This window comes from Mobula hypostoma, chromosome 10 (assembly GCF_963921235.1).
Source record: "Mobula hypostoma chromosome 10, sMobHyp1.1, whole genome shotgun sequence".
Classification (NCBI taxonomy): domain Eukaryota; kingdom Metazoa; phylum Chordata; class Chondrichthyes; order Myliobatiformes; family Myliobatidae; genus Mobula; species Mobula hypostoma.
Window position 1 is genome coordinate 44,364,359 of NC_086106.1, and position 72,089 is coordinate 44,436,447.

At 43.4% G+C, this 72,089-nt stretch overlaps 1 protein-coding gene across 1 annotated transcript; it reads right to left on the reverse strand.

Annotated features, from left to right (window-relative positions):
• Positions 1-19,606: 19,606 nt before the first annotated feature.
• LOC134353294 (terminal nucleotidyltransferase 5C-like) lies at positions 19,607-45,468 on the reverse strand. The gene is made up of 2 exons (XM_063061329.1): positions 45,433-45,468; positions 19,607-21,137 (listed from the first exon to the last, which is right to left on the reverse strand). Exons 1-2 carry the CDS (start codon positions 45,446-45,448, stop codon positions 19,939-19,941), a joined length of 1,215 nt encoding a protein of 404 aa, XP_062917399.1. The 5' UTR covers positions 45,449-45,468; the 3' UTR covers positions 19,607-19,938.
• Positions 45,469-72,089: the final 26,621 nt, after the last annotated feature.

The window sequence follows — 72,089 nt, forward strand, 5'->3', positions numbered from 1 at the left end:
TACATGCACTCTAGTATTAGACACGTCAACCCTGGGAAAATAATACTTTCTGTCTATGCCTGTCATAATCTGATAAACCTCTATCAGATCTCCCCTCAGCCTCCGCTGCTCCAGAGAAAACAACCCACGTTTGTCCGGTCCCTCGTGATAGCACATGCCCTCTAAACCAGGCAGCATCCTGGTGAACCTCTCCTGCACCCTCTTCAAAGCCTCAACATCCCTCCTACAGTGGGGCAACCGGAACTGCATGCAATACTCCAGAAGTGGCCAATTTTATAACACTTTTGACCTCAATGTCTCAACTAGACCCTTAAGGTTGATATACATTGGGGTGGCAATAGGGATAAGCTCTCACTGCCTATTAATTGGTCCCAATAGTGAGCAGCTCAAATATTCTCTGAGAACAAAGTCCAGCTCCTGGCCTTCATGGGTGGCTGATCTACTAAGCTCGGTGGAACCCTTTCTACTGACAGGAGAAAGGACAAAGTTGGGTTACTCGCACCTTAAAACCAGTCACTTTGGGCAGTTGGGGCTCATCAGCCATGGTTAGCAGCTCATCTAGCTGAATGTAAGCTCTGATCTTAAACGTCCACTGCCTTGTGGCTATACCCACTCATGGGGAAGGCTTCGGGAGTAAACATCAAGGGAAAATTCCAGAGCTGGAGTCCCTAAGGCAATCCTACATTGAGTTCAAACTTGACTGGCACCTCCTGTGATGCTGCTGGTACCAAACTGTATTGGTCTCTGCCGTTCCTTTGGATTCATCAGATGCGTGGAGAGGGGGTGCAGCTTGCTCTCAATATTGTACTGTCCAGGCTTGTGTATCTAGACAGCTGGCACAGATTACCAATGGCCAACAGAGGCTTTTGTCTCAACTAATGAACACAAGCATTCTATGTGCCTTGTTAACTACTTCTTTCAGGGAGCTATGAACTAGGACCCCAAAATCCTTCTGCACATCAGCACTATTAAGGGTCTGCCCCTAACAGTACACTGTCTCTATATATTTGAACTAACAAGGCACAAAATTTCACATTTGTCTAGGTTAAACTTCATCTGCCATCTTTCCACCCATCTCTCTAACTGATCAATATCCCACTGTATCCTTTGCCAGTCTTCTACGCCATACACACCATCACCAATCTTTGTATCATCTGCAAACGTACTAACCCACCCATCTACCTTTTCATCCAGGATATTTATACTCATCACAAACGGCAGAGGTCCCAGTTCAGATTCCTGCAAACACCTCTCATCACAGACCTCCAGCTGCAATTGTCAAAACCAGCAGCATTGTCAAAAAACTCAATCAAGTGAGTAAGGCACAACTTGTCCCTCAAAAAGCCATGCTGACCCTCCCTAATTAGGCAATTGTTTTCAAATGGTCATAAATCCATAAGACCATAAGACAAAGGAGCAGAAGTCAGCCATTCGGCCCATCGAGTCTGCTCCACCATTTTATCATGAGCTGATCCATTCTCCCATTTAGTCCCACTCCCCAGCCTTCTCACCATAACCTTTGATGCCCTGGCTACTCAGATACCTATCAATCTCTGCCTTAAATACACCCAATGACTTGACCTCCACTGCCGCCCGTGGCAACAAATTCCACAGATTCACCACCTTCTGGCTAAAAATATTTCTTTGCATCTCTGTTCTGAATGGGCACCCTTCAATCCTTAAGTCATGCCCTCTCGTACTAGACCCCCCCATCATGGGAAACAACTTTGCCACATCCACTCTGTCCATGCCTTTCAACATTCGAAATGTTTCTATGAGGTCTCCCCTCATTCTTCTAAACTCTAAGGAATACAGTCCAAGAGCGGACAAACGTTCCTCATATGTTAACCCTCTCATTCCCGGAATTATTCTAGTGAATCTTCTCTGTACCCTCTCCAACGTCAGCACATCCTTTCTTAAATAAGGAGACCAAAACTGCCCACAGTACTCCAAGTGAGGTCTCACCAGTGCCTTATAGAGCCTCAACATCACATCCCTGCTCCTGTACTCTATTCCTCTAGAAATGAATGCTAACATTGCATTTGCCTTCTTCACCACCAACTCAACCTGGAGGTTAACCTTAAGGGTATCCTGTACAAGGACTGCCAAGTCCTGTTGCATCTCAGAACTTTGAATTATTTCCCCATTTAAATAATAGTCTGCCCATTTATTTCTTCTGCCAAAGTGCATAACCATACACTTTTCAACATTGTATTTCATTTGCCACTTATTTGCCCATTCTTCTAATCTACCCCAGTCTCTCTGCAGACTCTCTGTTTCCTCAGCACTACCAGCCCCTCCACCTATCTTCATATCATCAGCAAACTTAGCCACAAAGCCATCTATTCCATAATCCAAATCGTTGATGTACAATGTAAAAAGAAGCGGCCCCAACACTGATCCCTGTGGAACACCACTGGTAACAGGCAGCCAACCAGAATAGGATCCCTTTATTCCCACTCTGTTTCTTGCCAATCAGCCAACGCTCTATCCACGTATGTAACTTTCCCATAACTCCAGGGCTCTCATCTTGTTAAGTAACCTCATGTGTGGCACCTTGTCAAAGACCTTCTGAAAATCCAAATATACAACACCCACTGCATCTCCCTTGTCTAGCCTACTTTAATTTCCCCAAAAAATTGTAATAGGTTTGTTAGGCAGGATTTTCCTTTAAGGAATCCATGCTGAGTTCTGCCTATCTTGTCATATGCCTCCAGGTACTCTGTAACCTCATCCTTGACAATTGACTCCAACAACTTCCCAACCACCAATGTCAACCTAACAGGTCCATAATTTCCTTTTTGCTTCCTTGCCCCTTTCTTAAATAGCAGAGTAACATTTGTAACCTTCCAGTCCTCCGGAACCATGCCAGAATCTATCAACTTTTGAAAGATCATCGTTAATGCCTCCGCAATCTCCACAGCTACTTCCTTCAGAACACGCGGGTGCATTCCATCTGGTCCGGGAGATTTATCTACCTTTAGACTATTCAGCTTCCTGAGTACTTTCTCGGTCGTAATTGTGACTGCGCACCCTTGAGTGTCCAGTATACTGCTGATGTCTTCCTCAGTGAAGACTGATGCAAAATACTCGTTCAGTTCCTCTGCCATCTCCTTATCTCCCATTACAATTTCTCCAACATCATTTTCTATCGGTCCTATATCTACTCTCACCTGTCTTTTACTTTTTATATACTTGAAAAAGGTTTTAGTATCCTCTTTGATATTATTTGCTAGCTTCCTTTCATAGTTCATCTTTTTCCTCTTAATGACCTTCTTAATTTCCTTTTGTAAGCTTTTAAAAACTTTCCAATCCTCTGTCTTCCCACTAATTTTTGCTTCCTTATATGCCCCCTCCTTTGCTTTAACTTTGGCTTTGACTTCTCTTGTCAGCCACGGTTGCATTCTTTTTCCATTCGAAAATTTCTTCTTTTTGGAATATACCTGTCTTGCACCTTCCTCACTTCTCGCATAAACTCCAGCCACTGCTGCTCTGCCATCCTTCCTGCAAGTGTCCCTTTCCAGTCAACTTTGGCCAGTTCCTCTCTCATGCCACTATAATTTCCTTTACTCCATTGAAATACCGACACATCACTAACAACACTATTAAGGGTCTGCCCTTAACAGTACACTGTCTCTATATATTTGAACTAACAAGATACAAAATTTCACATTCGTCTAAGTTAAACTTCATCTGCCATCTCTCCACCCATCTCTGTAACTCATCAATATCCCACTGTATCTGTTGCCAGTCTTCCAATGTAGTCAAGAAGAAAAGAAAAGCTTATGAAAAGTTCAAAAAACTAGGTAATGATAGAGATCTAGAAGATTATAAGGCTAGCAGAAAGGAGTTTAAGAATGAAATTAGGAGAGCCAGAAGGGGCCATGAGAAGGCCTTGGCGGACAGGATTAAGAAAAACTCCAGGGCATTCTACAAGTATGTGAAGAACAAGAGGATAAGACTTGAGAGAATAGGACCAATTAAGTGTAACAGTGGAAAAGTGTGTATGGAATCGGAGGAAATAGCGGAGGTACTTAATGAATACTTTGCTTCAGTATTCACTACCGAAAATGATCTTGGCGATTGTAGGGATGACTTGCAGCGGACTGAAAAGCTTGAGCATGTAGATATTAAGGAAGAGGATGTGCTGGATGTTTTGGAAAGCATCAAGTTGGATAAGTCACTGGGACCGGACAGGATGTACCCCAGGCTACTGTGGGAAGCAAGGGAGGATATTGCTGAGCCTCTGGCAATGATCTTTGCATCACCAATGAGGACGGGAGAGGTTCCGGAGGATTGGAGGGTTGCGGATGTTGTTCCTTTATTCAAGAAAGGGAGTAGAGATAGCCCAGGAAATTATAGACCAGTGCTTGGTAAGTTGATGGAGAAGATCCTGAGAGGGAGGATTTATGAGCATTTGGAGAGCCATAATATGATGAGGAATAGTCAGCATGGCTTTGTGAAAGGCAGGTCATGTCTTAAGAGCCTGATTGAATTTTTTGATGATGTGACTACACACATTGATGAAGGTAGAGCCATAGATGTAGTGTGCATGGATTTTAGCAAGGCATTTGATAAGGTACCCCATGCAAAACTTATTAAGAAAGCAAGGAGGCATAGGATCCAAGGGGACATTGCTTTGTGTATCCAGAACTGGCTTGCCCACAGAACTTAAAGAGTGGTTGTAGATGGGTCATATTCTACATGGAGGCTGGTGACCAGTGGTGTGCCTCAGAGATCTGTTCTGGGACCCCTACTCTTTGTGATTTTTATAATTAACCTGGACGGGGAAGTGGAGGGATGGGTTAGTAGATTTTCTGATGACACAAAGGTTGGGAGTGTTGTGGATAGTGTGGAGGGCTGTCAGAGGTTACAGCAGGACATTGATAGGATGCAAAACTGGGCTGAGAAGTGGCAGAAGGAGTTCAACCCAGATAAGTGTGAGGTAGTTCATTTTGGTAGGTCAAATATGATGGAAGATTATAGCATTAATGCTAAGACTCTTGGCAGTGTGGAGGATCAGAAGGATTTTGGGGTCCGAGTCCATAGGGCACTCAAAGCTAATACGCAGGGTGACTACATGGTTAAGAAGGCATACAGTGCATTGGCCTTCATCAACCGTGGGATTGAGTTTAAGAGCCGAGAGATAATGTTGCAGCGATATGGGACCCTGGTCAGACCCTACTTGGAGTATTGTGCTCATTTCTGGTTGCGTCACTATAGGAAGGATGTGGAAACCACGGAAAGGGTGCAGAGGAGATTTACAATGATGTTGCCTGGATTGGGGAGCATGCCTTATGAGAATAGGTTGAGTGAACTCAGCCTTTTCTCCTTGGAGCAATGGAGGGTGAGAGGTGACCTGATAGAGGTGTATAAGATGATGAGATGCATTAATCATGTGGATAGTCAGAGGCTTTTTCCCAGGGCTGAAATGGCTAGCATGAGAGGGCATAGTTTTAAGGTGCTTGGAAGTAAGTACAAAGGAGATGTCAAGGGTAAGTTTTTTTTTACGCAGAGAGTGGTGAGTGCGTGGAATGGGCTGCCGGTGGCGGTGGTGGAGGTGGAAACAATAGGATCTCTTAAGAGACAATAGGAATTCTGCAGATGCTGGAAATTCAAGCAACACACATCAAAGTTGCTGGTGAACGCAGCAGGCCAGGCAGCATCTGTAGGAAGAGGTGCAGTCGACGTTTCAGGCCGAGACCCTTCGTCAGGACTAACTGAAGGAAGAGTGAGTAAGGGATTTGAAAGTTGGAGGGGGAGAGGGAGATCCAAAATGATAGGAGAAGACAGGAAGGGGAGGGATAGAACCAAGGGCTGGACAGGTGATTGGCAAAAGGGGATACGGGAGAATCATGGGACAGGAGGTCCGGGAAGAAAGACAAGGGCGGGGGGGGGGAACCCAGAGGATGGGCAAGAGGTATATTCAGAAGGACAGAGGGAGAAAAAGGAGAGTGAGAGAAAGAATGTGTGCATAAAAATAAGTAACAGATGGGGTACGAGGTGGAGGTGGGGCCTTAGCGGAAGTTAGAGAAGTCGATGTTCATGCCATCAGGTTGGAGGCTACCCAGATGGAATATAAGGTGTTGTTCCTCCAACCTGAGTGTGGCTTCATCTTTACAGTATAGGAGGCCGTGGATAGACATGTCAGAATGGGAATGGGATGTGGAATTAAAATGTGTGGCCACTGGAAGATCCTGCTTTCTCTGGCGGACAGAGCGTAGATGTTCAGCAAAGCGGTCTCCCAGTCTGCGTTGGGCCTCGCCAATATATAAGAGGCCACATCGGGAGCACCGGACGCAGTATATCACCCCAGTCGACTCACAGGTGAAGTGTTGCCTCACCTGGAAGGACTGTTTGGGGCCCTGAATGGTGGTAAGGGAGGAAGTGTAAGGGCATGTGTAGCACTTGTTCCACTTACACGGATAAGTGCCTCTTAAGAAACTCCTGGATGGCTACATGGAGCTTAGAAAAATAGAGGGCTATGGTAAGCCGAGGAGGATCTAAGGTAAGAACATGTTCAGCACAACTTTGTGGGCCGAGGGGCCTGTATTGTTCTGTACATTTTCTATGTTCCTATGTTAATCGTTCTGTTCAGTAACTTCCCTACCGTTGATGTGAGACCCACTGGTTTCTAGTTTCCAGGAATCTCCTCTTTCCCTTCTTGAACAATAGAACCACAATACCTACTCATCTAGATTTCCAGGACCCCACCTCTGGCTAGAGAGGACGCAAAGATATTTTTACTTGCCTTTCTCTGATACCCGGGGTAAATCTCATCATGCCCATCTTAATGCTCTTTAAAAGACACAGTCCTACCTCCTCCTTAATCTTGTAATGCCCCATCAAATCAATACACCTGGTACTGATTTCCATATCTCCTTGGTAAATACTGATGTAGCATACTCAATAAGGACCTCACCCACATCCTCTGCATGCAAGTGAATGTTCTCACTTTGAACCTGAGTGTTCCTACCTTCTCCCTATTTATCTTCTTGCTCTTAATGTATGTATGGAATACCTTGGGATTTCCTTTAACCCTATTTGCCAGGGACTTTTCATAGTTCCTCCTGGCTCTCCTAATTGCCTTCTTGAGATCTTTTCTGGATTCTTTATAATCCTCGATGACTCTGTTTGATTCTAGCTCCTAAGCTTTGCATACTTTTTCTTTCTCTTCTTGACTAAATTCATCGACTTTCTTGACATCCAAGGTTCTCCAACCTCACCATCCTTGTTTTTCCTTCTGACTGGAACATTCCTGCCCTGTACTCTGTGCAACTGGTCTTTAAAAATCCTCCTGTGTTGGATGTGGACTTGCCTAAAACCGCTGCTTCCAATTAACTCTATTTGTAGAAGAAATGAAAGTGTTGGCTATTTTCTAAATGGAGAGAAAATACAAAAAACTGAGACACAAAGGAACTAGGGAGTCCTTGTGCAGGATTCCTAAAGGTTAATTTGCTGGTTGAGTCTGTGGTGAGGAAGGCAAATGCAATGTTAGCATTCATTTCAAGAGGACTAGAATATAAAAGCAAGGATGTAATGTTGAGATTCTATAAAACACTGGTACGGTCTCACATGGAGTATTGTGAGCAGTATTGGGCCCCTTATCTCAAAGGATGTGCTGAAACTAGAGAGGTTTCACAGAATAGAATGGCTTGTCAAATGAAGAGCGTTTGATGGCTTGTATTCAGTGGAATTCAGAAGAATGAGGGGTGACCTCATTGAAACCTATCAAATGGTGAAAGGCCTTGATAGAGTGGATATGGAGAGGATGCTTCTTGTCATGGGAGAGCCTAAGACCAGAGGATAGATCCTCAGAGTAGAGGGGCATCCTTTAAGAATGGAGATGGAGGAATTTCTTTATTCAGAGGGTGCTGTATCTGTGGAAATCTTTGTCACAGGCAGCTGTGGACGCCAAGTCTTTATGCATATTGAAGGCAAAAGTTGATGGATTCTTGACTGGTCAGGGCATGAAGGGATATGGGAAGAAGGCGGGAGATTGGCGCTGAGAGGAAAATGGATCAGCCATGACGAAACAGCGGAGCAGACTCGATGGGCCAAATAGCCTAATTCTGCTTCTTTATCTTAAGCTCTTATGGTCTTGTTTCCTGCCTCATGTGCTCGTAATTTGCCCTGCTCCAACTTAAGACTCTCCCCAAGGTCCATAACTATCCTTCCCTATAGCTTACTTAAAACTTAAGGAATTGTAGTCACTGTTCTCTAACTGCCGAACGCATCACCAGCACTAGCCTCCCTGTCTCCATAATGTACATACAGAAAGATGTTGAAAATTGGCCAGTAACATTAGGAAGGACCTCACCCACTCAGCCCATGGATTGTTTGTCCCGCTCAGCATCCATGCTGAGACTACCAGACTCAAAAACAGTTACTGTTCCCAAGCAGTAAAGCAGAACAACATCTCCACCCACCAAGCCACCCTCCACACCCCCACCACTATTACTTTATCATTTCCTGTCAGTCATCTTCTGTACAGACATTCCTGTGCCTAGTGTCACTTTATGGACATGCAATCAATCTATGTATATAAGCTATCTTGTGTATTTATTACGTTTTACTATTGTCATTGTGTTCTTTATCTTACTGTGTTTTTTGTGCTGCATCAGATCTGGAGTAACAATATTTCATTTTCATTTACATCTGTGTACTGGAAATGACATTAAACAATCTTGAATCTTGATTATGCTGGGGGAAAAGTGTCACCATGCTTCTGGCACTAACATAGTGTGCCTATAACTTACTAAGCCTGACCGTACTTCTTTGGAATGTGGACGGAAGCTGGAGCACCCAAAGGAAGCACGCTCAGTCACAGGGGGAATAAACAGACAGTAGCAGGAATGGAATCTGGATGAGAGGTAGCTAGTATTGGAAAGTGATTGTGCTAACCACTATGCTACCGTGCCACTGTACAACTGAAGACGGTTAGGATTTTACTCAATCTTAGATTGCAGCTTCTCTGTAAGAAAGTATATTATCAGTAAAATGACTTGAAATTAAAAATCTAGGATAGTAAAAGGAGATGTATCGTTTGATAATTTAATCACATTCTCAAAAGAAATTAGAGCGTTGCAAACATTTATTTGAGACCTTGATTGAAATGTCCATTATTTATTCAGTGAATGCCAACATAAAACAATTAAACACAGAATGCAGTCACAACATTGGCACAGAACAACATTTCTTTCAATTTTACATCAGATGCTTCATGGAATTCTCTTTTCATAGTTTGAACTTCATTAATTCTAAGGAATACAGCAACTTTGGGTAAATGTTGTGGTTCATTTCTTTTGTTTCAACATCCATCTTTAGTATCCTCCTTTTTACATTGATCCATCACATTACAGTTATATTTAATCAAAGTTGTTAAAAAAGGCACACAGAATACTTCAATTAATGTTCAAGATTATGCAAGATTCATACAATTCAGATGTGTTCCTACAAGGGAATGAGAAGAACATTGTACATGCTTGGGTTTATTCATCCCTGATCCACAATGATCCCCCAACAAATCTTTGACTTCACTCTCTATCTCAATGTCGTGGCGAGTACATGATAGGAATCTATAAAATTAGCAGTCGTAGTGCACTGGACAAGTTTAAAATACTCTGTAAGTAGAAAAATATTGGCATAGTATCTCAGCTGGTGATAACATTTATTCAATTCACAGGTTGCAAAACTATACTTTTAAAGAATTCAGGCTTGGGTGGTGCAGTCAGTTTTTATTCTGTATTCGAATACAAACTGAACTACACATACAGGTTTTAAAATTCTGATCCGATTACAACAAAATGGTGAAATGGGAGAAGAATGCAAGTACCAGTAGGAGAGAACTGTTAAGGCAGAAGTTCCAACCAGTTAGAAATTATATCTCTCTGTTTTCTTTGTCAGCATCTAGAGTATAGGCAAAATATATATTTGTACTTATCTATTTACAAATGCATTTTGTGATTTATACAACATAGGACCACCAAGCCTCTGAAACTACGTCTTGTAAATATTATTATGTGGGTTTAATAAATGAAATTCCTGCCAATCACTGTCAGTATGCATACTGATATTTACATATGTAATTTCCTAGTGCACACTTTTAGAAAGAGCAAAACCAAACTGTAGAAAATGTTACTTTCTCTACCATAACTTTCAGAACAGTGTATTCAGGTACAGAAATTCATCTATGGCCATGTGCTGATACCAATGGAGTCGCACTTTATATATAGATTAGAAAACACCCATTCTAGCATTTTGAATGTATTGTATATAGTATGTCACAAAAGATGAATGTCAGCCCCTTAGTAGCATTTAAAGAAAAAGAATTTACGCTTATAAAGAACTTAAAACTTCCTGGTAATCCGAAATGAATTACAGTCAATGAAAGACTGATTTTGCACAGTATGGTTACAGAAGCATCACCCAGGTAACAACCAGAGAATCAGTACTAGTGATGTTGGACACTGTGCAGAGTATTGAGGAAAGCTTGCCTGGCCAGTAGCAAATAGTGATGTGGAATCTTCTATATACTTTTTTGTCCAGTTGAAAGGATATCAATCACATTTTACCCTTTTGCAATGCAGTACATTCTCAGGACGGAACAAAATGAACCTCCTAGATAAAAACTGGTACCACAGCACTGGAATACTCTTTCCTTTTTTTTTCATGATGAGAAGCATTTCAGAAATTGGATTGGTTTTCAGCCAACTTCTCCATACATGTCTAATTGTAGAAACAATATGGAAGTAAGATATGAACTGACATAAATATCAGCTTTGTTTCAGTTTTCCCAATGAGATCCCATTAATTGTAAAATAATTCTTTCCTACCAGAAAATTAGTTGAAAGGAATTTTATTTGTTCTCATTTTGTTTTAATCTGCTTTAGTAATTCCTTAATTGTATCATAAACATGTACTTTAATGTTTCTGAAAATGATGCAAGATTTCCTACATCTAGCACGTGTTTCTGATTATTCATTGAAAGCTGCTTATCGTAGTGAATGAATAACAACTATTAAACTGAACAATTTCTTCAGAGTCTTCTATATTCTGTACGCCCTCTTTTTTTAAAAAGTTAGGCTTCTATTCACTGTGAACATAAACACTTTTCAACACTTTGGGACGGTACGGTAGTGTGGTGGTTAGCACAACACTTTACAGTACGAGTGACCCGGAATCAATTCCCATCGCACAGTAGTGTGGTGGTCAGCACAACGCTTTACAGTACCAGTGACCCGGGTTCGATTCCCATCGCACGGTAGTGTAGTGGTTAGCACAACGCTTTACAGTACCAGTGACCCGGGTTCGATTCCCATTGCACGGTAGTGTAGTGGTTAGTACAATGCTTTGCAGTACCAGCGACCCGGGTTCAATTCCAGCCGCCTCCTGTAAGGAGTTTGTACGTTCTCCCCATGCCTGCTTGAGTTCCTTCCAGCTTCTCCGATTTCCTCCCACAGACCAAAGACACACTGGCTGGTAGATTAATTGGTCATTGTAAATTGTCCTGTGATTAGGAACAGGAAGGGAGCAGTTACTCTATTGGGGGTACTCTATAGGCCCCCTGGTAGCAGCAGAGATACAGAGGAGCAGATTGAGAGGCAGATTTTGGAAAGGTGCAAAAATACCAGGGTTGTTATCATGGGTGACTTTAACTTCCCTAATATTGATTGGCACCTGATTAGTTCCAAGGGTTTAGATGGGGCAGAGTTTGTTAAGTGTGTCCAGGACGGATTCCTGTCACAGTATGTGGACATGCCGACCGGGGGAATGCCATACTAGATCTAGTGCTAAGTAATAAACCGGGTCAGGTCACAGATCTCTCAGTGGGTGAACATCTGGGGGACAGTGACCACCGCTGCCTGGCCTTTAGCGTTATCATGGAAAAGGATAGAATCAGGGAGGACAGGAAAATTTTTAATTGAGGAAAGGCAAATTATAAGGCTAGAACTTGCGGGTATGAATTGGGATGATGTTTTTGCAGGGAAATGTATTACGGACATGTGGTCAATGTTTAGAGATCTCTTGCGGGATGTTAGGGATAAATTTGTCCCGGTGAGGAAGATAAAGAATGGTAGGGTGAAGGAACCATAGGTGACAAGTGAGGTGGAAAATCTAGTCAGGTGGAAGAAGGCAGCATACATGAGGTTTAGGAAGCAAGGATCAGATAGGTCTATTGAGGAATATAGGGAAGCAAGAAAGGAGCTTAAGAAGGGACTGAGAAGAACAAGAAGGGGGCATGAGAAGGCCTTGGCGAGTAGGGTAAAGGAAAACCCCAAGGCATTCTTCAATTATGTGAAGAAAAAAAGGATGACAGGAGTGAAGGTAGGACCGATTAGAGATAAAGGTGGGAAGATGTGCCTGGAGGCTGTGGAAGTAAGTGAGGTCCTCAATGAATACTTCTCTTCGATATTCACCAATGAGAGGGAACTTGATGATGGTGAGGACAATATGAGTGAGGTTGATGTTCTGGAGCATGTTGATATTAAGGGAGAGGAGGTGTTGGAGTTGTTAAAATACATTAGGACAGATAAGTCCCCAGGAACTGACGGAATATTCCCTAGGCTGCTCCACGAGGTGAGAGAAGAGATTGCTGAGCCTCTGGCTAGGATCTTTATGTCCTCGTTGTTCACGGGAATGGTACCGGAGGATTGGAGAGAGGCAAATGTTGTCCCCTTGTCCAAAAAAGGTAGTAGGGATAGTCTGGGTAATTATAGACAGTGAGCCTTACGTCTGTGGTGGGAAAGCTGTTGGAAAAGATTCTTAGAGATAGGATCTATAGGCATTTAGAGAATCATGATCTGATCAGGGACAGTCAGCATGGCTTTGTGAAGGGCAGATCGTGTCTAACAAGCCTGATAGAGTTCTTTGAGGAGGTGACCAGGCATTTAGATGAGGGCAGTGCAGTGGATGTAATCTATATGAATTTTAGTAAGGCATTTGGCAAGGTTCCACATGGTAGGCTTATTCAGAAAGTTAGAAGGCATGGGATCCAGGGAAGTTTGGCCAGGTGGATTCAGAACTGGCTTGCCTGCAGAAGGCAGAGGGTGGTGGTGGAGTGAGTACATTCAGATTGGAGGATTGTGACGAGTGGTGTCCCACAAGGATCTGTTCTGGGACCTCTACTTTCGTGATTTTTATTAACGACCTGGATGTGGGGATAGAAAGGTGGGTTGGCAAGTTTGCAGACGACACAAAGGTTGGTGGTGTTGTAGATAGTGTAGAGGATTGTCAAAGATTGCAGAGAGACATTAATAGGATGCAGGAGTGGGCTGAGAAGTGGCAGATGGAGTTCAACCCGGAGAAGTGTGAGGTGGTACACTTTGGAAGGACAAACTCCAAGGCAGAGTACAAAGTAAATGGCAGGATACTTGGTAGTGTGGAGGATCAGAGGGATCTCAGGGTACATGTCCACAGAACTCTGGAAGTTGCCTCACAGGTGGATAGGGTAGTTAAGAAAGCTTATGGGGTGTTAGCTTTCATAAGTCGAGGGATAGAGTTTAAGAGTCGCGATGTAATGATGCAGCTCTATAAAACTCTGGTTAGGCCACACTTGGAGTACTGTGTCCAGTTCTGGTCACCTCACTATAAGAAGGATGTGGAAGCATTGGCAAGGGTACAGAGGAGATTTACCAGGATGCTGCCTGGTTGAGAAAGTATGCATTATGATCAGAGATTAAGGGAGCTAGGGCTTTACTCTTTGGAGAGAAGGAGGATGAGAGGAGACATGATAGAGGTGTACAAGATAATAAGAGGAATAGATAGAGTGGATAGCCAGCACCTCTTCCCCAGGGCACCACTGCTTAATACAAGAGGACATGGCTTTAAGGTAAAGGGTGGGAAGTTCAAGGGGGATATTAGAGGAAGGTTTTTTACTCAGAGAGTGGTTGGTGCGTGGAATGCACTGCCTGAGTCAGTGGTGGAGGCAGATACACTCATGAAGTTTAAGAGACTACTAGACAGGTATATGGAGAAATTTAAGGTGGGGGCTTATATGGGAGGCAGGTTTTGAGGGTCGGCACAACATTGTAGGCCGAAGGGCCTGTACTGTGCTGTACTATTCTATGTTCTATGTTCTATATTAGGCTACGGTTAAATAGGGAATTGCTGGGTGACACAGCTCGAAGATAGAGCGTTCCATGCTCCATCTCAATAAATAAAATAAAACTAATCACAACTCATCATCTGACAGTGACAGCTGCAGTGTTCCGAAAATCAATGGCAAGGAAATTCCCTACAGGTTCGATTTGCACATGAAAAGAGGTTGCATTAAAACCTCAGATCCAAGCATTCTAGGATTCCCAAAGTGCAGCCAGAGGATGCTGGAAATACTTGAAGCACCCAGCAGCATTTGTGGAGATGGAAGGATGGCTCACAGCTGGCCCCAATCCTTTAACGGAAGTGTTCAGATTCCTCTCTGCTGAGTTTAGATTTGTAAATTCAAGTTGCAGGCAGGTCTACAGTATTTCCTACATCAAGGAAATAACTGATAATGCTGGTGTTAAAATGCCAAGATATCGTCCTCTTTAAGTCCCAAAAAGATTTTGCAAAGCCCTTGGCTATCATGATGTAACACCATTGAAAATGTCAGTACTCAATCTGTCTAAAATGATTGCACATACCAGGGAATCTCTCCCCTTTGTTAGTTATAACAGGAGTAAAGGAATGGATAAAAGTGATTTTTTTTGGTTTTACAGCAGCATTAGCTACCCCACTGATATGGCTTCTAATTTTGGATGAGGGAGGGCAGACATTGCATTTCCCTGGTATAGAAAAAGTAACACTTCTTTATCATTGTTTAACCACCTCCAATTTCTGATAGTATTTACACTAGATTTTTCTGCCACAAACATATTGATGTAATCTCAATACACATTCCATAAAATCTGTTCAATTTCAAAATTGTTGGCATTCTTTAAATTATTTCAGATGCACCAACGGGATTCTGACAATGCATGCTTAATTTTACATTGGCTCTGCTGGAAAAAGAGACCCGTAGTCCCTACCTATCTGGGCAATTAGACTCTGCAGACCCAGCGACATAGCTGATGTGAAACTACTCTCCACAGTAACACTTTGGGAAGGACACTAAATGCACCCAGATCAACAAGCAGCCATATCCAGTGAAGAAAAAAACATTTTCTTTTCTCTGTATCAGGTTCCATTCTTTAGATAATGTGCCTTATTGTTACAAATCATATTGTACAGAAATTTCCTTCTGTTTTTTTTTCTGCTCCTAAAGATTGTCCTATTGATGTACAAATGGAAAAGTAGGATGAACTATTCAGTCCCAAAGAAAACTTTATTATTCTAGGAATATTCCTCATCTTGGAAAATGGCACAGTTCAATATGAATGCTTTCTAACTCAATAACAAAAAGAAATAACTGAAACTGTTACTCACAGGCCAAGAACATCATAGGGGTATAACTGGTGGCTGAAGCATTTACTTCAACTAACAAGAATTATTAGGAAGTGAAATAATTTGTTTGCCACACTAAGTTTCAACCAAACATGCACTGAGAAAAGAGATACTGGATTATTGGGAACAAGAAGGAGAAATAAGTTATTTTCCAAGAGCCATATTCAATATAATGACTTCCAGGCATTATTCGAGTATTTGATAATACAATTTTCTAATTAAAATCAATGCAATGCTTGCACTTGTTTTGTAAATTTCTTTTCAGGTGCCCTCAAAATGCAATTGCAGGTTACACAAAGTGTGTTTAAACGCAAAAATGCAGGTTACAGTAATGAAACACAACACGAAAATGGTTACTTGCAAAATTATGTAGCCAAAACAAAAAGAAACGAATTGCAAACACATAGGTGAAGAGTGAAGCAAAGGGGAAAAGACACAGTGAGCTGAGTTACCTCATTCTCCATATAAATCAAGTAAAAGAAAACTACTTTTCTCAGTTTGGTTGTCTTTTCAACTGCCTTGTCTTTTCTGTCTGGTAACTCTCCATTTACTTATTTACAATGCAGGTTGCCATGGCAATAAACAGAATTATATTTGGCAGTTTTACAAGCAACAAAAGTAATTGTTTTCAACCTTTTGTTGAAAGTGTCATGTAAACCTGAAAGGAAATACTGTTCAATAAACCTAATAGATATTTCTCAAATATTAATCAATATAAGCTAACAATCCTATTGAAATATTCCTCACAAGAGAACAAAGACTAGTTCATAAATATTGCTTGAAAGAACATGAGTCAAGTAAGGTCATTGCAATGTCAGGATTTTAAATTTAAGTTAACTCAAAACTGAAGTTTTCCTGTGTATGTGCAAGAATCAAGGGCAAGTAAATCAAGGGGCAGCACAGTCATGGTTAGCATAACACTTTACAGAACCAGTGACACCGGTTCAATTCCTGCCACCGCTTGTGGGGAGAGGTTAGCAAAACAAGTGACTCTAATTAAATTCCCACCACTGCTTGTAGGAGTGTATACATTTTCCCTGTGACTGTGTGGATTTTCCTCCGGGTGCTCCTGTTTCATTCCACATTCCAAGATGAACCAGCTGGTAGGTCAATTGACCATTGTAAATTGTCCTGTGATTTGGATCGGATTAAATCAGGAGTTGCTGGGCAGTGTGACTCAAAGGGCCTAGTCTGCACTGTATCTCAATTTTAAAAAATAATTGGCTGATCAATTATTAATTGTTACAGATTAAGTATTGGATGGAATCATTTTAAGCAGCCAATAAGATAATATTAACCCCTCTGGAATGTGCAAGATGGGATTCACAGTTGAATTCAGCATAGCTTTAGTACAGGACTCCATTGAAGTCAATGCAAGGGGTTCCTTCTCAGTTGGGTATTAAACAGCCAATTGCCACTTAAAATGCTCCATTAAAGCTCATTAAAAAGTCTGTAGGCATTTCAGTGGCTGTTGCTTCAAATAATGTTGTCTGTTATCACTGACCAGCTGCTGGAAATGAACAGAGTGTTGAAGTCAATTTCAAATTTAAAAGAATATTCAGCATTTCAAGATTATTGTTGTTGGAACTGTGAAGAGCACCCTTGAAACACAATGAGTTGCTCTGTCAAAACTTCATTAATGCATGACCCACATTTATACCAGAAACTCTGATCACTTCAACAGAAAATACTATGTGTTGTGCTGGGTCATCTAATTCGCACCTTTTCAGAGCGGGGGTGGGAAGCACTGGGAATATGCCAGTTTGCCTCTTGATCTATATAATGACAAGTGGCCAAACAGAGTAATGCCTGCTGCTGGAAAAGAGAAAGGCAAGGGGTAAGGGGAGAGTGATCAATTCCCCTACTGTATGTTATGACCTTCTACACCAGGCAGGCTGTGCCACTTTTCCATTGAACCCAAGTAATCCTGCAAACATGCCATACTGAGTTAGCCACAATACCCCAAACCCTGCAGTCAAAGCACACATACCATCTTCTACATAACCTTCCTTATCATCCAAACCTTTATAAAATGGTAAGATTATTATTTATAAATGTATTACAATTACTGCAGGTTCCTAGCCTATTACTTGCAGACATATTGAAACTATCTTAATCATTGATTAAGATCAAACTAAATTCAATTATTTGAATAAGCATTTCTCATCAGCACTGAAACCACAGAGCACCTTTTGGATTAAAGAATACCCGTTAACTCTAATAGGGTCAATCAGTTTAATTCATAAATCAAAGTATTGGACTACTTGTTGTAGGGACCTGTACTTTTGATAAGCAGATATAAATGAATGACACTCATGTCTGAGTACCAAACACAAACATTCTACCTGGTGTCATTTTGGGAGCACTTGGTACCTGGGTAAAACATGAAGATGCTGTATATACCATTCTTTGGAATGTTGAAATCGGCTCTTTGACTGAACAGATTCATTTTCCCTGAAGTGACAACTAGGTTTGAAAGGGATACAGCTGAAATGAAGAAAATATTGCAAGGTAACGGAATGTTAAAATTATAACATAGCTTGTGGAAATTACACTGCATCCATATACCGTCCCATTCATGGTGTACTGCAGCGGTCCCCAACCACAGGGCCGCGGACTGGTACCGGGCGCAAAGCAGGGGCTACCGGGCCGCGAGGAAACAATATGATTTGGCGATATGAGTCAGCTGCACCTTTCCTCATTCCCTGTAACGCTCTGTTGAGCTATTACGCATGCGAGGTCATTACCTGCGCATCATCCATGTCAGCGCGGGAAGGAGATCAACTCCTTAAGCTTGCAAATAACAACAGGCTGAAAAGTATTTTTGACAACATCTCTGCCGGCATTCTGGATCAAACTGAAGGCTAAATATCCTGAGATAGCCACGAAAGAACTGAAAACGTTACTTCCATTTCCAACATCACATCTCTGCGAAGCGGAGTTTTCTGCAATGAATGCAACGAAAACTAAATTGCGGAATAGACTGGACAGAAGGAACCCCGTTCGAGTATCGCTGTTTCCTATCACCCCTCGATAGGACCGTCCTGTTGCAGGAAAACAAGCCCAGGGTTCCCAATGATTCAGCGATATTGGTGTGTTGCAATGATTTTATATGTTCATACGGGAAAAATATGTGCTGTGTGTTTAATACCCAAACGTTACTTAAAATGTTATGATGCTATTCACTTATATAACCATATAACAATTACAGCATGGAAATAGGCAATCTCTGCCCTTCTAGTCCGTGCCAAACGCTACTCTCACCTAGTCCCACCGACCTGCACTCAGCCCACAACCCTCCATTCCTTTCCTGTCCATATACCTATCCAATTTTTCTTTAAATTACAATATCGAACCTGCTTCTGCCACTTCAACTGGAAATTTGTTCAACACTTCAAGCTCCCCTGATAATTGACTTATCACTATATTCATGCGAGGAAAATATGCGCTGTGTGTTTAATATTAAATTCGTTAGATAAACCCTTTTAGAAACGAAATTGAGCGTATTAGCCACTTATCACCGATATTCCGGTCGTGATTTAACATCCCGCCGCCGCCGCACAGAATCGGCAGGTACACGCATCCGAAGGTCATGCATGCGTAATGGTGCCCGCGCAAGACTTCATGGTCATTGTAGTCTTATTATGGGTAAACACAACGTATTTGACTGCTACTCTTGGCCGTTGGCAACCCTACCCCCTCCCCGGCCAGTCCGCAAGAATATTGTCACTATTAAACCAGTGCGCAGTGCGAAAAAGGTTGGGGACCCCTGGTGTACTGAATTCTGAACTGTAAGCTTTTATCACAAGGGCAGTGACTTTGTAAGCTACTGTCGCAGTCCAAATGGCATGTCCTGAAATGATTATTCAATTAGCTTTAAAGACCTATCAACATAGCTTAGGCACTTGGATGATGCATTATTTTCAAAGACTCTTTGGTTAATAAATGATTTCTTGGTCACATCATTTCACATTTGGAAAATTATTCCTACATGCACTTGGTGTTGCAAGTTACTATTATATAACCACAACAGTTCAAGTATAAAGTGGTTATTCCCAATGCACTCAGTATTTCTGATCACTGATACACTTTGGTAACTACACTTTCACTGGAAAAGTGTTTGTGATCTTAACCACAATCACCAAAACACAAGTACAAAGGGCTGTAATTCAGATGATCTAATTTAAGTTAATAACATATCTTTCTATGTCTGTATTGGTTTAACAGTTTATAGAAAAAAAAACATTCCCTGCTATTACAATCCTGTCTGTGCTTAATCAGTTCTGAGATTATTTCTTACCAAATGAGCATTTAAATTTATAATGTGGCACACACACACATATACAGGTAGTTTGGTCATCCATTTACAGCCCAGCTTAAATGTGGGTTACCCAGAAATTGGCGTGTATCCTCAGTCATCAACAGAATCGGTTACAGCCTTCCTCTTCCTTCAGCTCTTTGAGACTTAAAAGCCTGGGTGTAGTTCAAAGTCTGATATTTGAATTTGTTTTAAAACTAAACCATACCAGTCTGCATATTGATGTGGAGTGGATAGGGCTGAGACGCAAGCTGGAGCTGTCCATGTGCTATGTAATAATTACTAAAGCTCCGGTCACTGACATAAGGGGCAGGCTGATAGTAGCAAGTGACATTAGCAGCATTCGGTATGATATTCTGTTCACCTAGCACCCTAAGAGCCAAAAGGGTGATCATGTTCAATGTCTGTCTTCTCTCATGTCCCATCAGACAGACAGTGCTTTCATTCACAACTTGGTGCAAAGTCATCAGGTAATCATACTTGTTTTTCTCTTCCCCAATGAAATGGTTCCTTAGGTAGGATTCAATTTTTCTTTGCTGTTCAGATACATCTGGGAAATCAATGAAAAACCTCGAGCACATGTAACGCTCCAAACTTTTGATCTCTGCATCAGATGCTGGTTTAAATTCTCGAACAAGGAGATCACTGTATTTAAGCAAACCCCCACCTCGAATTTCTTCAGGGTTTCTAGTAGCAATTAGTTTGTACTTCAGATGATCCATTGCTTCCTGGAAATCCCCGTACATACTCTCTGCTACAACATTTGGATAAGACTCCATTGTCATAGTGTCTTGCGGACAGTTGAAAAGATATAGCAGTGAATCTAGAATTATTTGGAAAGAGTCTACACTAAATTCAAATTGGCGACGCAAGGAATCAACAAATTTTAGCTCAACATTTTTCCCACTGTTGTTAGACAAGGAGATGAGACTCCACCGATCATGATCATTGGAAACTTTAACCATTTTCTGAACATAGGCCTCTTTCAGAGTAAGTCCTGTGATCTTTTTTTTATTAACACCTTGAGGTAGAAAGTCCAGGAGAGAATCTAATACCACTGTCTTTACCAACTGGAACTCTTCCTCCCCAACCAATTCAACTCTGAAGATAACATCAAGATCCTTATAACTTGTTCCATTTTGATTCACAAGGATGTGACTTGCTGTGGAGCCATTAAGTCGAATGTCATGAACCATAATCCCATTCTCTTCGAGCCGATCCTTCACAACATAAATTATGTCTTTCGGCTTTATTTCCAGGGTGGGAAAATTGCCTCTTCCATGAATTGGTATTACTTCTGTTAAGACTTGGTCCAAGCTCTGAATTTGTTGCCAGCTAAGTGTGTTGAATCTCCGGTCAAAACTTGCATCCATGATGTGGTTTAGTAATTCTTTGTCTACAAAGTAAAGACAATAAATGTGTGGTGTAAGTAACATTCCAGGTAAGTGTTTGTTTATTCCAATCCTACTTTGTGATTATTGTTTTTACAAAACCTAGTAAAACTAAAATCAGTCAGCAGACCAAGCAGCATATGTAGTGACAGGAGCAGAGAATCCTGTCAGTGCCGATGATTAGACATAAGTGCAGGATTTTATGAAAGCTCATCAGTGTAGAAAGATCTTTCCAAATTCTTCTTGTTTATGTTCAGGACCAGTGTTTGACTTTGCTTTCTGGTAATATCCATGCCTGAGGATTCCTGGGGAGGGAGGTAGCAGTAAATATCTGCTGGCAATCTAGAATAATACATCAATAATCACTAGATGAGGTCAATAGCATGGGGACAACATACACAAAGTGCTGGAGGAATTCAGCAGGTCAGGCAGCATCCATAGAAAAGAATGTACAGTCGACTGATACTCAGTTCCTCCAGCATTTTGTGTGCGTTGCTCAGATTTACAGAATCTGCAGATTTTCTTTCATTTGCAGCAGCGGCGGGGGGGGGGGGGGGGGGGGGGTGGTTAAGTTTTTGGATTAGCAACCAGAGTTCATTTTTTAATGAAGCATGACATTTGGCGGTGGGGGTTTGGAGAGGAGGGTCTCACATGACATGGCAATGCAGAATTTGAGATGTTCCCACTAGTACATGGATATTAAACTTGGGGCACCAGAGATTACAGATGCTGGAATCTGGAGCAACGAACAAACTGCAAGAGGAACTCAATGGATCAGGCAGCTTCTGTGGAGAGATGATCCAAATGAATAGTTTTGAACTGAAGCCTTGATTGTCCATTCCACTCCACAAAGGCTGCCTGACCTGCAGAGCTCCTCTATCAGTTTGTTTGTCAAATTTGGGGGCCTGAATAGGCGGAAAACGGGTGTTGATTTCAAATCAAGGTGCAATAAATCCGAAGTACATCAGAACCAAATGTGCATTAAACCTGAGGTGCACTTAAATGCACAGATGCTTGTGAATCTCTGGAATTTCCCACCCACAGAGTTGTGGAGGTAGATAATTCTTTAAAGGAGAGTGGTCGATATCTGGAACTCACTGCCAGAGGAAGTGGATAGAATTGGATAGAATCATTACATTTAAAATGCATTTAGACAGACACTTGAAGACAAGGCATAGAAGGATACAGGCCTAACACAGGTCAATGGGATTCATGTAGATCGGGAAAACAGCCAACTTGAACCTGATTGGCCTTTTTTGTGCTGGACCCTTTTGGGTATTGTAGGGACAATGGCAGGCAGCAGTGTAAAAGTCAGTCACTGAGAAGCCAGGAAATGAATATTTCACTGCTCATACTCACCACTGTCAGGGCCCAGCAATGGCACAGGCTGAACAGGCTGATCTCCAAACTCAAATGGTGGCCTGAGGCTGGGCAGGCTCTGGTCAGTGAGCAACAAGGGGCTCTGTAACCAGAATGTTCTGACTGATCTCCTTGGCAACTGTCAAAACCAATTTCTTTTTACAGCTTTGAATTTTTACTTGGATAGCATCCCTCCTTAGCATAAAATGGTTCCATTAACCCCTGTCACATTCCAGTTTTCTGAAAATTAATTTGGTGTTCACTATTTCTACAACTTTGCTGAGGAGCCATAATACCCAAAGATGACAGCAATTGAAAACAAGTAAGTGTTTTTATTTTATTTATATTATTTAACTAAAATAATACCAAATTACAACTAATTAAATGAAGTAAGGATGCAGCATCCCATGATGTGCTGTAGCTGCACATTGTGGTTTCTGATGACCACATCAGTAGCATGTGTTGGTTGCTTGAGGAAATCAGGCTCCAGTTTGATGATCCAGAATCTGAGCTTCAAACACTGCAATGCATCAGAGAGGGAGAGAGTTACCTGGACACTTTCCGGAGGCAGTCTCACCCATTAGATTTACTACTTCAAATTGTCAGGGACAAGAGAGTGTGATTGTGAGTGAGAAAGATAGGGGATCCAAGAGATAGTGCTGGAGGGGCCTCAGCTCTTGAACTTTTGCAACAGGTGAGATATTGTTGCTCTTTGTGAGAATGAGTGTGGGGCTGAGTGAAGGACGAGCAACCAAACTATGACACAAGTTCAGGGAACCATTCTAGTGGGGGCAGAGCAGAGAAATGTAATTGTAAATGGTGATACTGTAGTATACTCAGAGGAATAGACACAATTCTCTGTCATAAGGTTTGAGAGTCCTAAAGGCTGTATTGTCTATCTAGTGCCCGGGTCTGGAACATCTCAATGTCATGTACAGAGGAATTTGAAGTGGGAAGGGAAAGTTCCAGTTGTTATGGTTATATTGGGGAAATTTGAGCAGCTAGAACTGAAAAGAAATAATCTCTGGATTGTCATCTGAGATATATAGATCATAAGACATAGGAGCAGAATTAGGCCATTCAGCTCATCGAGTCTGCTCCGCCATTCCATTATGGCTGATCCTGGATCCCACTCAACCCCATACACCTGCCTTCTTGCCATATCCTTTGCTGACCTGACCAATCAGGAAACTATCAACTTCTGTCTTAGATATCCCCACGGACTTGGCCTCCACCGCAGTCCGTGGCAGAGCATTCCACAGATTCACTACTCCACCTAAAAAAAAAATTCCTCCTTACCTCTGCTCTAAAGGGTCACCCTCAGTTTTGAGGCTGTACCCTCGAGTTCTGGATAACCACACCAGAGGAAACATCCTCTCCATATCCACCTTATCGTGTCCTTTCGACATATGGTAGGTTTCAATGAGATCCCCACATGTTCTTCTAAATTCCAGTGAGTACAGGCCCAAGGGTGCCAAACACTCCTCATTGTTAATGCCTTCATTCCCAGAATCATCCTCGTGAATCTCCTCCGGACTTTGTCCAATGACAACACATCCTTTCTGAGATATGGGGCCCAAAACTGTTGGCAGTTCTCCAAGTGCGGCCTGACTAGTGTCTTATAAAGGTTCAGCATTATCTCCTTGTGTTTATATTCTACTCCCCCTGAAATAATTGCCAACATTGCATTTGGCTTCTTTACCATAAACTCAACCTGTAAATTAACCTTCTGGGAGTCTTGCATGAGAACTCATAAGTCTCTCTGCACCTCTGATGTAGGAGCCTTCTCCCCATTTAGATAATAGTCCACACGATTGTTCCTTTTACCAAAAAGCATTATCATACATTTTTAAACACTGTATTCCACCTGCTACTTTTTTGCCCATTCTTCCAAATTGTCTAAGTCCTGCTACAATCGCATTGCTTCCTCAGCACTACCTACCCCTCCACCTATCTTCGTATCATCTGTAAACTTTGCCACAAAATCACCAATTCCATTATCCAAATAACTGACAAATAATATGAAAAGTGGTGGTCCCAATACTGACCCCTGAGGAACATCACTAGCCACTGGCAACCAACCCCTTTTATAACCCACTCACTGCCTCCTGCCTGTCAGCCATTCCTCTATCCATGCCAGTATCTTTCCTGTAACACATAGGATTTTACCTTGTTAAGCAGCCTCTTGTATGGCACCTTATCAAATGCCTTTTGAAAATCCAAGTAAATGACATCCACTGCCTCTTCTTTGTCCACTCTGCTTGTTATTTCCTCAAAGCCCTCTAACAGATTTGTCAGGCAAGGTTCCCCTTAACAGAAACCATAATGACTTTGACTTATTTTATCATTAGTCTCCAAATACCCCAAACCTCATCCTTAATAATGGACTCCAACACTTTCCCAACCACTGAGGTTAGGCTGACTGGTCTATAATTGCCTTCCTTTTGCATTCCTCCCTTCTTAAAGAATGGAGTAACATTTACAATTACAGAGGGTTTGAATTTGTGGGACATTGGTATCATGATTGGAGAAGGAGGGAGCTGTTCAAAGTAGGGGGGATTCAACAGCTTGGACAAGTGAGGATAAAATAAAGGGGAAGGAGAGAGCAGGAAAGGTCACTGACATATCCAGAATAAGACACAAAGTTTAGAAAGGGATAAGAAATTTAACTTCAAGCAACATAGAAACAAATTTGAAAAGGAAAGTGATGAGTACAGGATTGAAGTTGTTATATTAGAATGCACACACTATATGAAATAAGATAGATGATCTTGTAATATTGTTAGAAATTGGCAGGTATGAATTTGTGGTCATCACTGAGACATGGCTCAAAGATCACAGCTGGCAGCTGAACGTCCAAGGATAAACATCGTATTGAAAGGACAGGAAGTTGAGCAAAGGGGGTGAGATGGCTTTTTGTAAAGAAATAACCCTAAATCCTAAGTGACATAGGATCAGAATATGTATAATCCTGTGGGTAGAGTTAAGAAATAGCACAGGTAAAAAGACCCCGATAAGAGTAATATACAGGCCTCCAAACAGGGGCCAAGAAATTGAGACAAATTACAATGGGCACGTCAGAAAGGGCATTGGGAATTTCACTATGTAGGTAGATGTGGAAAATCAGATTGGTGTTGAATCTCAAGAGAAGTAATTTGTAGAATGCCCATGAGATGGCTTTTTAGAGCAGTTTGTGGTTGAGCCCACTCAGGGAAAGGCAATTCGGGATTGGGTGTGTGTAATGAACCGGTTATTTTTAGAGACCCAAGAAGCAGTGATCAGAATATGGTAGAATTCACCCTGCAGTTTGAGAGAGAGAACTAAAGTCAGATTTATGAGTTTTGGAGTGGAACAAGTGTAACTACAGAGGTATGAGAGAGGAGCAAGCCAAAGTTGATTGGAAGGGGACACTAGTAGAGATGATAGTAGCAGCAACGGCTGGATATTCTGAGTATATCTCAGAAGATGTAGTTGTGTGGGTTTCCTCCCACATTCCAAACAGGTATGATTATGGTTAGTGATTTGTGGGAAATGTGATGGAACTTTGCAGGCAGCTCAGCACAATCCTTACAGACTTCATTTAATGTAAACAATGCATTTCACCCACCGTCTGTTTCAACGTACATGTGACAAGTGAAGCTCATCTTTCTCTGAAATAACAGGCAGGATAGACAAAGGAGAAGCAGTGGATGTTCTGTACTTGGATTTTCAGGCGGCCTTTGACAAAGTGCCACACATGAGGCGACTAAACTAGGAAGGTACTAGCATGGATAGAAGATTGGCTGTCTGGCGGGAGACAAAGAGTGGGAATAAAGGGAACCATTTCTGGTTGCCTGCCAGTGATTAGTGGTGTTCTCCAGGGTTCAGTGTTGTGTTCACTACTTTCCATGTTTTGTGTTAATCATCTGAATGCCAAATATCATGGCTTTGTGGCCAAGTTTGTGGAGCTACAAAGATATGTAGAGGGATTGGTAGAGTTGAGGATGTGGGGAGTCTGCAGAAGCTCTGAGAGATTAGCACAATGGACAAAGAAATGGCAAATGGAATACAGTGTAGGGAAGTGTACTTTGGTAGAAAGAATAAAGGCATAGATTATTTTATAAACAGGAAGTAAATTTAGAAATTAGAGTTGCAAGGGGTCTTGGGAGTACTCATGCACAATTCCCTAAACATTAATTTGCAGTTTGAGTCAGTAGTAAGGAAGGCAAATGCAATGTTAGCATTCATTGTGAAAGAACTGGAATATAAAAACAAAGATTTAATACTGATGCTTTATAAGGCATTGCTCAGACTGCATTTAGATTACGAAGACACGTAGTCCTCTTTTATTGTCATTTAGTAATGCATGCATTAAGAAATGATACAATATTTCCTCCGGTGTGATATCACAAAACACAGGACAGACCAAGACTGAAAAACTGACAAAACCACATAATTATAACATATAGTTACAACAGTGCAACACTACCATAACTTGATGAGGAAGTCCATGAGTACAGTAAAAATTAAAAGTCTCTCAAATATCCCACATCTCACACAGACAGGAGAAGGAAGAACTCTCCTTGCCATGCCGACCATAGTCCGACTCTGAGTCATCTGAAAACTTCGAGCTCTGATCAGCTGTCCGACACCAAGTACTGAGCGCCATCTTTGTCTGAACGATTCGATCTCAACCTCGGTCGCCAACAGCAAACAAAGCCGGGGATTTTGAGGCCTACCCTCTGAAAGATTCCTGACCGCGCAGTAACGACAGCAGCGAAAGAGCGTTTCAGAAATTTCTCCAGATGTTCCTCTGTGCTTTCACGTCCATTCTCCATCAAATCAGAATTGTCCACGGTCCCTATTTAACAGATACAATATTATTTTTCACCGGAGGTCTGCGCACGCGTGCAGTGCGCTGCTCTCCTCCCGCCATTTGGAGTATTGTGAGCAGTTTTGGGTCCCAAATCTAAAAAAGGATGTGCTGGATTTGCAGAATATTCAGAGAAAGTTTACGAGAATGATCTTGAGAATAAAAGGGTTAATGTATGAGCAGCATTTGATGGCTCCGGGACAGTTTTCACTGGAGTTTAGAAAATATCATTGAACTCTACCGAATATTGCAAGGCCGAGATAGAATGGATGTAGAGGGGATGTTTCCAATAATGTGAGGGTCCAGGACCAGAGGACATAGCCTCAGAATGCCAGGACATTCCCTTAGAACAGAGATGAGGAGGAATTTCTTTAGCCAGTGGATGGAGAATCTGTGTAACTCATTGCCACAGATGACTGTGGAAGTCAAGTAATTGGGTGTATATAAGCGGAAGTTAGTAAAGACATCGAAGGTTATGTGGAGAAGGCAGGAGAATGGGGTTGAGGGTGAAATTAAATAATCAAATGGTCGAACAGAATCTGAATCAGAATCCGGTTTACTATCCCAGCCATATGTTATGAAATTTGTTGTTTTGTGACAGCAATACAGTGCAAATGTATATTAGAACAACATTAAATTAAATAGTAACACAGAAAGAGAACAAAAAAAAGAAGATACAATTTCTGAGGTGGTGTTCATTGTGCATCCCGAAATGTGACGGTGGAGGGAAGAAGCTGTTCCTGAAACATTAAGTGCATGGCTTCAGGCTCTTGTGCCTCCTCCTTGATGGTAACAATGAGTAGAGGGCACGTCCCGGGTGATGGGGGTCCGTAATGATTCATGCCACCTTTTTGAGGCATCGCCTTTTAAAGGTGTCCTCAGTGTTGGGGGGACTGATGCCCGTGATGGAGCTGGCTGAGTTTACAATTTTCTGCAGGTTTTTCCGATCCTGTGCAGTGGCTCCTCCATACCAGTCAGTGATGCAACCAGCTACAATGCTCTCCTTGGAATATCTGTAGAAATTGGCGAGAGTCTTCAGTGACTTACAGAGTCTCCTCAATCTCCTAATGAAATATAGGGGCTGTATTCGTATCATTATGTCTTCGTATTTGTATCAATATGTTAGACCCAGGATAGATCCTCAGAGATGCTGACATCCAGGAACATGAAACTGCTCACTATTTCCCATCCCTCAATAAAGACTGGTATGTATCCACTTCTTGAATTTCACAATCAATCCCTTGGTCTTACTAATGTTGAGTGTAAGGTTGTTGTTGTTGTTGTTGCTACCCCTCTCAAAACTAGCTAATGGGGCAATTCTGCTCCTGTATCTCAGGGTCTTCTGGTCTTACCGATTTTGAATTTAACAGCTTTCAAACACATCATATCCACTTCTATTTTCCATTTAAAAAAACCTCTTATTAAAAGATACACCAATTTACAGGAGTGCAGTCGACGTTTCAGGCCGAGACCCTTTGTCAGGACGAAGGGTCTCGGCCTGAAACGTCGACTGCACCTCTTCCTAGAGATGCTGCCTGGCCTGCTACGTTCACCAGCAACTTTTATGTGTGTTGCTTGAATTTCCAGCATCTGCAGAATTCCTGTTGTTTACCAATTTACAGCTTCACTGCATTTCACTCAGACCAATTTAAACTGCAACATTCCGCATTTTCACTGCTTTTCTCTCTGGAGAGAGGATGAGAGGTGGCTTAATAAAGTTATACAAAATGACAGGAAGCATAGATCTAGCAGATAGAGAGAGCGTTTTTTCCCAGGGCGGAAATGGCTAATACGAGGGGTGATTGGAAGAAACTCTCGGGAGGATGTCAGAGAGTGCAGAGTACATGGATTGTTCTGCACGGATGGGGAGGGGTAATGGAGGAAGCTCTAGGGAGGATGTCAGAGAGTGCAGAGTACATGGATTGTTCTGCACGGGTGCAGTAATAGGGGGCTATGTGGGAGAGAAGGGTTAGATTTATCTTGGGGTTAAAAGGTTAGCACAGCATCGTGGGCTGAAGGGCCTGTACTATGCTGTAATGTTCTATGTTAAAATTATGTTCATAGGTAGTCATCACATTACAACACTGCACTATAATATCCAAGTGCTGTAAACTTAGAAATTGTAATCACTACTAAGATAAAATTACTTTGAGCACGGGATGTCATTATTAGATTTCAGGTCAGATGCCAAGTTCAGATTTCTCTCGACTTCCCAATGCTAAACAAACCTCAGATTGGCCTTACTACATGAATTTCACCAGTTCCAACACAGCCATCATTTTTTTTCAATAAGATGACAGCTTATGCTACAGTATTATGTTCAATGGTCAAAGTTATTAGGGCTGACTAACTCGTACCATATGGCTAACTTATTGCCGAGGAGGTATTCATTGAAAACTCCAGGATAGGGAAGGCGATGGTTAACTGTACTGTGGCATAATGGTTAGAAAGCTCTTTGCATATCTTTGTAAAATACAAAATGCATATAGATGTCTTTCTTTCAGAAATAATATCAAATTCTCAACACAAAAAGTTTGAAATCGTGGATGAGTCTTAAAAACCATTGTATCATATATATCTATCATGGAAGGACTGAAACCACTAATTTTCCAGTTATTTGACAATTAATCATTTTGATTTTGAATATATTTTTCAGATTAATTAACTATTTCCTGCTTACACGTTGTGCACAATTTTTTGCATTACTATTTAATACCTGAGAAAAATCTGGTTTCAGTCCTCTATAATGGAGACAAAGAAAAGGTCCTGCCAAACTTCAGCAGCCAAATAAGGTCAGTATAAAGAATAAGGTCATATCCGAAGTAGTTGAGGCTTGCGTCCACTATCTAACCACTCCAAGCTATGTATGAACAAAAATATTTCTGGCTTCTTTGTTCCAGTGTAAACCATCCCAGCCTTTTGAATCTGATTGGGGGATGATCAATGGCAGTGTGATAGCAGTGTGGATGGGGTAGTTGGTTTACAAACCGAGGCAGTGTGTAGTGAAACTCCCAGCAAGGAGAGGCTAACGATAGGGCAAAATTGCTGTCAACAGGATGAGTCGCAATGTAAAAGGCGGACAAAATCAAAAAGGGTGAATACAGGACTGAAGGTGTTAAGTTTGAATGCGCACAGTATACGGAATAAGGTCGATGAACTTGCAGCACAGTTACAAATTAGCATGTATGATGTTGTGCGCAACACTGAATCATGGCTGAAAGAAGATTATAACTGGAAGCTTAACAGCCAAGTATACACTTTAATCAAAAGGACAGGCGGGTAGACAGAGCAGCTGGCATAGCTCAGCTGGTAAAAAAAAATCAAAACAAATCATTAGAAAGAGGATCAGAAGGTGCTGAATCATTGTGGGTAGAACTGAGGAACTGCAAGGGTAAAAAGACCCTGATGAGAATTTTATACAGACCCCAGACACTAGTAAAGATGTGGTCTACAAATTACAATGGCAAACAGCAAATGTGTGTCAAAGGGGCAATGTTACAATAATCATGGATTTCAATATGCAGATAGATTGGGAAAATTAGGTTAGTGCTGGATCCCAAGACGAATTTCTAAAATGCCTCTGAAACAACTTTTGAGAACAGCTCAGGTTCAAGCCCACTAGGGGTCGGTGATTCTGCTGTGCAATGAACTGGAATTGATTAGAGAGTTTAAGGTAAAGGAACCCTTAGGGGTGAGTGAACATCATATGAACAAATTCACACTAAATTTGAGAAGGAGAAGCTAAATTCAGATATATCAGTATTATAGTAGAGTTAAGGGATTTACAGAGTCACGAGAGAACAGCGAACCAAAATTGATTGGAAAAGAACATTGGCAGGGTTGACAACAAAACAGCAATATCTTGAATCTCCAGGAGCAATTTGGAAGGCACAGGATATATACATCCCAAAAAGGAAGATATACTGTAAATGGATGATAGAAACATAGAAAATAGGTGCAGGAGTAGGCCATTCGGCCTTCGAGCCTGCACCGCCATTCAGTATGATCATGGCTGATCATCCCTGTGCCAGCCTTCCCTCCATACCCCCTGATCCCTTTAGCCACAAAGGCCATATCTAACTCTCTCACAATTGATGATACAATTGTGGCTGGCAAGTTAAAGTCAACCGAAAAGCCAGAGAGGACATATATTAGAGCAAAAATTAGTGGGAAGTTAGAGATTTTAAAACCTAAAGAAGGCAATTAAAAAAGTCATAAAGAAGGAAAAAATGGATTCTGAAGGTAAGCTGGCCAGTATTATTAAAGAAGATACCAAAAGTTTCTCCAGAGAGTAAAAAAGAGGCGAGAATAGTTATTGAACTGTAGGAAAATGTTGCTGCAAAGGTTGTAAAGGGGCACAAGGAAATTTCAGCTGAACTGAGTAAGTATTTTCCATCAGTCTTCACTGTGGAAGACTCGAGCAGTATGCTGGAGGTTCTAGAGTGTCGGGAGACAGAAGTGTATGAAATTGCCATTACCAGGTAGGAGGTTCTCGGGAAACTGAAAGGGATGAAGGTAGATGGATCACCTGGACCCAATAGTATACCTCGTAGGGTTCTGAAGGAGTAGCTGAAGATATTGGGGAGGCATTAGTAATGATCTTTCAAGAATAAATTGATCCTGGAATGGTTCTGGAGGACTGGAAAATTACAAACGTCACTCCTCTCTTCAAGAAGAAAATAAAGACGGAAGGAAATTAGGTTCTTACCTCAGTGGCTGAGAAGATGTTGGAGTTAATTGTTAAGGATGTGGTTTCAGGTACTTGAAGGCAAATGATAAAATAGGCATGTTTTCATTAAAGGAAAATCTTGCCTGACAAATCTGTTGGAATTCTTTGAAGAAATAACAAGCAGGATAGACAAAGGAGAATTGGTGAACGTTGTATACTTAGAGTTTCAGGAGGTACCAAACATGAGGCTGCTTAACAAGTTAAGAGCCCATGGTATTACAGGAAAGATTACATGAATAAAGCAAAGACATATTGGCAAAACGCAAATAGTAGGAATAAAGGAAGCCTTTTCTGATTGGCTGCCAGTGACAGGTGTGTTCACAGGGGTCTGTGTTGGGACCACTTCTTTTTACGTTATATGTCAATGATTTGGATGATGGAATTGACGGCACTGTAGCCAAGTTTGCAGACAATATGAAGATAGGTGAAGGGGCAGGTAGTATTAAGGAAGTAGAGAGGCTACAGAAGGACTTGGATTAGGAGAATGGGCCAAAAAGTGGTAGATGTAATACAGTGTTGGGAAGTGTACGGTCATGCACTTTGGTAGAAGAAATAAAAGTGTGGACTATTTTCAAAATGGAGAGAAAATTCAAAACTCTGAGCCACAAAGGGACTTGGCAGTCCTGGTTCAGGATTCCCTAAAGGTTAATTTGCAAGTGGAGTCTGTGGAGAGGAAGGCGAATGTGATGTTAGCATTCATCTCAAGAGGACCAGAACATAAAAGCAAGGATGTAATGTTGAGACTGTATGAGGCCTCACTTGGAGTATTGTGAGCAGTTTTGGGCCCCTTATTTTAGAAAGGATGTGCTGAAACTGGAGAGGGTACAAGGGATATTCACAAAGATGATTCTGGGATTGAAAGGCTTATCATATGAAGAATGGCTACTCTCTGGAATCCAGAAGAATGAGGGGTGACATCATTGAAACCTATTGAACGTTGAAAGGTCTCAATAGAGTGGATGGAAGAGGATGCTTCCTTTGGTGGAGGAGTCTAAGACCAGAAGACACAGGCACAGAATAGAGGGGCCTCCTTTTAGAATGGAGATGAGGAGGAATTTCTTTAGCCATAGAGTGGTGAACCTGTGGAACTCAATGCCATAGGTGGCTGTGGAGGCTATGTCATTGGGTATTGTTACAGCAGAGATTGATAGATTCTTGATTGGTCAGGACATGAAGGAGAAGGCAAAAGGTTGGGCCTGAGAGTGAAAATGGATCAGCCATGATGAAATGGCAGAGCAGACTCAATGGGCCAAATGAGCTAATTCTGCTCCTATATCTTATGGTTTTATAGTCTTGTAAATCTCACCTGAGAACTCAAGCCTTCCCATATGAGCAGCATCATTGTGACCCTTTTCTGTACCCCCTCTTTTTGGCTATGAATGAGTTAAAATATGGAAGGAAACATCAAACTCGACTGGGTTAAGGACAGTGGAAGTACACAAACCAGATGTCTTTGATGTTGCCATGTACTTGAAGGAATGGAATATGCCATTTTCTGCAGCTGCTCTGTACCCTCCATTTTGTGAACTGTAAGATGAACTGATTCTTGCTCTGGGATAACTTAATCAGAGCAATTGAATATGGCCACAAAGAGTTTCTGTTGATGATCTGCTAAACCTGAGACCATTCTCAGATGAACTGTGTGTTGTGTACAATGGCAGGTGTGCAGAGGTAATCTTGTTACTTTGGCCCAATGTCTGGGTGATCCGGTTTGACTAGTTTGAACTAGAGTTAATCAGAACTAAAGAAGTCACAGAAGGCACAAAGTTAGGTAGCCCTTGGCAACATCCAATGGAAATCTGACACAAGTTAGTCAGGTGATCTTGAGCCGATGAGATTGAATTGCAACATATGAACTGATAAGGAAAGAATACAAGAATGAAAGGATTCAAATGAAAAGTGGTGAGAACACCAGAGACTATTGTAAGAAGAACCCCATATCAGGGGCTGGGAGAAAATGGTTTAATCGTTTGGCCAATTAGAGAAATGGCCTGAGTGAGTATTGGTACAGGGGGAACTGTGGAATTCATATTTTATGTTTTTGGCAATGTTATGGTTACATTGATGTTTGTGCAAAGACAATAAAGTGTAAGTTTTGATTAATTAAGAGTTGCATCACAAATTACCTAACCAAGATCAGTTGATAATATTCAACAGAGTTTGGTGTCCCTGGGAGGGCTCGAAAAGAAAGAATCAAGGTCTGGGACCCTAGTTACAAGCTGAACCACCCATTAGGTTAGAATATTAAAATGGGGAGAGGAAAGAACCCAGGGGTTTTGGTGGATTGGAGAGATTACTTCCATAGATATATACTAAGAAAATGGCCTGACTATGAGGAGTGGATAGGAAAGGTTGAGAGCGGAGGGTCAGGGACCCTGGGGATGTATTGTAGCAAACAGTTAGTAAAAAGAAATCAAAGGAATTACAAAGGATTAAAAAAGCTGTTCTAATGGGATGAATGCTGGAAGACCTAATTGAAATTAAAGAGGAAAACAGAAACTGGCAGAGGAATTGTGTAAGTGTAGGGAAGAGTTAGAGAGAGAGAGAACTGAGCTAGAGAGAGGAAAGAAAATGACATTCTTTAGGAGCTGAGTCAGGCAAATTTGATCCACTTGAGGTCAGATTCAGGCTCAGAGTGAGCACGTAAAGAGGAGAGTAAACAGACAAATAGAGAAATGGAAAAGACAGTGTCAAGATTTACAAACTGCCATGAATGTCATGCAGCAATCAGTAGCTGAGAAGAAAGGCAGCACCAACCACACCAAGATCGAAAATCTGCAGAGTTAACTCTCAGTTCAGCGACCAGTGATGTGTACATTTAGCTCAGCATAGAGACGAGTGATGTGTTCATTTACTTAGCTCAGAGACGAGTGACGTGTGCATTTACACTCAGCTAAGAGACGAGTGACGTGTGCGTTTACACTCAGCTCAGAGATGAGTGACATGTGCATTTACTCTCAGCTCAGAGACGAGTGATGTGTTCATTTACTTAGCTCAGAGACGAGTGCCGTGTGCATTTACACTCAGCTAAGAGACGAGTGACGTGTGTGTTTACACTCAGCTCAGAGATGAGTGACATGTGCATTTACTCTCAGCTCAGAGACGAGTGATGTGTTCATTTACTTAGCTCAGAGACGAGTGCCATGTGCATTTACACTCAGCTAAGAGACGAGTGACGTGTGCGTTTACTCAGCTCAGAGACGAGTGACGTGTGCATTTACTCAGCTAAGAGACGAGTGACGTGTGCATTTACACTCAGCTAAGAGACGAGTGACGTGTGCGTTTACACTCAGCTCAGAGACGAGTGACGTGTGCATTTACTCAGCTAAGAGACGAGTGACGTGTGCGTTTACACTCAGCTCAGAGATGAGTGACGTGCATTTACACTCAGCTAAGAGACGAGTGATGTGTGCGTTTACTCAGCTCAGAGACGAGTGACGTGTGCATTTACTCAGCTAAGAGACGAGTGATGTGTGCATTTACTCAGCTAAGAGACGAGTGATGTGTGCGTTTACACTCAGCTCAGAGACGAGTGACGTGTGCATTTACTCTCAGCTCAGAGACGAGTGACGTGTGCATTTACTCTCAGCTCAGAGACGAGTGACGTGTGCATTTACTCAGCTCAGAGACGAGTGACGTGTGCGTTTACTCTCAGCTCAGGGACGAGTGACGTGTGCGTTTACTCTCAGCTCGGATGAGTGACGTGTGCGTTTACTCTCAGCTCAGAGACGAGTGACGTGTGCGTTTACTCTCAGCTCAAGAGACGAGTGACGTGTGCGTTTACTCAGCTCAGAGACGAGTGACGTGTGCATTTACTCAGTTCAGGGCCGAGTGACGTGTGCATTTACTCAGCTCAGAGACAAGTGACGTGTGCGTTTACTCAGCTCAGAGACGAGTGACGTCTGCGTTTATTCAGAGACGAGTGACGTGTGCGTTTACTCAGCTCAGAGTCGAGTGACGTGTGTGTTTACTCTCAGTTCAGGGACGAGTGACATGTGCGTTTACTCAGCTCAGAGACGAGTGACGTCTGCGTTTACTCTCAGCTCAGAGACTAGTGACGTGTGCGTTTACTCAGAGACGAGTGACGTATGCGTTTACTCAGCTCAGGGACGAGTGACATGTGCTTTTACTCAGCTCAGGGACGAGTGACGTCTGCGTTTACTCTCAGCTCAGAGACGAGTGACATGTGCGTTTACTCAGAGACGAGTGACTTGTGCGTTTACTCAGCTCAGAGACGAGTGACGTGTGCGTTTACTCTCAGTTCAGGGACGAGTGACGTGTGCGTTTACTCAGCTCAGGGACGAGTGACGTGTGCGTTTACTCAGCTCAGGGACGAGTGACGTGTGCGTTTACTCTCAGCTCAGAGACGAGTGACGTGTGCGTTTACTCTCAGCTCAGAGACGAGTGACGTGTGCGTTTACTCAGCTCAGGGACGAGTGACGTGTGCATTTACTCAGCTCAGAGACGAGTGACGTGTGCAATTGGTGCGAGGACTGACTATGATAGTGATGTAGAAGGGCATGATTTAGCATGTGAAGCAATGCACCATAATAGGGTGGATTGTTGGGGAAAATCCTTACGGATTTTTCCAAGAGGGGATGGAGCCTTAAACACCTCTGGCCCAATGGCACCTGTGGTAATGGAAAGAGTTCAGGAGACAGCAGAGCCAGGAGGATTGGCTGTGACACAGTATTATACCGTTTTGACATACTGTACATGGCCCAGTTGAGTTCTACAGCTGTGACTCTACCAAAGTGTGGGCTGGGAGATGATCCTCGAGAGCTTTTCAGCATATTCAGCAGCACAGGATAGTTCAGTTTCGATGAAGCAGAGGGGCAGAAATTAATCCTATGTCTAACTTCAGTGTTACACTCAGCCCTGCCAGAAGAACAGGCACAAGGCCAGGGGACATGAGGTGATTTACAGGAGGCTACATTAAAATCTGCAGGGACTAATCAAGGCCAGGGGACATTGGGTGATTTACAGGAGGCTACATCCAAATCTGTAGGGACTGATCAAGGTTACCATATAGAGGGTTTGGTCAGGGTGACCACGTGGTCGGTTTGCACAAATGCAGACAGCGGAAAGGGACCACCCATTGGTATTCGTGATGACGTTGTGACTGGTCTTCTCCAGTGTTTATGGTCCTACTTTGGATTGGCGGAAAATAATACTGGAGAGGTAGTAATGGGGCCTGACGATCTGAACAAATATTTTGCATCAGTCTTCATTAGCAGTATGCCGGAGTTTCGAGGATGTCAAAGGGCAGAAAGGAGTGAAGTTGCCATTACAAGTGAGAAGCTGCTTGGGAAACTGAAAACTGTGAAGATAGATAAGTCACTCGGACCTAATGGTCCACACCCCAGTGTCCTGAAGGAGGTAGTTAAAGGGATTGTGGAGCATTAGTAATGATATTTCTAGAATTATGCGATCCTGGTATGGTTGTGCAGTAGTGGAAAATAGGAAGTGTCACTCCACTCTTGAAGAAGGGAGAGCGGCAGAAGAAAGGAAATTATAAGCCAGTTAGTTTGACCTCAGAGGTTGGGAACATGTTGGAGTTGATCGTTACTGATATGGTTTTGGAGTACTTGGAGGCTCATAATAAAATAGGCCCAAGTCAACATGGTTTCCTCAAGGGGAAATTTTGCCTACAAATCTGTTCGAATTCTTTGAGGAAACAGCAATCAGGATAGACAAAGGAGAGCCTGTGGAAGTTGTGCACTTGGATTTTCAGATGGGCTTTGACAAGCTGCCACACATGAGGCTGCTTAGCAAGTTAAGTACCCAAGGTATTATAGGAAAGATGCTAGCATGGATAGAGCATTGGCTGATTGGCTGGATGCAGAGTGGGAATAAAAGAGTTTTCTGGTTGGGCTACCAGGTGACTAGTGGTGTTCCACAGGGGTCTGTGTTGGGATCACTCTTCTCACGATTTGGATGAAGGAATTTATATCATTGTGGCTAAATGTGCTGACTATCCAAAGAAAAGATGAAGGGTAGATAGTGTTGAGCAAGCAGGGAGGTTGCAGAAGGACTTAGACAGATTAGGAGAATGGGCAAAGAAGTGGCAGATGGAACTCAGTGCCAGGAAGTGTATGGTCAAGCACCTTGGTAGAATAAATAAAAATGGAGAGAAAATTCAAAAATCCAATGTGCAAAGTGACTTGGGAGTCCTCATGCAGGATTCCCGATATCAGGCTTCCCAACCTTTATATGCCATGGACCCCAACCAGTAACTGAGGACTCCAGTAGGAACCCCTGCCCGAAAGTTTAATTTGCTGGTTGAGTCAGTCGGAGGAAGGCAAATACAATAATAGCTTTCATTTCGGGAGGAATAAAAGACCAGAGGGCACAGCCTCAGAATAGAGGGTCATCCATCTAGAATGGAGAGGAGGAGGAATTTCTTTATCCAGAGAGTGCTGAATCTGTGGCATTTGTTGCCACAGGCAGCCGTGGAGGCCAAGTTGTTGGGTATAATTAAGGTAGAGGTTGATAGAATTTTGATCTGTCAGTATATGAAGAGTTAGAGGGAGAAGGCAGGAGACTGGGACTGAGAGGAAGTGGATCAGCCATGATGAAATGGTGGAACAGACTTGATAAGCCAAATGGCCAAATTCTGCTCCTTTATCTTATGGCCTTATTATGGTTTGTAAAACAATTCTGGGAATCATACTTAGGCCTCCAAATAGTAGCTAAGATGTGGGGTTGAGATTGCAAAGGGAGCTGGAAAGGGCATGTAATAAGGGTACTGTCACAATTGTAATGGGGGATTTCAATATGCAAAGGGATTGGGAAAATCAGGCTGGTGTTGGATCGTGAGAGGGGGAATTTGTTGAAAGCTTATGAGATGTCATTTTAGAGCAGTTGGTGTTCGAGTTTACTTGGGGAAAGGCTATCTTAGATTGGGTGTTGTTTAATAACACAGATTTTATTAGTCACTTTAATATAAAGGAACCCAGAGCAAGCAGTGACCATAATATGATTGAAGTCATACTGCAATTAGAGAAGGAGAAGCATAGGTCACATGTATCAGTATCGCAATGGAAGAAAGGGAATTACAGCGACATGAGAGAGTAGTTTGACCAGGTGGATTGGAGGAGGATACTGGCGAGGATGACAGCAGAACACAGACGATAGAAATTTCAGGAAATAGTTCGCAAAGCACAGGATAGTTGCATCCCACAGAAGATGATATTCTCAAATGGCAGGGGTAGGCAACCATGTCTACCAAGGGAAGTTAAGGACTGTATAAAAGCCGAAGGAAAGGCTATAAAAGGTAACAAAAGTGAGTGGAAAGTTGGATGGTTGGGAAGGTTTTAAAATACAACCAAATAAGTACTTTGCTTCAGTCTTCACTATGGAAGACACTACCCGTATGCCAGAGGTCTATGAGTGTCAGGGAGCAGGAGTGAGTGTCACTGCTATAACAAAGGAAAGAGCGCTAGGCAAACTTGAAAGGTCTTAAGGTAGATAAGTCACCTAGACCAGATGGACTACATCCCAGAGGTCTGAGAGAGGTTGCTGAAGAGATATCGGATGAATCAGTCATGATCTTTCAAGATTCAGTTGATTCTGGCATGGTCCCAGAGGACTGGAAGATTGCAAATGTCACACCTCTCTTTAAGAAGGGAAGAAGGCAAAAGAAAAGAAGTTATAGGCCAGTTAGCCTAACCTTAGTGGTTGGTGAAGTGTTGGAGTCCATTATTAAGGATGAGGTTTCCGGGTTCCTGAGGACTAATGAAAAAATGAGTCAAAGTCAGCATGACAAGAAGCATCAGGAACAAAGGTGATGAACTGAGGGCTTGGATACATACATGGAATTATGATGTAGTGGCCATTACAGAGACTTGGCTGGCATCAGGGCAGGAATGGATTCTCAATATTCCTGGATTTCAGTGCTTTAAAAGGGATAGAGAGGGTGGAAAAAGGGGAGGAGGGGTGGCATTACTGGTCAGGGATACTATTACAGCTACAGAAAGGGTGGGTAATGTAGCAGGATCCTCTTTTGAGTCAGTATGGGTGGAAGTCAGGAACAGGAAGGGAGCAGTTACTCTACTGGGGATATTCTATAGGCCCCCTGGTAGCAGCAGAAATACAGAGGAGCAGATCGGGAGGCAGATTTTGGAAAGGTGCGAAAATAACAGGGTTGTTATCATGGGTGACTTTAACTTCCCTAATATTGATTGGCACCTGATTAGTTCCAAGGGTTTAGATGGGGCAGAATTTGTTAAGTGTGTCCAGGATGGATTCCTGTCACAGTATGTGGACAGGCCAACCAGAGGGAATGCCATACTAGATCTAGTACTAGGTAATGAACCGGCTCAGGTCACAAATCTCTCAGTGGGTGAGCATCTGGAGGACAGTGACCACCGCTCCCTGGCCTTTATAATTATCATGGAAAAGGACAGAATCAAAGAGGACAGGAAAATTTTTAATTGGGGAAAGGCAAATTATGAGGCTATAAGGCTAGAACTTGCGGGTGTGAATTGGGATGTTGTTTTTGCAGGGAAATGTACTATGGACATGTGGTCGATGTTTAGAGATCTCTTGCGGGATGTTAGGGATAAATTTGTCCCGGTGAGGAAGATAAAGAATGGTAGGGTGAAGGAACCATGGGTGACAAGTGAGGTGGAAAAGCTAGTCAGGAGGAAGAAGGCAGCATACATGAGGTTTAGGAAGCAAGGATCAGATGGGCTATTGAGGAATATAGGGAAGCAAGAAAGGAGCTTAAGAAGGGACTGAAAAGAGCAAGAAGGGGGCATGAGAAGGCCTTGGCGAGTAGGGTAAAGGAAAACCCCAGGGCATTCTTCAATTATGTGAAGAAAAAAAGGATGACAGGAGTGAAGGTAGGACTGATTAGAGATAAAGGTGGGAAGATGTGCCTGGAGGCTGTGGTAGTGAGCGAGGTCCTCAATGAATACTTCTCTTCGGTATTCACTAATGAGAGGGAACTTGATGATGGTGAGGACAATATGAGTGAGGTTGATGTTCTGGAGCATGCTGATATTAAGGGAGAGGAGGTGTTGGAGTTGTTAAAATACATTAGGACAGATAAGTCTCCGGGGCCTGACGGAATAGTCCCCAGGCTGCTCCACGAGGCGAGAGAAGAGATTGCTGAGCCTCTAGCTAGGATCTTTATGTCCTCGTTGTCCACGGGAATGGTACCGGAGGATTGGAGGGAGGTGAATGTTGTTCCCTTGTTCAAAAAAGGAAGTAGGGATAGTCCGGGTAATTATAGACCAGTGAGCCTTACGTCTGTGGTGGGAAAGCTGTTGGAAAAGATTCTTAGAGATAGGATCTATAGGCATTTGGAGAATCATGGTCTGATCAGGGACAGTCAGCATGGCTTTGTGAAGGGAAGATCGTGTCTAACAAGCCTGATAGAGTTCTTTGAGGAGGTGACCAGGCATATAGATGAGGGTAGTGCAGTGGATGTGATCTATATGGATTTTAGTAAGGCATTTGACAGGGTTCCACACAGTAGGCTTATTCAGAAAGTTAGAAGGCATGGGATCCAGGGAAGTTTGGCCAGGTGGATTCAGAATTGGCTTGCCTGCGGGTAGAAGGGTGGGTTGGCAAGTTTGCAGACGACACAAAGGTTGGTGGTGTTGTAGATAGTGTAGAGGATTGTCAAAGATTGCAGAGAGACATTGATAGGATGCAGAAGTGGGCTGAGAAGTGGCAGATGGAGTTCAACCCGGAGAAGTGTGAGGTGGTACACTTTGGAAGGACAAACTCCAAGGCAGAGGACAAAGTAAATGGCAGGATACTTGGTAGTGTGGAGGAGCGGGGTACATGCCCACAGATCCCTGAAAGTTGCCTCACAGGTGGATAGGGTAGTTAAGAAAGCTTATGGGGTGTTAGCTTTCATAAGTCGAGGGATAGAGTTTAAGAGTCACGATGTAATGATGCAGCTCTATAAAACTCTGGTTAGGCCACACTTGGAGTATTGTGTTCAGTTCTGGTCACCTCACTATAGGAAGGAAGTGGAAGCATTGGAAAGGGTACAGAGGAGATTTACCAGGATGCTGCCTGGTTTAGAAAGTATGCATTATGATCAGAGATTAAGGGAGCTAGGGCTTTACTCTTTGGAGAGAAGGAGGATGAGAGGATACATGATAGAGGTGTACAAGATAATAAGAGGAGTGGATAGCCAGTGCCTGTTCCCCAGGGCACTACTGCTCAATGCAAGAGGACATGGCTTTAAGGTAAGGGGTGGGAAGTTCAAGGGGGATATTAGAGGAAGGTTTTTTACTCAGAGAGTAGTTGGTGCATGGAATGCACTGCCTGAGTCAGTGGTGGAGGCAGATACACTCATGAAGTTTAAGAGACTACTAGACAGGTATATGGAGGAATCTAAGGTGGGGGCTTATATGGGAGGCAGGGTTTGAGGGTCGGCACAACATTGTGGGCCGAAGGGCCTGTACTGTGCTGTACTATTCTATGTTCTATGGTTTCTATAAAGGGAAATGTTACCTTAAAAAACCTGTTTGAGTTCTTCGAGAAAGTCCACCCTGCTTGTTACAAAGGAAAGGCAGTGAATGTCACTTACTTTTAAATTTTCAGAAGGCATTTGATAAGATGTCCCACATGAGGCTACTTAACAAGATAAAATCCTGTGGTGTTACAGGAAAGATACTGGCATGTATAGCAGAATGGTTGACAGGCAGGAGGCATAGAGTGGGAAGAAAGGGGGCCTTTTCTGTTTGGCTGCCAATGACTAGTGGTATTCCTCGGGGGTCAGTATTGGGACCGCTAGTTTTCACATTGTTTGTCAATGATTTAGATGGTGGAATTAATGCCTTTGTAGCGAAGTTTGCGGATAATATAAAGATAGGTGGAGGGGTAGGTAGTGCTGAGGAAGCAATGTGATTACAGCAGGATTTAGATAAATTCAAAGAATGGGCAAAAAATGTGGCAGATGGAATAAAGTGTTGGGAAATGTATGATATTGCATTTTGGTAAAAGGAACAATAATGCAGACTGTTATTTAAATGGGGATAAAATTCAAACATCAGAGGTGAAAAGGGACTTAGGAGTCCTCATGCAAGTCTCAGATGGTTAATTCACAGGTTGAGTCTGTGGTAAAGAAGGCAAATGCAATCTTGGTATTTATTTCAAGGGGAATAGAATATAAAAACAAGGAGATAATGCTGAGGCTTTATAAGACACTAGTCAGGCAGCACTTGGAGTATTGTCAACAGTTTTGGGGCCCCATATCTCAGAAAGGATGTGTTGTCATTGGAGAGAATCCAGAGGAGGTTTACGAGGATTATTCTGGGAATGAAGGGGTTAACATATCAGAAGTGTTTGGCAGCTTTGGGCCTGTACTCACTGGAATTTAGAAGAATGTGTGGGGATCTCATTGAAACCTGTTGAACATTGAGAGGGCCATATAAGGTAGATGTGGAGAGGATGTTTGCTCTGGTGAGGTGTATAGGTAAGTGTATAGTGTATGGGTGAGATGTGTGGCTATGAAAATTGGCACGGCAAGGAAACGGTTAATAATTAGATATTTGTGGGCCTGACATATTGTTGGGCAGATTGACCCTTGATACTAGACAAGGGGAGAAGAATATGTGACTCTGGTCTACCAGATAACATGCCTGAGAGCATGCTAAAAGTGCTGATCTGTGTAAAAGTAATTAATCACCTTGTCTCTAAAGAATATTTTTTCACATTGTTTGGTTGTAAGATTAATAGGATGCATTGTCCCTGAGGGGGCAAAGGCTGGTTGTTAAAGGTCACCTGACCGTGGTACTTGCAGGTGTGGAGAATGTATGTTGGCTTAATACGTGGCTTGGACTTGGATTGGCCCAAGTTAGGGTCGTGTAAGTGTCGGATTGGATGCCTAGCCCTTTCCAGCTGGACTGGGAGGTGGCGATAGTGCTATAAGGGTGGGAAAGTCCTTTCTTGGGCAGACCACTCAACTGGGTCCCACCTTCGGGCTGAGCAGCTGAACTGACGCCAAGGACCTCCACCCTACCCAGTCCACGGTTGACTGGCTGCTTCAGGGATCACGTTTCATGTTCCTTCTGTCAGTTTCTTAGGATCTAATCTGTTCAGGCCTTTTAACATTGCTAAGTATATTCGGTGGTGTAGACTATGAGGGGTTGCTTAATTTAACTCTACCTATTAGTGGCGTAGGTAGTGTATGATATAAAACATTTCTCGCAACTCTCTATCTTCTTCTCTGTATTAACAATGGAGTGAGTCTTGGAGGAACTACTGAGTCTGGGTCTATTTGTTCAAGCGAAACCAAATAGTTGCAGCATCCACCCATCACAGTTATTCTTATTGGGTGTCAGTTTTGTGGAATATGAGGATATCCAGAATTTGAGGGGACAACCTCAAAATTGATGGATGAACTTTTAGAACAGAAGTAATGAGGAATTTTTATAGCCAAAGAGAGGTGAACCTGTAGACTGCTCTGCCACAGACTGCGGTGGAGGCCAAGTCCATGGGTATATTCAAAGCAGAATTTGATAGCTTCCTAATTGGTCAGAGCATCAATGGATATGGTGAGAGGGTAGGTGTATGGGGTTGAGTTGGATCTGGGATCGGCCATGATGGAATGGTGGAGCAGACTCGATAGGCTGAATGGCCTAATTCTGCTCCTGTGTCTTATGGACATCTGCCACTGCTTCCAGTAGTCTTACTGAGTATTTACCGTTATGGGAAGCTGGAGGTTATTTTGCTGCTGGTGAACTTTTACCATCAGCATTCTTGTTGAAGTATATATTTGAGAAGGCAAGAGGAAACAGGTTCTGTCCTGGTCCTGCTCACTCAGCCGCGAACATCTAGCAATCAAGAGTTGTCTATTTTATCTGCCACAGGAGTTTTGAGCCATCATCTGGGTAGCAGTGCACCTCAAGCCCATGTCAAGAAGGCTCTAGATGAATTGAGCGATATAATCAACAGGCATGAAACAGCACATCCTGATGCTTTCCCTTGTCAGCTTGGAGGATTTTAATCAGGCCACCTTGAAAAATTCTCTAAATAATTATCACCAACATATCACATGGAACCAGAGGACCCAACACACTGGCCACTGTTATACCACCATCAAGAACACTTACTGTGCCATCTCATGCCATCACTTTGGAAAGTCTGATCATCCGGCTGTATTTCTACCTCCTGAGTACAGGCAGAGACTGAAGACTGCAGCACCAGTAGTGAGGAGCAAGAAAATATGAACAAGGGAGGTGTGCAAGAGCACTTATAGGACTGCTTTGAATCAGTGGACTGGACTGTATTCAGAGATTCATCTTTGAGTCCGAATGAATTTGCCACAGTTGTCACTGACTTCATTAAAACCTGTGTGGATGAGTGTGGGCCTTTGAGAATATACTGTACATACCTGAATCAAAAGCCATTGATGAAACAGGAGATTCGAGGTCTGCTGCGGGCTAGGTCTGTGGCATTCAAGTTTGGTGATCCAGTACTTTACAAGAAGGCCGGCTGTGACTTACAGAGAGCTATCTTGGAGAAAAGCAACAATTCCAATTGAGATGAGAGGCAGTGTGGGATGCACATCAACTCTGGCAGGGTTTGCAGGTCATTACTTCCTACAAATTGAAATGCAACATCATGAATAACGGTGATACTTCACTCCCAGATGAATGAACTCAACACCATTTATGCTTGCTTTGAAAGGGAGAATAAAGCTACTGCTATGAGAATACATGCAGCACCCAGTGAACCTGTGACCTCTGCCTTGGTGGCCAACACTGGAGTGTCTTTCAAGAAGGTGTACCCTCGCAAGGCAACAGGCACCGATGGTGTAACCCAGCAGGGCTCTGAGAATCTGTGCCAACTAACTGACAAGTGTCTTTAAAGGCACTTTCAATCTCTCATTGCTCAATCAGCAGTTCCCACCGTTTTTGAAAGGGCAACAATCATACCAGTGCCCAAGAAGAGCAGGGTAATTGTCCTGTACCACTCACACATACAGTGACTAAGTGTTTTGAGAGTTTGGTCATGGCTAAAACCAACACCTGCCTAACAAGGATTTGGACCCGCTGCACTTTGCCTATCACTACAATAGGTCTATAGCGGAAGCAAATCTTATTGGCTCTTTGCGTGGCCTTGGATCACCTGGACAATACTAATACTTAAGGCAGGCTGTATTTATTCACTACAGCTCAGCATTTAACACAATCATTCCTACAGTTCTGATCAGAATGCTCCATTACTTCCAAACTCTTGAACACAGTTCCTTGACTGATGAAGGCAAGCATGCCATATACCTTCTTATCCCATCACTAAATGAAAGGAGGGAGGAGAAGATGGCGGCGTGATGCAGCGCGTGCGGCCTCTCTGGTGAAATTATATCATATTTGTAAGTAGGATGCTGTGCACAATTCTGATTTAATGGCGACAGATGTGAGAAGCATGGAGGAACATCTGGAAAAACTTCTGAAATGCCTGCTTCGCTGCCGCTGCTACTGTGTGATCGAGAATCTCTGGAGACGAAGGCCCCAAACCCTCGGCTTTGTCTGTTGTTGACGGCCGGGGCTGGGGTCGAAGCGCTCGGCAGTGATGGTGCTCAGTGCTCGGTGTCGGAGGGCTGGTCGGATGTTCGAAGTTTTTGGACGGACTCGGAGTTGGACTGTAGTCAGGTTCTTCCAGGATGCTGCATTGGCAAGTTTGCAGCACTGGAAGCTCATGGCAGGGAGAGTTTTCTTCCTTCTACCAGGTGTGTGAGATGATGGGACTTTCGAGAGACTTTGAGACTTGTTTTTTACCATGCCCATAGTCTGTTCTTCATCAAATTACGGTATTGTTTTGCACTGTTGTAACTATATGTCATAATTATGTGGATTTTGTCAGTTTTTCTGTCTTGGTCTGTCTTGTGTTTCTGTGATATCATACTGGAGGAACATTGTATCATTTCTTAATGTATGCATTACTAAAAGACAATAAAAGAGGACTGTGTGTCCTCATAATCTAAAAAAAAGTCACCTTCAAGGAAGTATAGACTTAACCCCCAAGATCCATCTACATATCAACACCTTCAAGGGTCTTGCCATTAACAGTGTTCTGTCCCTTTAAATTTGATCTCCCAAAGAGCAGCACCTCACAACCAGCCAGATTAAACACCTGCCATTTTCCACCCATATCTGCAACTAATCTAATCCCACTGTATCTGAAATGGTGCTGCAGACAGGCACTGAAGATTCCAGTACCCAATAATGGTGCTAGTTTTAAATTCTTAGATAACGTTACAAAGTTTCTAATCAGGAATTTCAGTTAACCAAAACTCCACGAGCAGAGCACTGCTGAACTCTTTAACAAAATTACTTTTACGCCGCCAGCAGCAGAATTAGTAGTTGTGCTCAAAGAACTAAGGATTCTACAGACACCTGGCTTAGGCACCTCATCCGAGGAAACAGTAGGTGCAAGCAATGTGAGAATAAGCCAAAATGCAATAAGAGAGCTAGGGCACTAGCTAGGTTGACAGCTAACCTGAGCAGGCCAGCGGTACCATCACTTTTCACATCCAATGTCCACTCACTAGAAAATGGACTCACTGAGACTGAGAATGAAAACACAGAAATATATGAGAAACTGGCTTTCTGGTTTTCACTGAAACATGGTTAGACTACAAAATGCCCGAATTGCTGTTTCAACTCAACAGGATGACTCTGTTCTGCACAGACAGAATCTCTCTGTCAGGGAAATCCAAAGGAGGTGGAATCTGTATGTACATTCACAAAGTTTATGGGGCATAAACTCATTATTAGCAGTCACTGTCCTGGGGCCAATTGAACATCTAAAAATTAAAGGCCAGCCACATTACCTGCTCATTGAGTTTATTGTAATGAGCATTCCCACTGTCTAAATCCCCTGAGCACGAACGCCAAGGTCGCACTCGGAGAGGTTTACAGTAACATCAGCTCAACAAAACAAACATCTGGATTATCTCTACATAAATGCAGGAGACTTCAATCATGCTCACCTGCAGGACATTTTACTCAAATTCCACCAACACATCACTATGGCTACTAGGGGTACAAACAGACCCTTGCTTAAATTTTTTTATGGTAATGCTGTAGGTTTTTTTATTTTATTTATATCGACTTCACCGCACCTTGTCCCCATTCCAACCTCACTCCTTCGGAACACTCTGCTCTCCACTCTCTCCGCACTAATCCTAACCTTATTATTAAACCCGCCGATAAGGGGGGTGCTGTTGTAGTACTGACCTCTACCTTGCCGAGGCACAGCGACAACTCGCGGATACCACCTCTTATTTACCCCTCGATCGTGACCCCACTAAGGAGCACCAAGCCATTGTCTCCCACACCATCACCGACTTTATCCGCTCAGGGGATCTCCCATCCACTGCTACCAACCTTATAGTTCCCACACTTCGCACTTCCTGTTTCTACCTCCTACCCAAGATCCACAAACCTGCCTGTACTGGCCGACCTATTGTCTCAGCTTGCTCCTGCCCCACCGAACTCGTTTCTGCATACCTTGACACTGTTTTATCCCCCCTTGTTCAATCCCTTCCTACCCATGTTCGTGACACTTCTCACGCTCTTAAACTTTTCGATGATTTTAAGTTCCCTGGCCCCCACTGCTTTATTTTCACCATGGATGTCCAGTCCCTATATACTTTCATCCCCCATCAGGAAGGTCTCAAAGCTCTACACTTCTTTTTGGATTCCAGACCTAATCAGTTCCCCTCTGCCACCACTCTGCTCCATCTAGCGGAATTAGTCCTTACTGTTAATAATTTCTCCTTTGGCTCCTCCCACTTCCTCCAAACTAAAGGTGTAGCTATGGGCACCCGTATGGGTCCTAGCTATGCCTGCCTTTTTGTTGGCTTTGTGGAACAATCTATGTTCCCTGCCTATTCTGGTATCTGTCCCCCACTTTTCCTTCGCTACATCGACGACTGCATTGGCGCTGCTTCCTGCACGTATGCAGAGCTCGTTGACTTTATTAACTTTGCCTCCAACTTTCACCCTACCCTCAAGTTTACCTGGTCCATTTCCGACACCTCCCTCCCCTTTCTAGATCTTTCTGCCTCTGTCTCTGGAGACAGCTTATCCACTGATGTCTACTATAAGCCTATTGACTCTCACAGCTATCTGGACTATTCCTCTTCTCACCCTGTATCTTGCAAAAACGCCATCCCCTTCTTGCAATTCCTCCGTCTCCGCCGCATCTGCTCTCAGGATGAGGCTCTTCATTCTAGGACGAGGGAGATGTCTTCCTTTTTTAAAGAAAGGGGCTTCCCTTCCTCCACTATCAACTGTGCTCTTAAACGCATCTCCCCCCTTTCACGTACATCTGCTCTCACTCCATCTTCCCGCCACCCCACTAGGAATAGGGTTCCCCTGGTCCTCACCTACCACCCCACCAGCCTCCGGGTCCAACATATTATTCTCCGTAACTTCCGCCACCTCCAATGGGATCCCACCACTAAGCACATCTTTCCCTCCCCCCCCCTGCATTCCGCAGGGATTGCTCCCTACGCAACTCCCTTGTCCATTCTTCCCCCCCCCTATCCCTCCCCACTGATCTTCCTCCTGGCACTTATCCGTGTAAGCGGAACAAGTGCTACACATGCTCTTACACTTCCTCCCTTACCATCATTCAGGGCCCCAAACAGTCCTTCCAGGTGAGGCGACACTTCACCTGTGAGTCGGCTGGGGTGATATACTGCATCCGGTGCTCTCGATGTGGCCTTTTATATATTGGCGAGACCCGATGCAGACTGGAATACCGCTTTGCTGAACACCTACGCTCTGTCCGCCAGAGAAAGCAGGATCTTCCAGTGGCCACACATTTTAATTCCACATCCCATTCCCATTCTGACATGTCTATCCAAGGCCTCCTCTACTGTAAAGATGAAGCCACACTCAGGTTGGAGAAACAACACCTTATATTCCATCTGGGTAGCCTCCAACCTGATGGCATGAACATCGACTTCTCTAACTTCCGCTAATGCTTCACCTCCCCCTCGTACCCAATCTGTTACTTATTTTTATACACACATTCTTTCTCTCACTCTCCTTTTTCTCCCTCTGTCCCTCTGAATATACCCCTTGCCCATCCTCTGGGTCCCCCTCCCCCTGGTCTTTCTTCCAGGACCTCCTGTCCCATGATCCTCTCGTATCCCTTTTGCCAATCACCTGTCCAGCTCTTGGCTCCATCCCTCCCCCTCCTGTCTTCTCCTATCATTTTGGATCTCCCCCTCCCCCTCCAACTTTCAAATCCCTTACTCACTCTTCCTTCAGTTAGTCCTGACGAAGGGTCTCGGCCTGAAACGTCGACTGCACCTCTTCCTAGAGATGCTGCCTGGCCTGCTGCATTCACCAGCAACTTTGATGTGTGTTGCTTGAATTTCCAGCATCTGCAGAATTCCTGTCGTTTGGGTTTTTTTATTTAGTAGCTTTCTGTAGAAGCAGTGTGTCCTGCTGATTGTGTTTGGGTTTCAGATGAAGATTAAGGACTGTGATGTTCAACTTAGGAATGCTGTGTCAGCCAATCAGGATGGTAGAATTGGGAGAAGGTTCTAGAGAAAGCAGGGCAGAGAGAGATTTGTGGTGGAGATAGAGAGAGGTGAAAATTGAGAGAGATGGCCATAGAATTCGATCCGATTTGAAGGAGTCTAAGATGGGAAGTTCTACCAGTGATCAGTGATGAGAAGTCTGAACAACGAGGAACAGACACAGACACGAGGAAATCTGAAGATGCTGGAAATTCAAGCAACGCACACAAAATGCTGATGGAATGCAGCAGGCCAGGCAACATCTATAGGAAGAAGTATAGTCGACGTTTCAGGCCAAGACCCTTCGTCAGGACTAACTGAAAGAAGAGAAAGTAAGAGATTTGAAAGTGGGGGGGAGGGGGAGATCCAAAATGATAGGAGAAGACAGGAGGAGGAGGGATGAAGCTAAGAGCTGGAAAGTTGTTTGGCAAAAGGGTTACAGAGCTGCAGAAGGATCATGGGGTGGGAGGCCTCGGGAGAAAGAAAGGGGGAGGGGACCCCAGAGGAAGATGGAGAGCAGGCAAGGAGTGATTGTGAGAGGGACAGAGAGAAAAAAAAGAGAGAGGAAAAAAGAGGGGAAATAATAAATAAATAAGGGAAGCGGTAAGAAGGGGAGGAGGGGCATTAACGGAAGTTAAAGAAATCAATGTTCATGCCATCAGGTTGGAGGGTACCCAGACAGAATATAAGGTGTTGTTCCTCCAACCTGAGTGTGGCTTCATCTTTACAGTAGAGGAGGCCATGGATTGACATATCAGAATGGGAATGGGACATGGAATTAAAATGTGTGGCCACTGGGAGATCCTGCTTTCTCTGGCGGGCAGAGCGTAGGTGTTCAGCGAAATGGTCTCCCAGTCTGCATTGGACCTCACCAATATATAGAAGGCCATACCGGGAGCACCGGATGCAGTATATTACACCAGCTGACTCACAGGTGAAGTGTCGCCTCACCTGGAAGGACTGTCTGGGGCCCTGAATGGTGGTAAGGGAGGAAGTGTAAGGGCATGTGTAGCACTTGTTCCACTTACAAGGATAAGTGCCGGGAGGGAGATTGGTGGGAAAGGATGGGGGGGATGAATGGACAAGGGAGGCGTGTAGGGAGCAATCCCTGCGGAAAGCAGAGAGAGGGGTGGAGAGAAAGGTGTGCTTAGTGGTGGGATCCCGTTGAAGGTGGCAGAAGTTACGGAGAATTATATGTTGGGCCCGGAGGCTGGTGGGGTGGTAGGTGAGGACAAGGGGAACCCTATCCCTAGTGGGGTGGTGGGAGGATGGGGTGAGAGCATGAAATGGTGAAATGGGAGAGATGTGTTTGAGAGCAGAGTTGATGGTGGAGGAAGGGAAGCCCCTTCCTTTAAAAAAAGAAGACATCTCCTTCGTCCTGGAATGAAAAGCCTCATCCTGAGAGCAGATGTGGCAGAGACGGAGGAATTGCGAGAAGGGGATGGCGTTTTGTCAAGAGACAGGGTGAGAAGAGGAATAGTCCAGGTAGCTGTGAGAGTCCGTAGGTTTATAGTAGACATCAGTAGATAAGTTGCCTCCAAAGATAGAGACAGAAAGATCAAGAAAGGGGAGAGAGGTGTTGGAAATGGACCAGGTAAATTTGAGGGCAAGGTGGAAGTTGGAGGCAAAGTTAATGAGGTCAACGATCTCAGCATGCGTGCAGAAAGCAGCGCCAATGCAGTCGTCGATGTAGCGAAGGAAAAAGGCAGGCATAGCTGGGACCCATACGAGTGCCTTTAGTTTGGTGGAAGTGGGAGAGCCAAAGGAGAAATTATTAAGAGTAAGGACCAATTCTGCCTGACGGAGGAGAGTGGTGGTAGAGGGGAACTGGTTAGGTCTGGAATCCAAAAAGAAGCGGAGAGCTTTGAGACCTTCCTGGTGGGGAACATCCATGGTGAAAATAAAGCAGTGGGGGCCAGGGAACTTAATTCATTGAAAAAATTCGGAGCATGAGAAGTGTCACAAACATAAGTAGGAAGGGATTGAACAATGGGGGATAAAAGTGTTCAGGTATGCAGAAATGAGTTCGGTGGGGCAGAAGCAAGCTGAGACAATGGGTTTACCTGGACAGGCAGGTTTATGGATCTTGGGTAGGAGGTAGAAAAGGGAAGTGCAGGGTGTGGGAACTATAAGGTTGATGGCAGTGGATGGGAGATCCCCTGAGCGGATAAAGTTGGTAATGGTGTGGGAGACAATGTCCTGGTGCTCCTTAGTGGGGTCAGGATTGAGGGGTAAATAAGAGGAGGTATCTGCGAGTTGTCGCTGTGCCTCGGCAAGGTAGAGGTCAGTACACCAGACTACAACAGCACCCCCCTTATTGGTGGGATTAATACAAACAACAGGAATTCTGCAGATGCTGGAAATTTGAGCAACATACATCAAAGTTGCTGGTGAACGCAGCAGGCCAAGCAGCATCTGTAGGAAGAGGTGCAGTCGACGTTTCAGGCCGAGACCCTTCGTCAGGACTAACTGAAGGAAGAGTGAGTAAGGGATTTCAAAGTTGGAGGGGGAGGGGGAGATCCAAAATGATAGAAGACAGATGGGGGAGGGATAGAGCCAAGAGCTGGACAGGTGATAGGCAAAAGGGTTTAATAGTAAGGTTAGGATTAGTGCAGAGGGAGTGGAGAGCACAGCATTCAGAAGGAGTGAGGTTGGAATTGGAACAAGGTGTGGTGAAGTCGAGATGGTTGATGTCCCGTCGGCAGTCAGCAATAAAGAGATCTAGAGCAGGCAGAAGACCAGATAGGGGTGTCCATGAAGAGGAGGAGGGTTGAAGACGGGAGAAGGGGTCATCGGTGGGGGTGGGAGAGTCCTTGCTGAAAAGTAGGCTCGAAGTCAGAGCTGGTGGAAGAAGAGTTCAGCGTCATGGCACACGCAGAACTCGCTGAGGTGTGGGCGAAGGAGGACAAAGGTAAGGCCCTTACTGAGGACAGAGCACTCAACATCAGAGAGCTGAAGGTCAGAGGGGATGGTAAAGACCCGACACGGATGAGAGCTGAGATCAGAGGGGGTAGGGGGAGAGGGAGAGAGGCTGGTGGTGTCAATAGAGAGGGGAGCGTTGGGGTGGGAGGAAAATGGAGCCTCTGAGGGCCCAGGAGCTGACGATGGGATCTGAGGGAGATGGGATTGCAGAGTGGTGGTGGGGGAAGGGAAGACGGGAGTCACAATAAGCGCATGTGAAGACCCGGCCTGGAGTTCAATGCTGGAGTCACAGTTAGAGGTTGCGCAATTGCTTTGAAGGTGTCCATGGTCATTGGAGCCCGCATTGACGGTGCTGGAGTCCAGGTTTTGAACATGCCCTGGATTGGTGGAGCCATCGAGATTGATGGTGGGGAGCGAAGTTCATGCCTGCTAGAGACACATCCAGCTTTTGGAAGATATGAGTTCTAACACTGTGTACATTTAGACTGGTTTAATTATAATGGGCATTTTCATTTTGTTTCTTTTTCTTTTCCTCTTAATAACTGGTTGATTAAGTTGAAATTAGTAAATACACTTCCTGTATGCTGTGTATAATCTGTTATTTCTTGCCAATGGATAATTTCATATGGGCTGTATTTACACAGCTTTCCCTCAAATTGAGGTTCTGTTAATCGAAACATCCCAACTTTTCTGCTTGGTGAGCCCCGAATCATACTGACCCTAGATACACATTGTCTGAGAAAGATGGCTTTCTCACCGCTGAGTCCAGTGGTTAGGAGAGCGGCTAACAAGCCAAGTTTCTGTACAAGCCTGGTGAGGGGGTTTCATACAAAATATACAGGGTACTGACAAAGCCATCCAACATCCTCATCTTAACCTCTGACCACATCTCCATCATTCAGACTGCTGCTGGAGAAATTAGTCAAGAGAACTAGCACTGGATGGCCTAGTGAGACCATCTCTATGCCTCAGGACTGTTTTGAACAGATGAACTGGCAGATGTTTAAGGAGGCCACCACAAGTGGAGAAGACATGGACCTCAAGGAATGGGTCTCATCTGCCATCAGCAACATCAGTAAGTACGTGAACAATATAAATACCTCAAGAATGGTCATCTCCCAGCGCAACGAGAAGCCCTGGTTGAACACTGAGCTGCACTCACTACTAAAAGCTCGAGACACTACCTTCAATTCTGGAGACAGATCAACTTTCAGAGGAGCCAGGAAACACCTCATCTTAAGCATCAGGAGGGCAAAGACTGCTTACGTTAAAAAAATTCAGGATCATAACAATCCTTGACATATGTGGCTGGGAAACAAGCAAATTACTGAATATGAAAGGAAAAAAGAGTGTCGACTGTACCAGTGATAACTCCCACTAAACAACTTTTATGTGTGCTTTGAGGCATGCAACACAATGTCAGCCATGAAAGCTATCCCTCCCCTCCTGGCGAGCAGCCACTGTCTGTAACATCAGCAGATGTGAGAAGGACTCTTTAGAGAGTCAACCCCTGTGAGGCAGCCAGACCAGATATTTCAGGCTGAGTTTTCAGGGAGTGTGTACACTAGCTCTCTGATGTTTTCATGGACATCTTCAACACAACGCTCATCCAGGCTACTGTGCCCACATGCTTCAAATCAGCCTCCATAGCCATGTACCAAAGAACTCTACACCTTCAGAACTAAATGACTACTGCCCAGTAGCGCTGATGCCAACCCCTCTATCACAGATGCCGTAGCATCTGTTATGCACCTGGTCCTATCACACCTAGAAAACAAGGACACTTACCTCCAAATTCTGCTTCTGGATTTCATTTCAGCATTCATCACTACTGTCCCACAGAACAAACTCCTAGTCCTTGGTCTAAATACACCACTGTGCAACTGGGTATTGGACTTCCTACACAATGGACCACAGATAGTCAGAATGCACAGCCTCTCCTCCCTCCCCATCATCCTCAACATGGGAGTCCTGAACCCATGACTATACACTCTGCTCATGTACGACTGCACAGACAAACACCCAAGTAATCACATTGTCAAGTTCACCAATGATACGAACACTGAGATTTATTTATTTAAGGCACGTCGTACCAGACATTCAGCCATTCTTGTCTAGTGCGTGGTGTCGGGATTAACCGGGTCACGTTATGAACGTTCCTGACTCGACTCTGGTATTTTTTACGAGGCCGAGTGGCTAGCTCGACAGATGGAAAGCGTGCTCGGGGTTGGCCCGACCCCAGATTCGAACTCGGGAACCTTCACTCCAGAGTCCGGCGCTGATCTCACTGCACCACCAGCCGGCTGACACACTGTGGTGGCCTTCAGGGAGAAGGTGGAAGAGCTTGAGGTCTTGTGTCAGGCAAATAACCGCTTCCTCATTGTCAATAAGATGTTTATGGACTTCAGGAGAACTTGCTGCACACACAGCCCCCTCTTTACATAGGCAGCACAGCAGAGGAAACTGTGAGCAGTTTCAAACTCTTGGGAGCGCACATCTCACACAACCTCTCACCATCCTAGAACATATTCTTCACAATCTGGAAAGGTCACCAACTCCTCTACTTTCTGAGGAGGCTGAAGATAGGTGGACTATGCACATCCATACTCATGTCATTCTATAGGTTCACCTGACAAGCTGCATCACTACATGTTATGGAAAATGGACTGCAGCAGATGGGAAGGCTCTACAACAGGTAGTCAAAACTGCTCAATGCATCACCTAGACATATATATACAGAAAGGTGCTGGGAAAAGACCAGTAACATCAAGAAGGATCTCACCATCCTGTTCATGGACTCTTTGTCCAACACCCATCAGGGAAGAGACTACGTAGCATCCACACCAGGATTACCAGACTCTGAAACAGTAATTTTCCAGGCCGCTTTTCGATATGCCAAGGATGTGGCCTGGAAGACTACTGTGCCTTTAGGGTGCTGGATTATCGTGGCTCTGGAGGTGGGTGGATTTGAGGTCAGTGCTGCTGCATGATGTGTTGTCGGAAACGGAAGATCAAAAGCAGTGGGCTGGCTGTTGGCTGTGTTCCTAGAGACCCAAGTTCTTTGGGCACAGAGCTGGGAAAAAGTGATGCAACAGACTTTTAACATCATTAATCAGCGAGTTGTTTTGTTATGTCTCCTGTCTCGCTGTGAAACGGGGACATCTCTTTTTCCCTTCCTAGGGAGAGAGAGCCTGTGGTATGTCGCAGTACCGGGTGAACGAGTAGGCTTTGGGGTACTGCAAGTCTGTGTCTTTACTGATGCTTTGCTGCATGCTTGAGTGCTTAGTGGAGCGTGCAGATGCTTTTTTTCCCTCTGGTGGGGGAGGGGGAATCATTGCTTTGCTGCTGCTTTTGCGTGGGAGGGGGGAGTTGGGGGAGCTTTGGGGTTCTAACAATTACCTGTCATTCATTCTTTGGGACATACCTCTGTTTTCATGGATGCTTGCAAAGAAAAAGAATTTCAGGATGTATAGAGAATACATTTCTCTGACATTAAATGTACCTATTGAGCAGATGGGCTGAAGGGCCTGTTTCTTGTGCTGTACTTCTCTGTGACTCTGTGACTTAGTGACATTTCTCTTATGACAAAACTGAACACAATATTGCAAATACAGCCCCACAACTGCTACATTAACATTTCAACTTCCATACTCAGTGTTCTGATAGATGATGCCACTGTTCCACAAACCTTCATCATTACCCTGTCTGCATGTAATGACACTTTTGGAGAACTATGCTATGATTCCCAGGTGCCTCTATTCTACAACACTCTTCAAGGCCCAATCATTTTCTGTAAAATTCCTACGCTCATTTGCTTTCCCAAAATAGAGACCTTGTACTTATCGAAATTCTATTTGATAGTCCTCAGCTCACACCCAGCTAATCAAGATCCCTCTGTAAATCCTGATGAAAAATTTTACTGTCAGCACCACCCACTTTAGTGTCATCATCAAACTTACTAAACATACCTTGTACATTTTCATCCAAATCATTGATATAGATGATGTACAGCAATGGACCTATCACTGAGCCTTGGTAACACCTACCTACGAGCCTCCAGTTCAAAAGCAACTCACCATGATTGTTATCGGTTTCCTGCCTTTCATACAAGCACATGGCTGCCCTTGGGACTCAATAATGAATTCAACAATCTCACTCTCTCCTGATTCTGTCAGCACTGACTTGTTCTGACACAGGTCTTTCACTGCAACATTAATTTAGTTTTTCTTCTTCTACTGATACTGCCCAGTCCATGTACTGTCTCAGCACTTTCCCTTATTTCAGATTTTCTCCAGATCTTCATTTCAAGCACTATTTTTATTTTATTTATAGTACTTATGTCATTCTTTATTCTCTGTTTACAGTCCTCCAGATGATTAACTCTGAGTAATAAACATTCATTGTCTTCACTGCAAGCAACATTTGTGTCACATGAAGAATCCCAGGAGCTATATAATTACAAACATTTCACCCCTATCTTGCCTGTAGCTTCAGATATACTTGGTTTCCCACTTTCAGTTCTGATTGGGGTCATCAACATGAAATATTAACTCTCTTTTGCAGTCCACACATTCCTTGTCTTTTACATTTTTATCCAAGATCTTAACATCATGCTTCACCCTTTTGTTCATTTTCTTACACAAGTATTGCTGCAAAGGTGACATTCATTATATAGTCCAACTGTACATGAGATACTCCTAGTATTTCTGATATGGCTGCTCCCACAATATTATTGAGTGAGGGTTCCTAGACTTAGACCAGGTAAAAGTGAATGGGTGGTACTATAGTTCAATACCAGGAGTGGAGACTCATAAGGTGCAGTGTTCAAAGGAACTTGGGGACACTGGCGGATGAGTACAAGTATACAGCAAATGGGTCATGAGGACAATGGATTTTTGGTTTTGTTGTATGCAGAATGAGGACTAAAGGGAAGGTTTAATAAGACCATAAGCTACAGGAGCAAAATTAGGCTATTTGGCCCATCCAGACTGCTCTGCCATTTCATCATGACTAATTGATTTTTCCTTTCCACCTCAATCTCCTGCCTTCTCACCCTGAATCCCTTCATGGCCTGACCAATCAAGAATCTATCAATCTCTGCCTTAAATATACGTAAAGACTTGGCCTCCACAACAACTTCTAGCAACATATTCCACAGATTCACCACATGCTGGCTGAAGAAATTTCTCCTGATCTCCATTCTAAAAGGACACCCCTCCATTCTGAGGCTGTGTCCTTTTGGCTTAGATTCTCCCACCATAGGAAACATCCTCTCCATTACCACTCCATCGAGGCCTTCCACCATTCGATAGGTTTCATTGAGGTCACCCCTCATTCTTCTGAATTCCAGTGAATAAAGACCCAGAGCCATCAAACACTCTTTATATGACAAACTATCGAATCCTGGAATCATTTTCGTGAACCTCCTTTGAACCCTGTCCAGCTTCAGCACATCCTATCAGAGATGAGCGGCCAAAACTGCTCACAGTATTCTGAGCGAGGCCTCACCAGTGCATTATAAAGTCTCAGCATAACATCCTTGCTTTTATATTCTGTTCCTCTTGAAATGAATGCTAACATTGCATTTGCTTTCCTCACCACAGGCTCAACCTTGAAATTAACCTTTAGGGAATTCTGCACTAGGAATCCCAAATCCCTTTGTGCCTCAGTTTTTTGTATTTTCTCTTCATTTAGAAAACAGTCAACCATTTCATTTCTTCTACCTAAGTGCATGACCATACACTTCCTGACACTGTATTCCATCTGTCACCTAATCTGTCTAACTCCTTCTGAAGCTTCTCTACTTTTCACAGAACTACATGCCCCACTTCATATCACAGCAAACTTTGCAACAAATCCATCAATTTCATCATCCAAATCATTGACATACAACCTAAAAATAATCAGTCCTACACAGACCCCTGTGGAACACCACTTGTCACTGACAAACAGCCATCCAGAAAAGTCTCTCTTTATTCCCAGTCTTTACCTCCTCCCAGTCAGTCACTGCTTTATCCATGCTAGAACCTTTCCTGTATTGGCTTGGGCTTGTAGCTTGTTAAGCAACCTCATGTGTAGCACCTTGTCAAAGGCCTTCTGAAAATCCAAATACACATCAACCAATTCTCGTTTATCTATCCTGCTTATTATTTCTTCAAAGAATTCCAACAGATGAGCCAGGCAAGACTTTCCCATACTAACTATGGCCTATTTAACCTTGTGCTTCCCTGTACCCCGAAACCACATCCTTAATAATCAACTTCAGCATCTTCCCAACCACCGAGGTCTATAATTTGGCCTATAATTTCCTTTTTTCTGCCTCTCTCCCTTCTTGAAGAGTGAAGTGATATTTGCAATTTTCCAGTCTTCCAGAACCATTCCAGAATCTAGTGATTCTTGAAAGATCATCACTAATGCCTTCACAATCTCATCAGCCACCTTTTTTGGAACCCTGGGGTGTACACTATCTGGTTCAGGTGACTGATCTACCTTCAGACCTTGCAGTTTCCCAAAAACCTTCATCCTAGTAATGGTAACTTTGCACACTTCATGACCCAACACCTGGAACTACCATGACACTGCTCGTGCCTTCCACAGCAAAGACTGATACAAAATATCATCTGCCGTTTCCTTCTCCCCCAGTACTGCCTCTCCTGCATCATTTTCCAGTGGTCTGATATTCACCTGTTGCTTCTCTTTTACATTTTATTTAACCATATAACCATATAATAATTACAGCACGGAAACAGGCCATCTTGGCCCTTCTAGTCCGTGCCGAACTCTTACTCTCACCTAGTCCCACCGACCTGCACTCAGCCCATAACCCTCCATTCCTCTCCTATCCATATATCTATCCAATTTAACTTTAAATGACAACATCGAACCTGCCTCAACCACTGCTGCTGGAAGCTCGTTCCACACAGCTACCACTCTCTGAGTAAAGAAGTCCCCCCCATGTTACCCCTAAACTTTTGCCCTCTAACTCTCAACTCATGTCCCCCACTCTCAATGGAAAAAGCCTATCCACGTCAACTCTATCTATCCCCCTCATAATTTTAAACACCTCGATCAAGTACCCCCTCAACCTTCTACGCTCCAAAGAATAAAGACCTAACTTGTTCAACCTTTCTCTGTAACTTAGAAGATGAAACCCGGGCAACATTTTAGTAAATCTCCTCTGTACTCTCTCAATTTTATTGACATCTTTCCTATAATTCGGTGACCAGAACTGTACACAATACTCCAAATTTGGCCTTACCAATGCCTTATACAATTTCAACATTACATCTCAACTTCTATACTCAATGCTCTGATTAATAAAGGCCAGCATACCAAAAGCTTTCTTCACCACCCTATCCAGGTGAGATTCCACCTTCAGGGAACTATGCACCATTATTCCTAGATCCCTCTGTTCTACAGCATTCTTCAATGTCCTACCATTTACCATGTATGTCCTATTTTGATTAGTCCTACCAAAATGTAGCACCTCACATTTTTCAGCATTAAACTCCATCTGCCATCTTTCAGCCCACTCTTCTAACTGGCCTAAATCTCTCTGCGAGTTTTGAAAACCTACTTCATTATCCCCAACACCACCTATCTTACTATCATCTGCATACTTAATAATCCAATTTACCACCCCATCATCCAGATCATTAATGTATATGACAAACAACATTAGACCCAGCACAGATCCCTGAGGTACATCGCTACACACCATCCTCCAATCTGACATACAGTTATCCACCACTACTCTCTGGCGTCTCCCATCCATTTTACTACTTCGATATTAATGCCTAACGATTGAATCTTCCTAACTAATCTTCAGTGTGGAACCTTGTCAAAGGCCTTACTGAAGTCCATATAGACAACATCCACTGCTTTACCCTTGTCAACTTTCCTAGTAACCTCATCAAAAAATTCAATAAGATTTGTCAGACTTTCCACACACAAATCCATATTGACTGTTCCTACTCAGACCCTGTCTATCCAGATAATTATATATACCATCTCTAAGAATACTTTCCATGAAATTACCCACCACTGACGTCAAACTCACAGGCCGATAATTGCTAGGTTTACTCTTAGAACCCTTTTTAAACAATGGAACCACATGAGCAATACGCCAAACCTCCAGCACCATCCCCGTTTCTAATGTCATTTGAAATATTTCTGTCAGAGCCCCTGCTATATCCACGCTAACTTTCCTCAAGGTCCTAGGGAATATCTTGTATGGACCCAGAGACTTATCCGCTTTTATATTCCTTAAAAGCGCCAGTACTTCCTCTTCTGTAATTGTCATACTTTCCATAACTACCCTTCTTGTTTCCTTTACCTTACACAATTCAATATCCTTCTCCTTAGTTCAATACCGAAGAAAAGAAATTGTTCAAAACCTTCCCATCTCTTTTGGCTCCGCACATAGCCATCCACTCTGATTCTCTAAGAGACCAATTTTATCCCTCACAATCCTTTTGCTGTAGAAACCCTTTGGATTTAATTTCACCTTACTTGCCAAAGCAGCCTCGTATCTTCTTTTAGCTTTTCTAATTTCTTTCTTAAGGTTTTTTTTACATTCTTTATTTTCCTCGAGCACCTCATTAACTCCAAGCTGCCTATATTTATGGTAGGTATCTCTCTTTTTCCGAACCAGGTTTCCTATATTCCTTGAAAACCATGGCTCTCTCAAACTTTTAACCTTTCCTTTCAACCTAACAGGAACATAAAGATCCTGTGCCCTCAAAATTTCACCTTTAAATAATGTCCATTTCTCTATTACATCCTTCCCATAAAACAAATTGTTCCAATCCACTCCTAAATCCTTTCGCATCTCCTCAAAGTTAGCCTTTCTCCAATCAAAAATCTCAAGCCTGGGTCCAATCCTATCCTTCTCCATAATTATTTTGAAACTAATGGTAATGTGATCACTGGACCTGAAGTGCTCCCCAACATGTACCTCCGTCACCTGCCCTATCTCATTCCCTAACAGGAGATCCAACACTGCCCGTTCTCTAGTTGGTACCTCTATGCATTGCTGCAAAAACTATCTTGCACACATTTGACAAACTCCAAACCATCCAGCCCTTTTACAGAATGGGCTTCCCAGTCTATGTGTGGAAAATTAAAATCTCCCACAATCACAACCTTGTGCTTACGACAATATCTGCTATCTCCTTACAAATTTGCTGCTCCAGTTCTCGGTCCCCATTAGGTGGTCTATAAGCGTCACGACACCTTTCCCATTCTTCAATTCCACCCAAATAGCCTCCCTAGACGAGTCCACTAATCTATCCTGCCAGAGCACCGCTGTTATATTTTCTCTGACAAGCAATGCAACACCTCCACCTCTTGCCCCTATTCTATCACACCTGAAGCAATGAAATCCTAGAATATTTAGTTGCCAATCACACTCCTCCTGCAACCACTTTTCACTAATAGCTACAACATCATATTTCCTGGTATCAATCCATGTTCTAAGCTCATCCACCTTTCTTACAATGCTCCTAGATGCATTTAAGAAACTCTTTACCTGAAAAGAACTTCTGGAATCCATTTTTAAAAGTTTCTGAATCCTCAAACTTCCCACTAATTTTTGCTCTATTATAAGCCCTCTCTTTGGCTTTTATGTTGGCTTTAACTTCTCTTGTTAGCCAGGTTGTGTCATCTTTCCTTTACAATTCTTCTTCCTCTTTGGGATTTATCAATCCTGTGCCTTCCGAATTGCCAGAAATTCCAGTCATTGCTGCTCTGCCAACAGCACTGCCAGTGTTCTTTTCCAATCAATTCTGGCCAAGTGCTCTCTCATGCCTCTGTAATTCCCTTTACTCCACTGTAATACTGATACATCTGACTTTAGCTTCTCCATATCAAACTTCAGGGTGAATTTGTTCCCATTATGATTACTTGTCCCTCAGGTTTCGTTTACATTAAATTCTCTAATTAATTCCGGTTCATTGCACAACACCCTTATGGCATGCATTTTCTACCTCCCGTTGAAATTGTAGGTCACATCCTTACTACTGTTAGGGTGTCTGTATATAACTCCCATCAGGGTCTTTTCACCCTTGCAGTTCCTTAGCTCTATCCACAATGATTCAACACCTTCTGATCCTATGTTGCCTCTTCCTAATGATTTGATTCATATTTTACCAACAGACCAATGTTGCCCCCTCTGCCTTCCCACCTATTCTTTCGATACCTTAGTCATTAAGCTCCCAACTATAATCTTCTTTCAGCCATGAATCAGTGATGCCCATAACTTCATACATGCCGATCTTTAACTGTGCTACAAGTTCATCTACCTTATTCCGTATACGACATACGTTCGATAGAACACCTTCAGACCTGTATTCATCACCCTTTTTGATTTTGTCCACCTTTTGGTTGCAGCTCATCCTGTTGACTGCAGTTCTGCCCTATCATCAGCCTTTCCTCACTACACATTGCCTCTGTTTGTAAAACAATCTCATCTTCAGCACTACCACTCCAGTTCCCATCCCCCTGTCAAATTAGTTTAAACCCATCCGAACAACTCCAGACAACCAGGCAAAGATATTGGACCCCCTCGGGTTCAGATGTAACCCATCCCTTTTGTACATGTCATATCTTCCCCAGAATGGAGCCTAATGATCTATAAGGAGGTGACCAGGCATGTAGGTGAGGGTAGTGCAGTGGATGTGATCTATATGGATTTTAGTAAGGCATTTGACAAGGTTCCACACAGTAGGCTTATTCAGAAAGTCAGAAGGCATGGGATCCAGGGACGTTTGGCCAGGTGGATTCAGAATTGGCTTGCCTGCAGAAGGCAGACGGTCGTGGTGGAGGGAGTACATTCAGATTGGAGGATTGTGACTAGTGGTGTCCCACAAGGATCTATTCTGGGACCTCTACTTTTCGTGATTTTTATTAACGACCTGGATGTGGGGGTAGAAGGATGAGTTGGCAAGTTTGCAGACGACACAAAGGTTGGTGGTGTTGTAGAGGATTGTTAAAGATTGCAGAGAGACATTGATAGGATGCAGAAGTGGGCTGAGAAGTGGCAGATGGAGTTCAACCCGGAGAAGTGTGAGGTGGTACACTTTGGAAGGCAAGCTCCAAGGCAGAGTACAAAGTAAATGGCAGGATACTTGGTAGCGTGGAGGAGCAGAGGGATCTGGAGGTACATGTCCACAGATCCCTGAAAGTTGCCTCACAGGTGGATAGGGTAGTTAAGAAAGCTTATGGGGTGTTAGCTTTCATAAGTCGAGGGATAGAGTTTAAGAGTCACGATGTAATGATGCAGCTCTATAAAACTCTGGTCAGGCCACACTTGGAGTACTGTGTCCAGTTCTAAACGCCTCACTATAGGAAGGATGTGGAATCATTCGAAAGGGTACAGAGGAGATTTACCAGGATGCTGCCTGGTTTAGAGAGTATGCATTATGATCAGAGATTAAGGGAGCTAGGGTTTTACTCTTTGGAGGGAAGGAGGATGAGAGGAGACATGATAGAGGTGTACAAGATAATAAGAGGAATAGATAGAGTGGACAGCCAGCACCTCTTCCCCAGGGCACCACTGCTCAGTACAAGAGGACATGGCTTTAAGGTAAGGGGTGGGAAGTTCAAGGAGGATATTAGAGGAAGGTTTTTTACTCAGAGAGTGGTTGGTGCGTGGAATGCACTGCCTGAGTCAGTGGTGAAGGCAGATACACTAGTGAAGTTTAAGAGACTACTAGACAGGTATATGGAGGAAGTTAAGGTGGGGGCTTAAATGGGAGGCAGGGTTTGAGGGTCAGCACAACATTATGGGCCGAAGGGCCTGTACTGTGCTGTACTATTCTATGTTCTATGTTAAATCTGAATTCCTATCCCCTGCACCAGTTCCTCAGCCACACATTCACCTGCCAAATCATCTTATTCTTACCCTCACTGGCAGGTTATTCCCCTGGAGGCCCTGTTTCCCAACTTTCCACAGGGCTCCCTAAAATCCCTCTTCTGGACCTCTTCACCTTGTCTACCTATGTCATTGGTGGCAATACGTACCAAGACTCCTGGCCACTCACCCTCTCCCATGATCCAATCCAAAACATCCCTAACCCTGGCACCAGGGAGGCAACATACCATCCAAATATCTCTATCACACCCACAGAATCTCATTTCTGTTCCTCTGACTAGGGAATCTCCGATCAACACCACAGTCCTCTGAACCTCTCTGCTCTTCTGAGCCACAGCACCAGACTCAGTGCCAGAGACAAGGTCACTGTGGCTCCCCCTAGTAGGTCGCCCCCCTCAATAGTACCTAAAGTTGTATAATTATTCTAGAGGGGAACAGCTACAGGTGTACTCTGTACTGGCTGTACATTTCCCCTCCTTCTCCTGACAGTCACCCAGTTATCTGTGACTACCTACATGGCTCCTGTCTATCACCTCCTTGTTCTCCCGTATGAGTCATCGAGCTGCAGCTCTAGTTCCTTAACACATTCTCTCAGGAGCTACAACTTGGTGCACCTGATGCAGATGTGTTTATCTGGGAGACTGGACATCTACCAGACTTCCCACATCCCACACACAGTACAGAACACTGCCCCTGGAGCCGTCTACCATGCCCTAAGATGAGGAATAAACAAACAGGGAATCTCAGAGGGAGAGAGTAACCTACAGGACAGTGTATCACACCCAAACCTGATGAGCCAAAGCCACTGTAAAGACTGGCACACTCCAAAAGAATGGCCACTCAGCAAACGGCTGTTCCGATTGCACTTGAATTATTCTTATTGGCCCTTCCTCATGAATCCTTCTTGCTGATTGGTCACTTCTCAACTCAGAAATGTAAAATTACTGCATACAGTTTTGGAATCAATATTTAAGGAAGGCCATACTAGAGCTTGTTCAGCAAGGATTCACCAGTCTGATTTCTGGGGGTTCCTGGGAGTACGAGGTGTGATTTTACTAAAATATAAGGTCCTGGGGGGATTAACAGGGTGGTTGCTGAGAGGATGTTTCCACTGTAGGCATGACTAGAATTGGAGAGTATAGTTTTAGAATTAAATTTCAAGCATTTCATTTGGAGATGAAGATGAATTTCTTCCCTTAGAGGACAATAAATCTTTTAGTTTATCTGTTGAGAGAGCTGTGAAGGTTGATTAATTGAAAACATTCAAGGTGGAAATTGCCCAACATTTTAACTACACGGGAGTCAAGAGGCAAGGGAAGTGTGAGAATATAATTTGAAAACCAAGCTCAGATCACTGATAGAACAAATACAGAACAAGTTGATTGACTTCCTCCTGTTCCCGTTTCTCTCTTTAATTTCTCAATTAGCTGATTCCTCCTGGCAGCTGTTAAGCAAATACAAAGCTGCACTCATCATGTCAAGTGGAGAGAAATCCCTCACACTCTTGGGTAATGCCTTGTAGATGGTGTTGTTTGCTGTGCAGAATATGCTGAATCTGACCTGCCTGTGTTCATTTAGATGGTTCAATTGACTTTCTAATTAATCATGCCTCCGAGGACATTAATGATGAGATTTGCCAAAGGTAATGCCAGGAGTATCAAGGGTAGGTGGTTAGATTCTCAATGTGAGATGGTCTTTCTTTGGTACATACCCGTGTGGTACAAATGATGTTTGGCAGCCATTCCAGCATGCTGAACCCAGGCACAGAGATATTCATGTTATAATGAACTGAAACTAGAATTAAACATTATGCTGTCATTAATAAGCATCATTACTTTTTATCTTACGAAGGAAGCTCAGTAATAAGCAGCTGAAGAAGGTTGGACCTAGGACACTATCCTGAGAAACCTCTGCAGTAATATCCTAGATCATGGCTGACTGAACAATTACAGCTGGCTTCTCTGTGAGGCACGTAGGTTTTTGTAGATTCCAACCATTGGGATCCTCATCAGATGACTCATACCTCTATGAGATTCCCTTCCAATTGGCTCAACTAAAAGTATCAACATTGCCTCTTTGATGCCCATTCACTTCAATTTCACTAGGGTTCGTTTAACATTGCACTTGATCAAAATCTTCCTTAATGACAAGGGTAGTCACCCTCATCAGATCTTCACTCCATGTTATGTAAAGTGGACTAAAGTTAATTATTCCTAGAGAAAATCAGTACTGGTAAGCAATGATTTGTCCAGCTTATTTAGTGGATACTAGAGTTGGACCTGTGCTGGAATAGCTTTGCTGAACATTGGTCAAGTCTCGAGTACAAGTCCTCAGCAACATTTCTGGGATATTTACCTTTTGTATACTTTTTGCTACAGCCAGTGCTCTCAGTCATTTGTTTACACCATGTAGAGTGAATCAAAATTGGCTTTTTTTGTTGATGGGAATGTAGAGAATAACCAATTTGAATAATCTGGCTGAAGAAGTTGACAGATATTTCAGTCTTGTATTTGAGACCACTGTACAGGTCCTGCTATAACTGTGAACAAAGATATGCTTGGTCCATCTCCTCCTCTTCAATATTCTACGTTCACCACAATTCCGGGGTGCCTAGGCGCGATTCGAGTAGCAGCAGTGCTCTCAATGGATGTGATTAAATATTCCTGTTTCAGCCTGATACAGCTAAAAAGCACAACTGCTTCCAAGGTCAGTACAGTCAACAAAGATGCCTCAATGCGTTCAAATGAACTATGGCTGCTTAAAACTGACAGAAACAACACCGATTGTGACCGGAAGTGCCCACGGAGGACACCTTGGAGGAAGTGCGGGCGTAAATCAGGATTACAAGTGCGTTTAAGGAAACGGGGTTTTAAACTCCCTATATCGACTATCTTGCTGGTGATCGTACGGTTTCTGGTGAATAAAATCGATGATCTCAGAGCCAGGGTGCTGAATCAGAGGGACATAAGGACCGCGTGTGTCTTTTGTTTTACGGAATCCTGGTTAACCCCTTCCGTACCGGATGCAGCGATTCAGATCGACGGGTTTACTGTACACCATCAGGATAGATCTATAGAGTCTCTCAAAAGCAGAGGTGGAGGAGTATGCCTCATGATCAACTCTACTTGGTGCACAAATATATCAGTGCTGTCCCAACTCTGCTCACCAGACATGGAATATCTAGCTATAAAGTGTTGTCTTTCTTACCGACCACGGGTTCTCTGGGGTCATTCTGGTAGCACTTTACGTTCCACCTTAGGCCAATGTCAAGGAGGCTTTAGATGATCTGAGCAATAGGATCAACATGCACAAAACAGCGCACCCTAAAGCCTTCATCATCATTTTGAAAGATTTTAACCAGGCCGGTCTGAAAAAAAAAATCACTAAGTAACCACCATCAACAGATCCCTTGCAATACCAGAGGAAACAACATACTGGACTATTGTTACACCACCGTCAAGAATGCCTACTGTGCTATTCCATGCCCTCACTTTGGGAAATCTGATCACCTGGCTGTACTTCTACTCCCTGAGTATGGGCAGAGACGGAAGACTGCAGCACCAGTAATGAGAACCAAGAAGGTTTGGAGAAGGGAAGCCCAGGAGCGCCTACAGGACTGCTTTGAATCGGTGGACTGAACTGTATTCATGGATTCAACTTCGAACCTGGATGAGTATGCTGCAGTTGTTACCAACTTCATTAAAACCTGTGTGGATGAGTGTGTGCCTACAAAGACTTACTGTACAATCTCAAACCAAAAGCCATGGATGAACCAGGAGGTACGTCGTCTGCTGAAGGCTAGATCTGTGGCATTCAAGTGTGGCACCCAGGCCTGTACCAGAAAACCAGATATGATTTGTGGAGGGCTATTTCAAGGACCAAGAGACAATTTTGAACAAGGTTGGAAGTGATCTCAGATGCACGGCAACTCTGGCAGGGTCTGCAAGATATTACTTCCTACAAATCAAAACCCAATAGTATGAATGGCAGCGATACTTCACTACCAGATGAACTCAACGCCTTCTATGCACGCTTTGAAAGGGAGAACACAACTACAGCTGTGAGGATCCCTGCTGCACCTGATGACCCTGTGATCTCTGTCTCAGAGGCTGATGTTAGGCTGTCTTTAAAGAGAGTGACCCTCGCAAGGCACAAAGTCCCGATGGAGTACCTGGTAAGGCTCTGAAAACCTATGTCGACCAACTGACAGGAGTATTTAAGGACACTTTCAACCTCTCACTGCTATGGGCAGAAGTTCCCACTTGCTTCAAAAAGGCAACAATTATGCCAGTGCCTAAGAAGAATAATGTGGGCTGCCTTAATGACCATCGGCCATATCGACAGTAACAAAATGCTTTGAGAGGTTGGTTATGACCAGACTGAAATCCTGCCTCAGCAAGGACCTGGACTCATTGCAACTTATCTATTGCCACAATAGGTCAATGGCAGATGCAATCTCAATTGCTTTCCACACGGCTTTAGACCACCTGGACAACACAAGCACCTCTGTCAGGATAGGTATGTATGAACTATGTAGTTCATTAACTACAGCTCAGCATTTAATACCACCATTCCCACAAGCTTGAGTGAGAAGTTGCAGAACCTGGGACTCTGGACCTCCCTCTGCAATTGGATCCTTGACTTCCTAACTGGAAGACCACAATCTGTGCGGATTGGTGATAACATATCCTCCTTGCTGACGATCAACACTGGCGCACCTCAGGGGTGTGTGCTTAGCCCACTGCTCTACTCTCTGTATATACATGACTGTGTGGCTAGGCATAGGTCAAATACCGTCTATAAATTTGCTAACAATACAACCATTGTTGGTAGAATCTCAGGTGGTGACGAGAGGACGTACAGGAGGGAGATACGCCAACTAGTGGAGTGGTGTCACAGCATCAACCTTGCACTCAATGTCAGTGAAATGAATGAGCTGATTGTGGACTTAAGGAAGGGTAAGATGTAGGAACACATACCAATCCTTATAGAGGGATCAGAAGTGGAGAGAGTGAGCAGCTTCAAGTTCCTGGGTGTCAGGATCTCTGAGGATCTAACCTGGTCCCAACATATCAATGTAGTTATAAAGGCAGCAAGACAGTGGCTATACTTTATTAAGAGTTTGAAGAGATTTTGCATGTCAACAAATACACTCAAAAACTTCTATAGTTGTACCGTGGAGAGCGTTCTGACAGGCTGCATCACTGTCTGGTATGGAGGGGCTACTGCATAGGACTGAAAGAAGCTGCAGAAGGTTGTAAATCTAGTCAGCTCCGTCTTGGGCACTAGCCTACAAAGTACCCAGGACATCTTTAGGGAACATTGTCTCAGAAAGGCAGCATCCATTATTAAGGACCTCCAGCACCCAGGACATGCCCTTTTCTCACTTTTACTATCAGGTAGGAGGTACAGAAGCCTGAAGGCACACACTCAGTGATTTAGGAACAGCTTCTTCCCCTCTGCCATCTGATTCCTGAATGGACATTGAAGCTCTGGACACTACCTCACTTTTTTTTTAAAAATATATAGTATTTCTGTTTTTGCACTTTTTAAAAATCTATTCAATATACATAATTTATTTACTTGTTTATTTTTTATTGTGTTTTATTTCATTTATTATTATTATTTTATTTCTCTCTGCTAAATTATGTATTGCATTGAACTGCTGCTACTAAGTTAACAAATGTCACGTCACCTGCCAGTGATAATAAACCTGATTCTGAATTCACAATATGACAGCACCACAGGGCTTTGATCTGACACTTTGAATGTGGCATTGCTTAGTTCTGTCCATTGCATTCTTTTTGTCTTTTTTGCATGCACATTGTTCAGTGCTTAAGTTTCCGAAGATATCACTTGACTGTGAGTCGGACTGAAGGTGATTACACCTGTCTTTCTACCTGCCTGGACCCTATGCCTTCTGGCTTTCTGAATAAGCCTACCATGTGGAACCTTGTCAAATGCCTTACTAAAATTCCATGTAGATCACATCCATTGCACTACCCTCATCTATATGCCTGGTAACCTCCTCAAAGAACTCTATCAGGCTTGTTAGACACGATCTGCCCTTCACAAAGCCATGCTGACTGTCCCTGATCAGACCATGATTCTGTAAATGCCCATAGATCCTATCTCTAAGGATCTTTTCCAACAGCTTTCCCACCACAAATGTAAGGCTCACTGGTCTATAATTACCCGGACTATCCCTACTACCTTCTTTGAACAAGGGGACAACATTCACCTCCCTCCAATCCTCCGGTACCATTCCCGTGGACAACGAGGACATAAAGATCCTAGCTAGAAGCTCTGCAACCTTTTTCCTCACCTCGTGGAGCAGCCTGGGGAATATTCCGTCAGTTCCCGGGGACTTACCCGTCCTAATGTATTTTAACAACTCCAGCACCTCCTCTCCCTTAGTATCGACATGCTCCAGAACATCAACCTCACTCATATTGTCCTCACCATCATCAAGTTCCCTCTCATTGGTGAATACCGAAGGGAAGTATTCATTGAGGACCTCGCTCACTTCTACATCCTCCAGGCACATCTTCCCACCTTTATCTCTAATTGGTCCTACCTTCACTCCTGTCGTCCTTTTGTTCTTCACATAATTGAAGAATGCCTTGGGGTTTTCCTTTACCCTACTCGCCAAAGCCTTCTCATGCCCCCTTCTTTCTCTTCTCAGCGCCTTCTTAAGCTCCTTTCTTGCTACCCT